General features: G+C 27.2%; 6 protein-coding genes across 12 annotated transcripts in view; 3 read left to right on the plus strand and 3 right to left on the minus strand.

Moving 5' to 3' along the window:
- Nucleotides 1-6,244: 6,244 nt before the first annotated feature.
- Nucleotides 6,245-11,933, minus strand: LOC113560804 (nucleolar protein 6). Its single transcript, XM_026966890.1, has 17 exons — nt 11,505-11,933; nt 10,616-10,798; nt 10,235-10,547; nt 10,000-10,160; nt 9,813-9,933; nt 9,581-9,750; nt 9,402-9,517; nt 9,046-9,334; nt 8,749-8,976; nt 8,039-8,324; nt 7,833-7,987; nt 7,589-7,752; nt 7,264-7,517; nt 6,974-7,194; nt 6,708-6,896; nt 6,524-6,625; nt 6,245-6,454 (listed from the first exon to the last, which is right to left on the minus strand). The coding sequence occupies exons 1-17, from the start codon at nt 11,799-11,801 to the stop codon at nt 6,296-6,298; spliced, it is 3,408 nt and encodes a 1,135-aa protein (XP_026822691.1). The 5' UTR covers nt 11,802-11,933; the 3' UTR covers nt 6,245-6,295.
- A 237-nt stretch (nt 11,934-12,170) lies between these two features.
- LOC113549501 (CREB-regulated transcription coactivator 1-like) lies at nt 12,171-42,040 on the plus strand. 6 transcript variants are annotated; one of them, XM_026950830.1, is made up of 14 exons: nt 12,171-12,939; nt 33,095-33,386; nt 34,724-34,826; nt 34,888-35,047; nt 35,214-35,411; nt 36,257-36,310; nt 36,524-36,766; nt 36,828-36,935; nt 38,549-38,716; nt 38,906-38,914; nt 40,072-40,143; nt 40,415-40,480; nt 40,553-40,691; nt 41,342-42,040. In XM_026950830.1, exons 1-14 carry the CDS (start codon nt 12,823-12,825, stop codon nt 41,560-41,562), a joined length of 1,950 nt encoding a protein of 649 aa, XP_026806631.1. In that variant the 5' UTR covers nt 12,171-12,822; the 3' UTR covers nt 41,563-42,040. The 6 variants fall into 6 exon arrangements, with proteins under 6 accessions (XP_026806631.1, XP_026806632.1, XP_026806633.1 ...); XM_026950831.1 differs by having other exon boundaries at nt 35,217-35,411; XM_026950832.1 differs by lacking the exon at nt 36,257-36,310.
- A 1,415-nt stretch (nt 42,041-43,455) lies between these two features.
- LOC113549819 (RNA-binding protein FUS-like) lies at nt 43,456-46,614 on the minus strand. The gene is made up of 2 exons (XM_026951291.1): nt 46,457-46,614; nt 43,456-44,683 (listed from the first exon to the last, which is right to left on the minus strand). The coding sequence occupies exons 1-2, from the start codon at nt 46,490-46,492 to the stop codon at nt 44,108-44,110; spliced, it is 612 nt and encodes a 203-aa protein (XP_026807092.1). The 5' UTR covers nt 46,493-46,614; the 3' UTR covers nt 43,456-44,107.
- Nucleotides 46,615-61,949: 15,335 nt separating this feature from the next.
- Nucleotides 61,950-67,103, plus strand: LOC113561055. Its single transcript, XM_026967253.1, has 2 exons — nt 61,950-62,641; nt 65,760-67,103. The coding sequence occupies exons 1-2, from the start codon at nt 61,950-61,952 to the stop codon at nt 67,045-67,047; spliced, it is 1,980 nt and encodes a 659-aa protein (XP_026823054.1). The 3' UTR covers nt 67,048-67,103.
- LOC113561054 (MICOS complex subunit Mic60-like) lies at nt 67,103-71,377 on the minus strand. Of its 2 annotated transcripts, none has more exons than XM_026967251.1 (13): nt 71,154-71,377; nt 70,987-71,081; nt 70,725-70,916; nt 70,296-70,405; nt 70,056-70,199; nt 69,647-69,785; nt 69,391-69,583; nt 69,154-69,291; nt 68,760-68,891; nt 68,477-68,705; nt 67,872-68,027; nt 67,515-67,803; nt 67,103-67,452 (listed from the first exon to the last, which is right to left on the minus strand). In XM_026967251.1, the coding sequence occupies exons 1-13, from the start codon at nt 71,178-71,180 to the stop codon at nt 67,254-67,256; spliced, it is 2,043 nt and encodes a 680-aa protein (XP_026823052.1). In that variant the 5' UTR covers nt 71,181-71,377; the 3' UTR covers nt 67,103-67,253. The 2 variants fall into 2 exon arrangements, with proteins under 2 accessions (XP_026823052.1, XP_026823053.1); XM_026967252.1 differs by having other exon boundaries at nt 70,056-70,166; nt 71,154-71,376.
- A 243-nt stretch (nt 71,378-71,620) lies between these two features.
- The window catches only part of LOC113561124 (structural maintenance of chromosomes protein 3-like), a 4,580-nt gene continuing 4,111 nt past the window's right edge, over nt 71,621-72,089 (plus strand). Inside the window, exons 1-2 of the mRNA XM_026967353.1 lie at nt 71,621-71,763; nt 71,825-72,089. The exon at nt 71,825-72,089 is cut by the window's right edge and continues 4,111 nt beyond it. Coding sequence (XP_026823154.1) covers nt 71,943-72,089 — 147 coding nt within the window. The 5' untranslated portion in view covers nt 71,621-71,763; nt 71,825-71,942. The remainder of the gene's footprint in view (nt 71,764-71,824) is intronic.

Genomic DNA, 72,089 nt, shown 5'->3' on the forward strand with positions numbered 1-72,089 from the left:
CAAATAGCTGCGTTCATTTGTCCCTGTTCGTAACAATATATAACTATCATTTATATGGTTTATTTATACAAGTAACAAGTTCCATGTAAGTGGCAATAGTATTAGTAACAACTAGATTATATCACTATTTTTTGATATAATATTTAATAATGTGCTCTCGTAAGAAAATAAATTATAAAAAGTGGTATTTAATTAAAACTATAATTTACACAATTTGAAAAACTTTTATTATATGTATATGTTAACAAAACATTAACGCACTATTAAAAAAACAAAACATCAGCTATAAACAAATAATCTAATAAAGCACATCATAGAATCCACGCAAAAGTAATACCTACAGTAAATAAGGAAAATTACCAAAGTCATTGTTTAATGTATGTATTCACGGTGTGCAATTGCATCACATTTGGTCACGGTCAGACAGTTAAATTGGTTAAATAATAATTTATGCATAGGTATATCATGAAATGAAACAAAATTTAATAAATTGAGACCACCAATCACAAGTCGTACGTGTAAAAGACGTATACGATTAATAAAGTGTAAAAATGTGTGGGATTTCATTTAATGAATATAAATAATATAATATTAAAGAATTCGGTTTATTAAAATAAGAATATATACAATTTTACACGTGTAATAACAAATAAAAATAAATGCATTTACAAAATATTTATCGGCTTTAAGTTGTATAGCTTCTGTAGTTGCGTTTGAGTCACGTAAATCATAGGCGTGATTTCTCGTTTTGTTTTAAAAAAGGCTATTTTTCATAACTTTATAGAACAAAAAACACATTTTTTACTTGATTCGATTTAGTTAATATGATTTTATTTAAAATCAGCCAATATTATTTTTTACAAGTGAATATTCTGGTTTGAAAGAAATTTAAAAACGTGCATATGGTTATTTTTCTCCAAAACAGCATAATAATAGACGTACTTCAGTATAGCTGTGCTTAATCATCATTTTATAAAGGTATTATTACTCAATACTTTTGGCAATTTCAGTACGATTCTTTCACTTTAATTCTATACAATTTAGCGACCGTTTATATATATATAATATATAATGTTATTACACTGGCCGTCTGGCATAATGCACATGGCTGTATAGAAAGTTTATGATAGTTAACTATAGATAGTTAGATATTTTAGTATTTTACTTATGTTCATTGGGACAAAATGTATTATAAAAATAAAATTTCTCATAGCCATTATAATATATTACCTTTTTAAATAATTAATATCTAATTTTGTAAATAAGCCATATATATTGTTTATTAATATTATTATCAAAGTTATTAGTTGCATTGTATTTTTAGGTACGTCACTGTTCACGATCCACTTTAGACAAAATAGGATCGAATCGAATTACATAATATGAAAACACGTTTATGCATGCATCTTCTTCAATATAGTTTTCATAGCAAAATCATTTTAATGAATTAAATTGAAGATAATTAGCACACATCAGTCATTTATTGTAGGGTGCAATATTTTGGAAAGTTCAACATTATTTTGTTTGATATTTTCGATTCACCTAGAGCCGCAGTCCAGATTCGCTAAAAAATTTAAATTTGAGTTTTTAGATTCATACTATGACTATAATAAATAAAAAATATCTTAATTCTTAAGCATATACATATTCATAAATTCAAATATGATTACTTCTGGTCATTTCGTTACTCGTTTGTCCAAATTAAATCTCATGTACGTAATTATATCAGTTTTAGGAATTGATATATTATTTAATGTAAAATTTGAACACCTTGGAAATTTACTCATAAAAATGCCATACATATCGATTTATTTTAATTTATTTTATGTATAACTTACCTATTCTCATACCAATTTGATATGAGACTGAGTCACGCCTGTACATTTGACGAAGTATTTAAAAGACCTTTGATCAATTCGATTTAAATTAAATTGTGTAAACTAATGTGGTAAAATTTTTTTATTCATTTTTAACCAATAAACAATAGTTCATTATTACACAAAATATAATTTAAAATTTAAATAATTACTTACAAGTTATTAGTTTATTTATTTCCTATTATTTTCTATAGGTATGATATAAGCTTATGTTTAAATAAACATTAAACATTGATATTAAAAATTTATAAATACAATATAAATAAAAGTCAAAGAATAAAAAAATCACCTCCAATGTATATTCGAATATCATACGTTTCATCGTTTCAATCATAGTGAGAATTTATTATTTCAAATAAAAACTAAACGCGGCAATCCCCGCGTGTTTATATGTCGTTATGTAGTTGTCGCTAAGCACTCAAAGCTTGTTTGCTGGTATCAAACTGTTGATTACTATGACTTTTGTCAAATCTAGTTCTAGTGTATTTATGATAACATTTGCAAATATCTTTCGAGAGATGTTAATGAAGATGTATTTTTTGTTCGGCTATTAATTGGTTTGTATCGAATTCAACTTATTTTTTCATTTACCATAAATTATAATATACTGAAATGAATTCTGTTAAATGAACATTTTCCATATTGTGTGTTTTTAAAAGACAAAGACAACACATGCGGGTATAACGTCCTCTTAATTTATTATTATAGCCTTGGTATTATTGATTGTAGAATATACTCTATTTTAAAATAAATTCTATAGTTTACAAAACATCAAGACTAGCTTCCAAGTTGAAATACAAACAAAGGCTTCATTGTCAGTTAGCTAAAATAAATAATCCATAATTTATTGATGGTTTTTACATATTTTATAAAAAACCTATAATTATTTATTATTATATAATATATTATATACATTATTATTTTGATAATTTGGTATTAATTATTAATTAATTGGTTATTATTAATAGGTAATTTAAACCAAAATTATCAGTTTTATTATATGATATTAATTGCTTATTGATAATTTTATTGGATTGAACGAACAATACTTGTATATTCATCCAGTTATTCAAATTTTTTCGTATATTATAATAATGAGCATAAAAAATCGGTTTATCCCTGAGCCCCCCTAAGTAAAACCTAAACATGCTATAGAATAGGCCCTAGGCCCTGTATATAACGTTTAGCGCATAATATCCCCTGTATTTTCAATAGGTGTGTTCGTATGGACATCGAATATATTGTAGTTACAAATAAAAGCATATTAATACAACATGTACACAAAAATAATACGAATAAAGAATTATAGGTCGATATTAGTAAGACAATAGCTAAGCTCGTTAAAATTATAATTATATTTGTAATTTTGTGACGTACGGAGAATTGAGACGAGAACGCCACAATAATGGGGCGTGCATTTTAAAATCGGCCTTGGTGGAAGCATTATTTTAATGAAAAATAAAATACTGTAAATAGGTACATATTTATGAAACTATACTCGTATACAGTGGTTCTCTTAATAATTTAATATTATATCGCTTATTTAGTTTACCTCGAAGTGTGTATGATTTAAACAATTATATATATATATGTATATCATAATATCTATATTGTATACTATCTACCTATAATATGCTAATTACAAATTAAAATTTGCATTATAATTTGTTAAATATCAATTCGGTCAAATCCAATCTTATTCTGGGTCCTTTAAATCTAAAAGCGATAAATAACTTAAATTTGCCAAAGATATAAAACATTTGAATCATACGAGTAAAATCATTGAAAAAATTTAAATCATCATAATAAGTTTAGTTAATAATAATTATTGATAGCAACAGATAGCGCTGAATCCCTTTATTGTAATAAGATGCTCTCATACGTAGTAGAATTATTTTTGTCATGGGTCGTTGTCACGCACTACAATGCGGCTAGATAATAAGTTAGTAACTGTTTTAAGTACTCAACTTACAAAAATGAATTGAGTTTAAAAAAAATTATGTAGATAGATTAAATTTGAATTTTCAAAATGTTTTTCTTAGTTAAATTAAATACCTAAGTGTGCAAAATAAATAAATATCAAAATTTTTTAATAAAAGCACAATTTTTCTGCAAAAATTATACCAACTATAGTAACTTCCTATTACCTATATATTATACATATTATATACATACTGTAAAATGTCCACTAATAGTTTCTTTATTTTAGTCATATCCAATAATTTATAATAATAAATTATTACATTAATACAATGCATATATGATAGCTAATAGCTGCGATACTACAACACTATATAATTAAAGGGTTTTACACGATGATTTTGACGTCGCGGTATCTTTCGATGGCGGTTTTGGTGGCTTCGTACGTGTGTCTTGCGCTTCAGGATAGCAATCTACCTCAGCGAGACGATGTGGCAGCAGGCGATAGCCCCGCAGCTTCGTACTTGCCAGCCTATGCAATACCCGACGGGTCACCGGTGGACCCGTGCGTGACATGCAGACCTCGCCGAACCACGCACAATTGTCGACGAAACACTTTGGACAGGTGTCCGAGTCGATCCAGCTCGACCTGCAGCACCACGAAACGATGCAGTTCCCAATCTGCACGGGTCCGATCTACGAAAACGAAACGCCTCTATTCCTCGTCATCTCCTCGTCCTGCTTCCTTCTCATCCATCACCGAAAACACCATGAAACTCAACAATGCTTCTTCTATCCATGCCAAACCAAACCAGACTGGATCGAAACGTTTTATTTCCAAATCGTCATGATGATAAACTATAGTTACCTACAAGGCTACAACTGAATACATCCTTTATATTCTATACATTATTTAATACATTACATGACGTATACCTGTATTTAAATTATTATTTTAATAATATATATCAATAATCATACCCATGTGTGTAAGAAATGTGCAAGTATTTTTTTTTAAGCGGTTAGGTATATAATCTTATAAATAACAATTTTCATTTAACATAATCTACAAAAATTGCATCAAATATTGATCAATAATCGATATTGCAGAGGTTCTTATAGCAGCTACAAATGCTACGATGCCACATACTACCTATTGTACAATTGTACATGCAATAAATGCATGTATGCAGAATATCTCAATATATAGGGGTCGAAGTATAAAACGCAACAAATACATGTATTTTTTATTATTTTAACCATATAATATAATAATGTAATAGTATCCAAATTTAATATGATAAATAATAATTGTGTTCCTAATAGAGTTTAAAGTTATTTAAAGGTTTTTTTTTAAAGTTATATAAAATTTACAGTTTATACAAAAAAAAATTAGTTTAAGACAATTTCCTAATTATCCCACTGCAGTGCCACGTGTCTAACAAAAAGTGTAATGCAGGACCGACATGTTATTGGAAATTTCACAGTTTTACTCTTTTGAGAAGCACTAAGCAGTTATGAACATTAATGTCATAATTTGCATCGTATCTCTTATTACATAAACATTCAACAAGTAGCAATTCAGTGACTCAGTAGTGTCATCTATTTTTTATATGTATAGACAAAATAATCTTAAATTAATTTTATAAATATTAAAAATGATTTTAAATGTTTTATCATACTCTGAATTTTCCATTGAAATACTATTAAATTGTGAATACCATTATGTGAGAATGTGACCATTGTGGTAGCGTACTCTTGCTTGTAGGTAGTCATCACGAGTGCGTGAATTAGAACATAATTTGACCAAGAGATCGCGCCTTATAAACCATTTCAAAATGAAAGGTGACATGGTGTTAAAATAACACCAGTAAAAAGAAAATAATTGATACATTTAGTTTCGAATATTTACGCTGCTATAAGTTGTTCTTTTCAATATTTTACTTGAAGTTTAAAAGTATGTTTTATATTTTGTGCTTGGACTTATACATGGACTCTATTTTTCCAAAAAATACTTTTGTATAATGTTTATTTGCAAGACACATACAAAATTTAGGACTACATTTTAAAACACTTATAATTGCGATTATCAGTAAATTTAATATAACTGACTGCGTAAAAAGAACTATGTTATGAGAATTTTCGGGTCGAAAAAGTAAGTTTTCGACTCTGAATCTTGGCACCCATATTTAGGTATGTTTAAATCAATAAAATCACATACAATTATTAAAAAAGTAAACATAGTATTTTTACTTATACGCTACAGCCACCTATGGACACTTTTTTTCCTAAAAAAACTAATTATACGTCATTTCATGTATGATGTTTATTTGCGAGACGCATACAAATAGATCACAACGATCAACCAAACTTCAGACTACATTTTATAACAATTATAAGTACGACAATCTTTAATGGTTTGTATAATAAATAATCAATACAAACAATGTATGTCAATCATTTTATTGTTTAAATCAACTGATTAGTTTAGATAAGTATTAATTATTACAAAACAGTGATTTGTTACATTTTTCAACTTCTTTTACAATAAATCCACCATGTACATCTATATCCTCAATGAAAGCTTCTAAATTAAATTCAACATGTTTTATGCTACTTGAAGACTTGTGTAATCTTTGACCATTGACATTAGTTACCTACAAATTAAAAATAATTATTTTAATATGAAAAAATTTTCATGAATAAAAAAATATTTCAGCATTTACCTTGAATTCAATTTTATTAAATACATTAGGTTTAAAAACAACTCCTATCACATTGCCTCCATATGTATCGTGGAAAAATAATGCATACTCTGAGTAACTTTCCTAAAATTAATTAACCATATTTTTGGTATTTATTATTTAATAAAAACATTGATAAAATTTTATAATAACAGTATACACATACCCTTAGGACATTTAGTAACTCTTGAATTGGATTTAACCCGACAATTGGTATTTTTTCTTTATCTTCGGGTGGTTCTAATGAGTAAATTTTCGCCATTTTGGCATCAACTGCCATATGTCTAAGAGGATTCATTATGTTCCTTAGCTTTATTATTATATCATATTTATCTAACGAAGGTCTAAATATTTGCTATTCAATATAAAACAAAGATTAAATAGCAATTAAATATTTATTTTATTTTTGTAATTTATCTAATTAATAGTTACTTTTAAATTTTCTACAGTGCCATTCTTTAATAAACTTTCTTCAGCTATATCTAAAGCCTTTCTAGACAAATGCATAAGACGAGCAAGTATTGTAAATGAAGGACCTTCTTTTGTCCATGAAGTACCATCTAAGTCATAAGGTGTAACTAGTAACATTGCAGGTCTAGAAGAATTTTTTTGTTGGCTAGCAATAGAACATTCCAATGATGAAATATGATCTTCTAGATTAATAAAATGGATTATTAATTACTATAATGTTAAAATTGTGTTAATATAAAGTAATTTATTACTTGGAATATCATTGTTGAAATTGATAACAATAAATTCTCTAAACCAATCAGTTGTTGCTAATTTACGTAAAAAGTGCAGCAAACCAATAGTTGGTTGACAGGTTACTTTAAATGGCTCGGGCTGTAAGAAATAGCTAGCCACTAACAATTCAATACACATATCTGGGAAATGAAAATTATCAATTAACTGACTTCTCAGCCATCGTTTAGCTAAACAACAAGTTGGTCCATACGATGGATATTGAACACTAAGGCTAAAAACAAATAATTTAAATTACTTTATAAAAAATAATTAAAAAATTAAACAAAGGTAAATTATAAATACCCATGCAATGAGCTTGTTAACGTAGGCAATTGCACCATTGATCTCTCTAAATTCAAGGATTCTTCAGTATCTCTATATCGGATCATACCATCTGGCATTACTTCTTTTTTAATAAGTGATACTTCGCCAGGATAATAAATACGAAAACGGAAAACAAAACCATTCTAGAAGTAAAACATAAATTATCAATTATAATCATTAATCAATATGAACAATATGAATTAAAATTAGTTTTGGAACATACTTTCATGATATCTATATGATTAACAAATGGCTGACAAGTTAAATTACAATCCTTATGTAACCTTGCAGCTAGATTTATGTAAAAAGCTGTAATCATTCTTCTTACAGCGTTTAGTTCATTGGGCCATTTTCCACTGGATGCAAATTGTAATATACCTAAATTTAAAATAGTTTAAAAAGAGTTATAATTAGTGCAGATGTACACACCTTCAATTGGTTCGACAAATCCAGGAGCTATTTTCATTTCCTCATCTGTCGGTGCTAATATACAATTTCCTTTAGTCTTCCTTTGTTTTTTATTGTCGACATGAGTTCTAGATAATGGTGGTATAACATCAGCATATCTCAATACAGGTGATATTCCTTGTACTGAACTCACAGTTAAAGGTAATCCTTCAAGTTGACGAATTAATTTTCCTACATCATTAAAATTATCAATACAACACAAACTTGCTGCTTCTCCAGTACCATAATCAAATCCAATTGGTACTATCTAAAATTAAAAAAAAAAAAAAATTATAATTAATCTTAAAAGTATATTATATTATATATGAAAAAAAATAAAACAATTATTTATAGATCAAATCAATACTTAGAGAATTTAAACAGTAACAAGTTACAGTTTTACTTTATGTACATTTTGTTCTTATATAAAGTATACTAAATAATTAAACATAAATACTAACCAAAATTTGGCAGTAAAATGTATAATGCATGGACTTAATTTAAATAATAATTTTAATGTTATAATAAGTAAGCAAAAAATATTTTTGTTTAAAATATCAACAAGCATTAAACCCCCTCTAATTTCTACCAATACTAACATAAGGTCCAATTAATAGAAATAATGCGATTTTTGCAGTATGAAATTAGAAGAGTTATATATAAATGTTGATAATATGATAATGTATACTCACAAATGGATTCTCTAAAACTGATTCTGCTTGATCGGCAATATAAATAAATTGTTCTGAAGATATTGATAATTTATGTAAAAATACATAATTCACAATATCTCTAATTATACAACGCTTTTTACTTATAGCTGCTTTACTATCAGCCCATACAACTGCTTCACAAACATCTCCATCTTTAAAACGTCTTAATTGAGATTTTTCGCCCCAAAATGAGCGAAACTCTTTAGCCTACAATTCATTACATACAATAAATAATATTTGAATTAATGCAAATTTTAGTACTTTACAAATTATTACCTCAGGCAAATTTGCAATTGGACCACGTTCAACTACTGAATTTGCTTTTTGAAAATTTAACTTTAAACCAATTAAAAAATTACTAAACGGTTCTTGAGTTTTTCCAATAACAACAGAGTCTTGAAAAACATTAAAACACATTTCAGTTATACGATCACCAAGACTGGAAAGTAATAATGGTTCTATAATTTTCTGGAATTGCAAGGCTAAATCTTCCCTCAAATCCAATTTCAATTTTGTATCACTGTGTTGACTAACTATATCCTTTATTACCTTTATGTCATTGAAACTAAAATAAAGTATAATTATAATTATTGAATATATATTAAAAAACATCTATAAGGGTGTATAACTACCTGACAAGATGATCAAATTGTTGGAGAAATGAAGCTTTAGTTAAAAACAGACATGGGAATGAATTCATGTCCGAGTTATCTAACATTTCAACAGCAAAATTACATTCATTTTTAATCTGTAAAAATATTTAAATAATATTAATTATTAAAAATAAATATAATTTTAAAATTTAACTTACATGAATGTAGTTAGATTTAAAAACATTGGCACACAAATTCAAGTATCCCGAAGAATCAACAAATACAACTTGAAATGTAGAATGGAAATCAGACATTAAAGGTAATTTTACATCTTTTTTGCTTTCATTATCCGCTAAAGTAATACCATCAGTATGCCAATTAGATTGTCCTAAAAAAATAGTAATACATTTTAAATTATATTGTTAAAGTTATTTAAAAAAGGTAACATACCAAAATTTAGCCAAACATTCCTTATTATTTGATAGCTACTCATAAATTTGTTTATTTTATGCTTTTTAAACAAATAAACTACATACATTGACAATATATAGTTAGTGACATTTCCAACCCCCTAAAAGTGAAATAATATAATTAAATATTTAAATTATTAACAATATGTATAAACAAAAACACTCACTCCAAGGTTTTTTTGAGCAATCCAAATTTTTAATAAAATCAGAGCGTCTTGAACATTTTGATTGATTTCAATTATTTCTTTTAGCAAAATGTCGTTTATATCCATTACCAAATCTTGCAAAACTAGTGAATTGTAATAGGGTGTTGAATATTTTTTTGAATCTATAATACAAATATTTAAACTATATTTATAACTATTGATCTTTTAAAATAAAAAATATATATATTCAAATTACCATAATTCTCTACACCTGTATTAAAATACCATTGACAATTAATATTGTTAGTATTTGGAGAAAATTTATGTAAACTGTAAATATCTTTTTCGGGAACAACTCGTAAACAAAAACAGCATTTTTTACCCAATGTACCAATTGGTTTTACAATAAGTGAAGGTAAATAATATGAATGACTTCCAAAAGAAAACTGTACATCATCATTATCAATCAAAAATGGTATTTTCATTAATTCTTTGGCAAGGCAGTGCAAATAAAAAGCCTTTTTGCGTAAATATTTTTCATCAGCGTAGTCTTTTTTATGGAAAAATGTCTAAATAAATCATTAACATTAAAACAATTAATAATTTCCTTTTAAAATATAAAGTTAGTTATACTTACTTTTCCCATTACAATTGAAATATCAACTTTAATTAATGGCATTATGGATGTTCCTAAAGAATGGGAACCTACAATTTTTACAGAACACGGCTTAGTAAAACGAAAAGTTCCGTCTGTATTATTTTGAGGGTTTAGATGAAATGGTGTACTTATTTCAGATACATTCATATTTGACAATAATTCCTGAAAAGAAACATAACTAAATATTATTTAAGATTAAAATTAACTACAGAGAAATTTAAAGAATTTTCACAATTTATTTTCTTAACATATCGGTCTTCCAAATTATAGTTAGATAGATAATTTTTGAACTAAACTTACTATAAGTTCTTCATAAAAAAATGTGTAAATAATATCGAAATTTTAAAAATAAGAATTTGAATATTACACTAAAAAAAATAGAGTGATTTTTTTTCAATTTAAAATACCAAGTATCTAAATTATAAATTAAAATTAAACAAAATATTAGTTTATTTTCTAATTTTTTTTCAATGAATACATTTTACATTGAATATTAGAAAACTAATTTTATTTTATTTCAATACAAGCATTGGATACTTTGGTAGAGATGAATTAGATTATAATAAATATATTATTATACTATGATTAATTGGAATTTTTAAAAATGTAAATAGTAACATTCAGTCAGCTCAGCATCAAAACAATAAAATTAGTATAATGATGGTAAGGAAAAAAAATTAATTGTAGATTTTTAAACTATATTTAAACATGCAATAAAATTTGGATACCTCTTTAGTCAAAGGTACCTACTGAAAAAACTTAATAAGTGCTTTGACTAGTGATAAGTATAACTCAGTATGTCAATAGTTAGTGGAATATAATAGTTTAGTACACATTTTAATAGGTAATAGCTATACAGAAAATGTACTTTTTTATAATCTGTAGTGTCCATATCTTGTAACACAGCTATGCTAAACTTATCAAACCATTCTTGGATTTTGTCTAAAGTAGTTTGTTTTGGTTTCACTTCTTTTAACATTTCGTCAATTTGCAAGCGAAACATATTTGACAAAAAAAGGTTTTCAGTTTCCCGGAGCTTATTCAACTCTTCTGCCGTGGGTGGTTTAATCCTTTTTCCACCGTCAAGGTTTTGTTTCTTTTTACGCTTCTTGCCACATTCATCGCCGGTAGTCGGATCCATCATTGGAACCATGTCCAAAGTCATAGTGAAAAAGTCAACAACTTTGTATCATAGAACAATATTGTAAAGTATTATGTAGACGATCTGTTTGAGACGTTTAACAGTTAGTGCACGTGCACGTGTTTAATCGAGTCTTCCGCAGTAGTTTCGTTGATAACCGTAGTTCTAGATAACAAACGTAAATAAATAAAATAAAAAATGTTTATAAAACGATAACAGTCGATGGCAGTGCACAGGGCAGGCAATGTTCCGGCAACGATAGTGCGCAGTTAGTGTAAACCTCTTTGGCAACGATTTTCTGCCAAGATACAACCCCACCATTTCGTCGTTATCACAAATCACAATCACCATCTCCCGAAATCGCGTTGAATTCGGAGAATTATTATTATTATTTTTTTTCAATAAGCGCCCGTATTCGCCAACAGGTAGACGTCGTTATCGTGCGCGATCGTTTTCCTCCGTCTCCGTCGCCGAACATTTTTATTCCAAATTTATTATTATTTTATCGTGTTTGTTGTTGTTTCATTGTCAACGACGTTAAGTGCAATTATACAATATATCATTAATCGACAGTTCGCCTCCGTCGTTTTATTGGTTTTTTTTTATGATCGTTCGACATGTTAACTGTGCTGCTGTCGTTGCAAGTGCGTGCCAATGGTTCCGATATTTCGTCTGGGCTTTTGGTTTTCGTGACGATATAATGTCACGAATGTTACGCGATACGTAGTATATTATTATAATAATAAATCAATTCGCGTGGTTTATATTAAAGAATATTTTTTCACTGTTCCTCTTAAGTAGCGATTTCCCGCGTGAGCCCGCAGTGATTAGAAAATGTCTATTATATTATATCAATTGCGCATCACGTCATGTAAATGTAATGCCCGCGTTTTATTGAAATTTTGTTGATGTACCGGCGAACGTGTAACAGCTACCGCGCTGCTGCTTTTCGTCCTCGAACGAGTAAAGTGCCGTTTTTGACGGCCTGAACGATTGTTGACCCCCCCTCCCCGGTAAACGATCAAACGCCACATCGTTGTGGACAATGGCGAACCCAAGAAAGTTTAGCGAAAAGATTGCTTTGCACAATCAAAAACAAGCAGAAGAAACGGCTGCTTTCGAGAAAATTATGCGTGAAGTTTCTGACGCCACTAATGTTAAGGTATGATGGCATGATGTTAGTATATACCACAACTGATGTTTGTTTTTTACTTATCCCTCGAATTCACCAACGAAATGTGAATCTAAGCATGTTCACATTTATACCTATACTTTACAGGAACCATCCAACTAACTACAAGTTCATAAATTTCACCTGAAAAAATAAAAATAAATAATTACCATCATTGTTTGACTCCAAAGTTCAAATTATTCATTTTCCACTGTTTTATTACATTTGGAACCCAAGATATTTTAATTATTATTCAAAACCTATTAGGTAACTTAACCAAAAATTAATAATAATTAAAATTGTCTAAATTTATTTAGTCTATTCAAATGTGTTGGTTTATTAATTTACTATTTTGTTAAAAATTAATTATTTATAATCTATCATATATTACATACATTTTTTAATAGTCTATTCATTGCTTATGAAGCTTTAGTTTGTTCTGTTTAATTAGTATCTATTTAAAATGTTGTATTTGAATCCTATTAAAGAATTATGTTTTTATCTTATATCTTTATTCATTTATTATTTACAAATATTGTTGTAAACTTTCATACAATATAGATAAACAAATGAAAAGGTAACTGAAAGTATAAAATATTTATGTTTATTATGTACCTACCTAAATGTTTATAAGTTATAATCAATGGAATAATTTATACAAGAATTTATACTTAAATGTAGGTTTTCTTATAACAACAGTAATAATGTTTATACTTATTATTATTATTATTAGGTAATATATAAACTATACTTGATTCTATATTCCTTGTCTCTTAACAAGTTGACAATAAATTGGTCTACCATTAAAGCTATAATTATGTAATCTATAATATGAATAAATATTATGTAATGTAGGTTTGTAAGTTTGTAAACAAACGTGTAAATAATTTTTATCTGTCATTTATTTTAAGTTATTATAACTTGTTCATTCCTGTTTTAAATGATTATTCATTTTATTATTTGAATAATTAGTTTTATGTACAAATTATGTTTAATGAAAAATTATTTTCAACTTATTTAAGTGGATTTTTTCTTAAAAATCAATATGAAATAGGAATTAGAAATATCTTCTGTATATGTACACTTATTATAGGTTTTTTAATATTATGAAAATACAATTTTTAAATTTTTTAAATATCATTTATTTAATATTTAAGTATACATATTTTCAGATAGGTATATTGAAAAATAAATATTGACAAATTTATAATGTGATAAAAAGTAAAAAGTAAAGGTGTGTCATAGTCACACTAGTTCAAGGAAAACATTTTTATTTACTTATTTAAGCTACTAAGTTTCAGTTGGAAGTAAGTAACTCATCAAGAAAATCATCAGTACCTATGAAAAAAAAATGCTACTTAAAGTATGACAAAAATTGTTAATATTATATGATGAGTAAATAATTTAAGAAATATACTCATGTCAGTAAATTCTCAAAAATCATATTTAAAAAAAAAATAAACTACTTGACTTAGATAAATCTTTTTAATCATCAAAACTGTTCTTATAATCAGATTCACAAATTGGCTGTTTTGAATTTATCCAAACATTTTAAATCAAATTTTAATTTTTTTATTTTCAGTACTAAAAAATAAACAACAAAAAATTAATAATAAATAAAAAAAAAAAATTGAAAATATTAATTAGAACAAAATTTATTCCAAAAGTCAGTTCTATCTGTTATACCTTGTATACCTACTTATATTATGTATTTAAAAATATCTAAACAATTTGAATCAAAAGTATTAGGTATATAAAATATTAGAATACCTCTTCTTATGTTTATATTTTATACAAGGTATAAATTTTTTGCTTAAAGTTAAATTTGCTTTACTTAAATTCAACACAATATAGAATATAATAAAAATATTTTTCATATTATTATAAATATTAACATAAGGTTTGTTTTGTTAGTGCCTCTAATTAAAGTTGGTAACAGTTTTGCACGTGTGTGGTAGTTTTGTAGTTCTAAGTGGTCGGTGGACTAAGCTTTTTGTCATTTAATCGCTGTTTAATTGTTGTTTAATTTTGTACGAAACTGATTTGTAATGAGTAGGTACAACAATAAATAGTCCTACAAATCAAAAAAATATAAACTGTATCTGACATTTTTGAAGACAAAATGATGCATGTTACTTTTCTGTCTATGGCTTAGAATTTAATGTGCATTGCTTAACTATGAAAAACATGCATTATTCATAAAATTTAAAGATTTAGGTTGGTGTCCTGTGAAAAGTATAATTTTATATGACAACAAAAATGGTTTACTTTTATCATTGTTTAAGCTGGATCATTTTTGGTCATAGCAATGGCTAAGTATATTAATGAAGTAGTATTTATCTTATATATTTTATAGGTAACAAAAATAAGTAGCAAACATGTATATTGGCTAATTAATTTCAATGTTTACCTGATTTATATGAATATCGATAATTAATTATAAGTCTTCAATGACAAATTATTAATTTTTCTTTATTTATAAAAACAGTATCTACTTTCATTTTCCGTTTAAAATTGTCCCAAGATTGTTGTATGCATAATTTTTACTAGAATCTGTTTGCAAATTAATGTATAATAATAAAGTTTATAACTTTAGAAATTTATAATTCATACTAAATGAATAGTGAGGAATAAATGTTTGTTATCTATTTTTAGATGACACTATTCAACTCCTTCAGTTTAAACTTTGAATCGTTTTATTTGTAATAAATAAAAAAGTATGTACTTAATTTAATATAAAAAATTATTAATATGTAGGTATCTTCCTATTTAAATTAGGTAATATTAAAACTGTAAATTTATACTTTAAATCAAAAATAAATATATTTAATAAGAATTGGGATAATTGAAAAATTTCAATTGGGTATTAAACAATATGAAATACTATATGATTATAAAAGTTTAAAAAGTATATATATAAATATAAATATTTATTGAAATATAGTTAATTTACATTATTTTTTATTTATATATTTATTCTACCTTGAAGATACCTATTTAATACTGGTTGAAGAATTGTAGTAAATATTTGTCATGTATTATTTAATTTAAGAATCGTAGAATTTCAAATCAATTGTAAAATGAATGAACTGTATTTGAATCATTAAATAAAATCTCTCACGTCATACATGACTTATGCTTTGGATTATATACATTTTTTAGTTAACAAGTTCCACTTTAACAATCCAATATATTCCCAAGTGATTTCTACTTGTTAATGATTTACTTGCTATATTATCCAATTACCCAAGTAGATAATAGGTATAACATAATATTAGGAATTATAATATGTATAAACGTAAAAGTAAATTTTAGGAATTATATTTATCTAATAAAAGTATTGTATGCTTCTGTTATTTAAAAACTGAAGTAGTTACTTACCTGCTATGTCATAAAATTTTGCATGTCAAATGAATGTAACATAGTATAGTTGCCAGTATATTGACTGTCAAGGTAAACATTAAAACAGTACAAATGTAAAATAAAAATAAATAACTGCTGTTTGAATAAAATAATTATATAGTTAGGAATCTGTTACATACATTAACTTACATACCTACCTATTTAATATTATAATCAACGATTCTGTAAAATTACTTTAAAATATTAATTTAAAAACTTAAATGTTACATTAAAACAAGCTATATATGATATTGGCGTTTTGTTATTGCATAAAAAATTTGTTAATATTTTTGTTTTTATATATTATATTTAGTGTTGTACAAACCTTAAATGAAAATTACTTTTTGAAATAGATATAACAAAAAACTGTAAAATTGACTGCAAAACAGTATACAATAATAGCAAATGATGACAATTTTATTGTATTTAATTTAGAAAATACTATAATTCCAAAAATGTTTATATAATTATATATAAAAAAAAAAGCGTCTCTTAAAATAGTTTTTTAAATAATTCTAAGGGTTAGGAACTCATTACTAATGGTGTATCTGCAAATTTATTTAGATAGTCTAATATTAGTCTGTGATAAATGACACAAACTTACAATTAAAGAATTTACTAATAAAAACTATCCATAATCTACTCGTATATGCAAATCTAACCACGTTATAATTTATAGTCGAATGAGATAACTATAATCATTGATTTAAATTTTTTAGTGCTATAAATAAAACCAAGACTCGTGTTTTTAACATTTTTTTTTAATTCACAATTATTATTGTTTTTTATTTTTACAGGTAAATAACCTAAGTACCTATTACATTAGTTTTAGCATAGATAGGTTTATTATTTAACTAGCTACACATCATAGTTTATGAAACTGTTATAGATTATAACATTTTTTAGACAATTGGTGTTTTAACTATATTTTAATAAAAAAAATTATAAATATGCAGTATACCATACTTGATAAGTTTTGTTCATATTATATTTTTGCATAATACCTGTAATACAAAAATAAAACCAACTAATAATAAATGCTGAGTTAACACTAATTTTATAAATTACCAAACCAATAAGGTTTATTATATTCTTGAAATATATACATTATACTATCTATAAAATATAAATTTATGTTTTATTTGTGTATTGATGATGGTAATGTGTTTCAATCATTATACTAATAAATAACAAACACAACATTTTAATCAAAAATATGAGTACCTATAATAACTTAGATTAGGTAATACATATTAATTTATATAATTTGTTATTTTAAAAACCAATGTCCAGTATAAGTTGAACATTGAAGTTTATCTACTTATAAAATTCTGTATTAAAAATTAATACTTGACCGATTTGTCTAACAAGCAAAAATGTATAAACGTTGTTGTTGTTTTTTTTAATGGTATTTACATACAACTTAACTTGATGCAAAATTTTCCAAAGTTAATAATTAATTATAATTATATTTGATTAATTCATACAAATTATGTGTAAATGTTATACTCCATGATTTTTTTTTTTTTAAATATACAATCAATACATCTAATAAAATACCAAGGATGAGACTTCTCTATATAGCAGATGTTGAGTATAACTTGTCATTGAGTAGGTCAGTGTAATGGGTGTATTAAATCAAATTTCAATGATAAATCGTTGCATACTGAAAAACTAGTATAAAGTTTCCATTTTGAATGACAACAAATAACAAAAAAAAAATTTTAAATAACTAGTTATTATACGTTCAATTATCTAATTTGATCAAAATTTGAACTTTAAACGCTTATAAAAAAGAAAATTATAACTGTTTTTAAATTATTGTAAGAACAACTTATAAAAAACCTTGTATTAAATTTCCAATCTTTTTACTCACTCACAAAAATTTCATACATAAATCAAAAAAAAAGTTGACAATTTCAACTATGTATTAATTACACAAAAATAGAGCTAATTTTTGTAGATTATCGGTATCATAGAATGCTTAATAATAAAGCTATAATAAGCTAATAATTTGCTTTAATAAAAAAATACTTATAAATGTTTCTTCAAAGTTCCAACTATATCCTATTTTCTACCTTTCTTAAAGATGAGTATTGAAATTTTTTATTTTTAAGGGCATTTTATACACTAAGCACATCATTGGAAAATAAGTATATTTATCTTAGTGTCTTAAAATGACTCCATTAATATCATGATTTGTTTAGCTTTTCATAAGTCAGGTTTCTATTTCCGTGTCATGTAAAAAATAAATAAAATTTATATTTTTTTAGGTAACGTATTACCGAATTTTGTTTACCTATAAAACATAGACAGGACACGGTGTAAAGTAAACCCGGTTTCAATTATAAAAATCCTGCATAATATAGTGATATTATATTCACCGCTTTTATCATATTTTAATTGTAGTGTCAATACAATTAATTTTGTATTTTAGCTGTATTTAAATAAGTTAATTTATATATTATATGCGATATATGCAGTATAATAGTTAAATATAATAGGTACCTATGTTCTAATAGAATATGATTCTATGACAAATGGATCAGGTTCAGTTAATTCTAAACGATTTTCGTGTTTTCTCAAGGCTAATACATTAGTAAATTGTACGTGCTATAGAGAAATTATTTTATACGATTTCTATAGTTCCTTTTACAGAACATGATAATAAATAAAAACATTGTTATTATTATCGTTAGCAACATGCTAGTTAATGAGCTAATAAAAACATTTGTTTTTTAGTTATTGCTTCTGTGAGTATTTAGCAGGTAATTTTTTTCGTAATGTGCGTATATGTTATTCAACAAGATTATTGAATGACGTTTTGGATCAAGCTGATCAATGATAATAAACTAATAGGTACACATAAACGTGTCGAATGTGCAGTAGGTATATTATACAGAGCGCGAGAATAATCCTTATTTGATAACTAAAATAAAAAGTACTTGATTATTCATTAAAATAAGTATTCTCGTTATAGTCTTAATAAGTCTATTTATTAAAAATGTAAAGATAACATTTTTTACTAAAATTTTTAACAAGCTGATACAATTTTAGGTATAAAAAAACATTTTAGATATTTAGTTATTTGTATTCACTATTTCAGCCTCAGTATTGTAGGCATCAAAAATCCAAATGTTCTATTCAATTATTGGAGCAGTATATTAATGTTAAGTAATGCTTATCGAGTATTTTATTTAACTTGCGTACCTATTATACTATTTATACTATGTTTAGTCCCCGATGTATGTATTTGGCCGATTCCTTCTAAATACGGTCAAAGATCAAACAATTTCATCACAATTGATAATATTTAAATTCCGTTTTGTTTTTGTTAACGCTATGTGTTTTATTATACATTTTTGATTAAATTAATTTTGGTACTGTTTGTTTTAATTAGTTTTCAAGTGTACCTATGGCTTAAGTCATGAAGACAGTAGATAAGTTATTTTACAAGTATTGAAATATAGCAATAATATTTTCAAAAAGAAAAAAAAATATTTTACTTTTGTCCTTATTCACAAAAATCCATAACTAATGCATTTTATACACATTATTGCACTTGAATAAATATACATAATAGTGTTACAATTGATCTGTTTTAACTAATATATATAGGTACATAAATACCTTCTGCAACCTCGACACTATTGGTGGGACAATGACGTCATATATACATATTACTTGATGTACCAATAAATATTTTTTTCATCAATTTCGAATTAATATTTTTAATCAAATAATCTACAGTTCTATCCAATTATAAATTTGATTTTCATGTTAAAATAATTTTGATTGACGTTTATTAAAATGTTCTAAAAACCATTAATAATTAAAGGTACTATGTTTTCCCGTATGAATTTAGACTACGAAGTTAAAAATTCAAAATTGTATTAATGTACTGTACTACCGTCTACCTTCGTAGTTATAAATGACATTATTTTGAAAAATTTTGAATTTTCCAATATTATAAATTTTTTATCCAAAAATTATATAGATATTAAGATACTATTTAATATTTAAAAAAAAAAATACATTAATCAATCATAAGTCATAACCATTCAAAAATAAATAGTTTATTTTGGTTCATAAATTTTAAGTGACCCTATAGATGAACCTAACTTTGTGCTAAAATTGCCAATGTTCCTACTAAGTATAAGCTTAAAAAACGTTTAGTTTTTAATTTTATTACAATTCTAAAATTGTAGATACAACTTAATGTATGTTATGGATTTAACTATAAATCGAGTTAAGATACCAAATATGATGTATAAGGTGCCCAAATGCTGTGCATAGTGTATAAGAAAAAGTAAACATGTAGGTATTATGTAGTAAATTTACCCGACTATGAAAAATATATCAATCATAATTTACATAAATTATTAATTTATAAATAGTGCACTTAGTTATATACCTAGTCGTAAATAGCGAGGGAAATACTCAGTTTCTGCAGCGGGGTCTAGAATAAATGATTACCTGTTATAGAAACTTGTCTCTTTCCGCTCATCTCAGCACAGGATAGTGATGTGATATATTACTTAATTGAAATGTTAATGCGATAACCATCTAGTTAGAAAAAAGATTTATAATAAAAATTGATTATTTAAAACGATGTTACAAATTAAATATTCAGAGAATAATCTGTATTCAATTTTTTTCAAATTTGATAATAATTTATTACGGAAAATCCTGCATACAACTATTTTGTCGCTTCAATATTTTCAGAAATAGAAAAAAAAACATAATATTATAAAATCAATAGCTAACCATAGACATTTGTTGTATATGTACAACTCTTAAATTCTAGAATTTCACAGGAATTATTCTAGATTACAATATCAAATAACATATGAAAATTATTTCAATGAATTTTTCATACTAATTTATATATGTTTTTAATATGTTCTACTTTTAGTAAATTTCAAAAAAATCAAAGAATGCAAAAATAAATTGTATTATTAATCAAAATATTTTCCGATATCTGCCTACATGCACATTTAAAATACACGCATTTTCTGTATAAAATAATATTGTACTACAAATGTAATATAGTGACCAATCTATATTATAAATGTATAACAAATGTATGATAATTCAACATCTCAACTAATAATTTTAATCCTAAATAATATGTTAGTAATTATGTTATGAATAAAGAATTTCAATAAAATGGATGCTTAGCATGTTATTTTTAATTTAAGATTGATTTTATGATAACAATTCTGTTGGTTAATTGTTTCATATTATATCTAATATAAACTTTAAAAAATGGTAATAATTTCACTTGAGATACAAATAAAAGTTTATATATATATTTAATATATAAATGATAATATAAGGGATAAAAATATGAAAACTATTAATAGGTAATAACTAATAACCATGTTTTACATCAATAAACACTTAAGTTGTTACTTATTATTATTCTATAATAATTACTTTATTATGTCAACAAGTAACCTAGCTGTAAACTAAAATAAATCTATTGTAAAGTAGCTAATAAGCACGTATATTAGTATAATTAATTTAGCTAAGCAACTACATTACAAGTTGTTGTATGTGAAAGAATATTATATTTTTATAAATAATTCTACAATTTTAGACTTATAATATATTAACATTTAACATATATGTTATTACGTTAAAGATACTTCTGAAGAAGTACTAAACTTCATCTATTCACTGTACAACGGTGTATGATTATCTTATACCTAGTCCTGAATAACCGGATATCATTAATTTTCAAGGCCCTAATCCAAGGTGAAAAACGAAAATCATAGGTGTTCAGCTAAGTACTATTACACATTAACAAGACTGTATATTATTATATTAAATATGCCACAATCGAGAGATTTTCTCTGCGAACCGGTTGTATTGGTCGTAATTCGCTAATATTAAACAATACAATTAACTAAAAATTACTATTTTTTCTTTGTTTTTGAAATGGTTCTTAATGTATGTATAAATTCAGAAATAATTTCATTTACCTAGTTCAATATCAATATGATTAGTAAATGGTATGCAAGATGCAATATTACAATTATACTACCTGTATATTTTGATGAAATATAATTATTTTGACTTTAAAATTGTTCTTTTTTTTCCTAGGTAAAAGATCATCTAATCGTAACTATTCTTATTTATATCTTTAATATAATTGAGATTTTAAACACATAATTTTATTATTTTTCTATAATATTCGATTTTTCCTTTAACATGAAGGTCATTCTTCATATTTTGTTGATATTGGCATCATATACTTAATTGTCAATGCATTTAAAAACAAAATTACTCAAGAATAACTAGTAAAATTTAACATTCCTATAGTTTTAAATCGTATTTAATCACAGATTTAAATCGGGCTTGCAACCGTTATCGTTACAATAACCAAAGTAGTAATAAAATGTAACACTTTAAAAGATACACAATATTTCAAAATTACATGAAATCAAATATCATTAAATATGAAATATAATAGATCGTATTTTCGTCATTCGTTTAATAAAAATTACATCATCAAACTTAATATATTATACCTATACCTAATTAATAGTTGTAATTAGGGCAAAATATTTTTCGAACTGTAGTTATATATTTAAAGCGTGCGTTGCGTTTTTATTTTATAAAATTTTTGTGCTAATATATTATGTTACTGTATAAGAAAAAATGAAATTTCTACATGATTTTTTTTACCATTATTAATATCGATGAGATCTTGCGGGATTGTAAATATAAGGGTAATAATTTTAGATGTGTGAGGTAAAACATATTATATTATCTATTCTACTATAACTTTTTTCTTTTTTAAAAACTACTTCTATACGCTACACGGAAATAGTATGGTTATAATTTTACGTCCTTGAAAACAAATATTTTCGCATAGAAAACAATCCAATATATAAAAAACTTTTTTTTTAAATTATTTTCAAATCATAATAATTTTAAAAATAATTTTTTTTTTTTTTTTGGTAGGAGGTTATTTTTATGAAATCCTAAAAACCTTTCTTATGGTTTATATTTTTACGTTACGTTAAACAACTTTTTAGAAGACTTAGAGTTTCAGTTACTCTATTCAATCCTATTGTAAATGACAAAATTTCAATAGATACAAATATTTGAATAGTATTATTGCTTAATAATGAAGTTTTAGGAATCAAATTGTTTTGTTTTAACAATTCCTCTCATAAAATCCCTTTCTTATCTATATTTTAAGGAGGTTAGTATTCAACGAAATTATTGATTTTTTTTCTAATCCTTAGTGAAAAAATCTCCTTAAATTATTTCTTCAAAAGACACTACTACATACTATACCTATGTATAGTTTTTTCAATATTTTAAAACTACAATTTCAATAATATCTTATCTTGAGTGGCCCGCCCATAAAGGAAGTAATTCTCGTTGTTTTAATAATTTATTTAAAATTTATTTTGCAGATAATATTTTGTTTATTATTTATTAAAATAATTATTAAACACTTACTTAACTTTATTAGTTATTATTTATCTAGATTCACAGTACTTATGTTGCCGACCTATAGTGGCCTATGGCTAGTTTTATTTCAATTATTATTATTTATTAACCTAACATTATAGTACACATAAAATATGTATTAAATAAGTTTAGAAACTAGAATTGCCACATAAAATGTCTAATTTATCAATAAAATAATAAAAATATTTTCTATTACATATTTTATAATACCTATATGGTATAATAACTAAATAAGACTACATTAATAATTAAATTATTAACCTTAGAAAAAGCTGGAAAATATAACTTTTATGGAATTTTCAATTCTTAATGTAAGTCATGTTATAAACAAATATTATTTAAGAAAGAAATTAACTTATTATTTTATGGTACTTATCTTTATTTCACGGTAAATATTGTAAAAAAATATATATATTAATATATATTTGTTTAGTATAGTAATTTTAAATAGGATTAGAAATATAATTTTTTAGCTAATATGTAAATTAAATTAAGGTTGAAAATATTTTTAAAAAAAGTTGATTATTTCTATTTAATAAAGATACAATGTTAATATTTTTTGTATGCTATATAATGTAAGAAATGGGCTTAGAAAATGCGTCATGAGTTCATGACATCTTTAGTCATCACCATGTATATATACATATAGTTACTAAACAAATAGACAATTTTAAAACGACTAAATAATAAGGTCTCATCCTTTAAAGAATTCCATAAGTCTTGTTACAATGTTTCATCCGTAGGTACTAAGTTTCACGCATAACAAAATACGTTGTGGATACTTCTTATTGTTCATTAATTTCGGGTATGTCGAAAACGTTGAACGAAAAACATTTTTAATCACGTAGAATATGAAACTAAGTGTGATAACTGATAAGATAATCTTTGCGTTTTATTTAAAATAGTCAGTAAAACGTGGGTAGCACGTATATTTTTTATTATATCTTATCTAGACTGATTATAATTAATTATTGTTTTTAAATATAATAGTTTTCTTACCGGAACTTTTTGGGTAGATTTTCTTACTGCACAATAAATTATAATAATCAAAATTCACCAATTATATATCTATCGTCGTATTTTCTAATGATAAATTTTACATTTGAATTAAAACCATTTTAAAGACAATATTTAAAATCATTTTTATACAACGATATTTTACAATGATAATGTTACTAGATAAGTAGGTATATACTTATATGTAAAGTTAAGCCAGTTACAGAGTTTAGACAGTTGAAAAAAAATTATCATAGTAGGTATTGTGGTATTTATGATTCAAATACAACGTGGTTTATCTTATTACAAATGTATACATAATATACATATTATCAATTGTCGGATTAATAATATTTTCCTATTTTGTTATACATAGTAAAAGTGACGTCCAGATTATAATTTCAAAAACACCACCCTTCTACATGTAGATATCCCATAAAACACTAATAAGTTCGTCAACCCATCCTTACTGCTAACATTCCATTCAGTCGGGGCCACCGAACTATTTCAGTAATTAATTAGTTAATTATCCTTGTGCCCCTTTTTAGGAAATTTTCTAGGGATCAGATTTTTTTTCAAAATTCAAATTAGATAGTTGGATAAACATAAGTATTGCTTAACGCAACATATTAAACCCTATCATTGATGAAATGGTTTTCTTTATGAAATATCAATAATACAGTTTTATTTTGTCTTTTTAGTTATTATATTATATAGTCTACGTTTTTGACAATTATAAATTATTGAATATTGAATATTATCGTGGTGTCGAAGTGCGAAAAAATTATGATAAAATTATCCAAAATTCTACGTAGACATTTTTTATCACTAGTATCGACGTGGTATAGCAGAATTGAGCAGTGGCTATTACTGTTTATACATAGTTGTTAGTTAATTACCTCGTTGAATGTTTAATATTTTCGTGATTACTAATTATTCATTGTTTAGTTAGCACAGCTAATATTGCTACCAATGTTATTATTTTAATACTGAAGACTAAAAGTAACATTATTATAACACCAATATCATGCATTTGAATAACCTTGGTTGGTCGTATTTACTAACATTTTGCAAATCTCGGTGATTATTTTATTATATATTATCGTATTATTATGATTGAAGGGGCCCCCACATTAATTTGCCCCTGACCCTGAAAACTATATGGGACGTATTTGCTAACACCCTCGACCCTTCTTTTCAACTGTATGAGAGCTACCAAAACTTATATATTTCAATATGTCAATATTTCATTTCGTTACTGATTATATATATTATGGATATGCCTAATAATATAATATATTAACCTCGTGTGTTTGATTACACTAAACTACAATCAGTATTTAATATTTATAATACATATTACATGTACATTATCTTCTCCAATTGATATTTTTGGGAACGCCAACTAGTGATTTATTAAATATCCGTTAATGTATAAACAACCAGTCACTAATCTCACTATACTCGGAAAATGTATCCCTTGTAAACGCGTTTGTCTTGGGTATATGAATATAACATGTATATATTATAAGACTATTATATATCATTAATTATCAACGTTATTTCTATAACTATCGATAGTAAAAAGTACCAACTTTTACTTTTTAGAATTTATAGTTATATATATTTTTTTTTATTTTTAGTATTCTAGTTTATAAATAGTATTTGTGTAATTACTAGTTAACCGGTAGTGATATTAGTGATATTATGCATATTCAACCTAATTATGTCATGTTTAAACTTAAATCAAACTATTCGTAACTTTGAAAATAAAATATAATATTTTATACAACTATTTGAAAATACTTTTCTGAAGTTATCAATTGTTTTTATATTTTAATTGTAATCAAATAAATACACCAAAACAATTCACACCAATAATTTTTATTGTATGAAACTAAAATTATGTTGAATTGAAATTTGAAAACAACTATAGTATTTAATAACCAATAAACAAATTAGTTTTGAACTGTGGTATCCAATTTTGCCCATTGATGTATCGTGAAATAATTTCGTTGATAAAATGTTCCAATTTCATTCATGTAGTGGGTTCACGGAGGCCTATTCAATATTTCGCGTTTCTGGACCGGCCGGGATCACTTTGTTGAGCCTGCGTCATGGCCTACATTCATGTTTTAAGTTGGGCTTTCGTGCCATTGACAACTTCGCCTTGCAACTATACAACTGGGACTCTGAATTCTTTTCTTTCGCACCTGTTATACCTTTTTCATTTCCATATACTTTTACATTTTAATAAATACCTAAACGCCCGATTCTTGTCTGTAGTTGTATTTCAATATGCATATATATAATAATCATTGCATTTTATAATTACTATTTTGGTGTTTATAATTAAGTAACTGCCGTCAATATATATAACATATATGATAAAATTCTAGTAATTTTGTTTCGCAATGTAATGACTATTTTTAATAACACAAAACCACATTATTTTTATTATTTACGTGATGTTTGCTTTCATTTTTTTATTGGATCATATACGAGTTTTTTATGTATAATGCAGTATTTTAGTTTATTATTTTAATATACTTAATATGTATTATCAAACAAGTATAATTGATAATTATATTGCCTAAACCTTTGTAAATTAATTATACAAATTACCATAGAATGCAATTGATTATGTTTAAACGTTATTCATCAATTATTATTAAATGACGTGTATTATACTTGTTGCGAACATGTGTGTCCATTGGCCGCTGCAAGCATTTTTATTACATTTTGCAATTTGCTGCAGTACTGTGTATATACGTCCCATCCGGCGGACATCGGCAGTTCACTCTGCAGCATACTAATCGATAACCTACTGTGTAACACTATCTATTATAAAACTATTTTTCGTCCAACAATGTATTTATAGGAGATTTAGATCTTTGTGTCAACTTTTTGTATAGAAATATTTGAGTAGGTAGGTGCATGGTTTAAATAATATATAGTGCCATGCGACACACTATAGCTACCATTATCGCTTTTGCCACGTACTCAATGATAAAACTATAAAATTAAATTGAAATAATAAACAAGCTAGTGTTTTATTAGGTACCTACTCGAGACGAAAAATTTGTATTTATATTATACATTATGCAGTCATCGTAATATAATCAAATTCTTAAGCATTTATATTACGTTACGCAAATATTAATATACAAGAATTAGGTATATCAACAAATTCGAGTACCTAATTGTTAAAAATGAATATTATCAAACAAGTTTTTAATATTTTAGTATTTATGGAAATTATAATAAAACAATGGTAAAACTGTTATTATCGTATTAAAATAACTAATAATTATGAATTCAAATACCTATTAAAGTATGAATTGTGCAATTTCATGGTGTAGAGGTAAACACTAAACTAATGAATTTAAAAAATGAGAATAATATAATATAAATCAATGATTATTTACAGTTTTTACTTAGAGGTTCAATTTTTAATTTAAAAAAAAAACAATCAATCATAATTCATAATATTGTATTAAAGCTGTGTCGTTTTCGAAATTGTGTCATGAATGAGGTTTTTATAAATGAATATAATAATAACATCAAAATATGCCAATTCATTAATGTACTGTATTATTTGAATTAATGGATAACAGTTAAAAGGTACTTAAAGCTATTATTTAATTATTTATTTCCTACAAGTGCTTAAACGAAAAATAGTGTAAAGCCCCAATAATCAAATCTGTAATTTTATTATATATTATTCAACATCCGAAAACCCAAAATAAACGGATTTCAGTACAGATATAGTGTCTGTATTGCAAGATACGACTAAAAACTAGACACACGACGATGCAGCAATAGCGGTACATGAGTTAACAAAAAATACGATTCTGTAAAATAAACTGACTACGACGCTATCGATCGTCATGCGCACACAATAATAATATATAATGGACTATATTTCACAAATAATAACAATAACGTAACAGTAAAAATATAATCAATAATATTAAAATAAGTCGCAATTAATAATATTGTGTTATAATAGTATATCAATCCGGCGGAGAAAACGTTCATTATTTGTGAACGACGAGCGCGAATTCCGTCCGGGGCACGCGCGTCTTGTATAACAGGGTAGGTGTAACGCTTATTCTTTTTGCAACAACAACAACAACAATAAACATAACGTCATAGTCGCGTACATAACAATATATTCTAATAGATCGCTCGTACGTACGTCCGCGTCGTCGTTCATGTTTGCGCGTAATACATTTCCTACCAATCATTGTTGTTAGTAAAGTTGTTACGCAATGCGTACTATACAATTTATTAAAAAAAATTATGCGTTCGAAATAATGGCTACACGGCGTTATCTCGCCAAACGTATTTATCCCGAAAGAAATCGCTAATACGGAGGGAACAGGCCTGGTAGGTTTTATTTTATTTTTTTTCCCCGCTAGTTTGTTTTTCGTCCTTCCTCTAACCGGCACCGTTTCCGCGCGTTGGCACGTGGCCCGCGGTGCCCTACTTCCGGAGTGCCGCCGTCGGTGCATTTTCTGCGGAGACGGCGACGGAGACGGACAGCATTCGCGCGCGCGCGCCCGTCGGCAGTGTGAGCGGCTGTGGCGACACGCGCGCGCACGCACGCACGCACGCATCACACAGGTCTGTTCGGTAATCGCGACGGCGGCGGTGGATGACCTACTTGTGATCACGCGTCCGCATAGAACGCAACTTTGCTTGCCTACACCACAATCAATATCGCAAGGGACGCGACGCACGCGAAACCCGCCTACTCCACCACCGCCACCGATTTTACGCGCCGCCGACGGATTCGTGATACCTAAAATAAATACCACAAAAAAAAAAAACAAAATATTAAATAATTATCGGCGATCGACATAATATAATTTATTAATTAATATATTTTAATGTACGTATATTATAATAATAATTTTGATGCGTGTTAAACTATAAAACTCGGTTACCTTATGTTAATAAAGGAATAAACTTTTTAAACAAATATATTACATTATTATTATTATTATTATAAAATAATATTAAGTTATGTATAGTAATAGTCTATACCTATACCTCGTCACGTGAAAATAAAATATCGTCTCAATATGTATATAATATTATATTAGTATGCATCGGTACCTACGGAAATTGTTTGGTATGTGGCAGAAGTGATGATGTGTGTGTGAAATGAGCCCATCCCCCTACTTTGTCTAAATTATACCGGACAACCAACTTACGATTACTTATAAATTACGTTGTACAACTTTGGTGTAGTTAGTATAAAGTGGAGGGGTTAACTTCACATACATGAAGTGATTTCTTGGTTTTCATCTGAAAATAAAAGATTTTTATCAACCTATTATCTTACGATCTTTTCTAAAAAAAATTCTTGTCACTCCAAAAACGTCAAAATACTCAAGATTAAATAAATTATAAGTGACTTCGTAACAGCTTTTTATTTTTTTTTAAAAAAGGTTTTATTATACATCATTGTTGATGGCAAGCAATTGATGAATATATTTTCGTTTTAATTTTTTTTTTTAGTACGAAAATACGTTTGAACACTATAATAATTTTAATTAACCACCATACCAATACCTTAGTTTTATTTTCTATGGTTTGAACCAGTTGTTACTACTTTAAAATAGCGAATTATACAATTAAAATAAAACTAATAAAAGTATATGTATTATAATCTATATGGCATGTAAGTTATAATAGTATATGCTATATTTAATCATAATAGATACATTTATAAACCTAGTATTCATGATAAAACTGTATAAAATTCCAAAACTCAAGTTTAATATTTTCTAATGTGAACTTAATCTAGCAAAAAATATTTAAGACTATGAATTAGAAAGTTGTACTTTATATGCCTTATAATAACATCTCAATTTATGTTGGGATTGGTTTTGTCAATTCTATTAAAATTTAATCAGCGCTAAAAATATATAAAATCTGAATTAATGTTGCGAATTTGTATTTAAAACGTGATATAGATAGCCACTTGAGTGTACAAATTTACTTTGATTACTATAGTGTGTGTTGGGAATAAAACAAAATAAATCTAGGTAACCCCTTAACCCTTCTTTGCAGATTGCAAGTGTATACGCAACGTACTGATTTCATTATTTAAAATTGACAGTTTAATCCTTAGAACGTCTCATAATACCGGTTGCGTAATAACAAAGAACAATTGTGAAAATTAAATTGGATTTATTTTAAATGAATTTATAAAATATTAATTAGAAAACATATTTACGGATTTCGCGATTTATTTTTCTATTCAAACTTTAAATTTATATTCTCGTTGCTCGACTTTAAATTATAGTAAGTACATAGTTATTAGAATGTTTTTATTATTATAATAAATTTATATCATAGTAGTTCCTTGGTCATACTACTTCAAAAACTATATAAAAACATTGTGATTTTAGATCCGCGACTAATGCAACAGCTAGCAATTGTTTAAAAAAAAATCACCCTGCATCGTTTTTCTATTTATTAACTAAGCTTATATGATGTGTCTGAAATTACGAAATTATAAACAATTTTTATACAATTTTATAATATTTATTATTTATTTATAATGAAAGCTACATATTTTTTGTAATTTTTACTATACATTTGCATATACGTACTGCTCACTAAAATAGAGGTTGTGGTGTAGTAATGATACACCTGTGTGGCTGTATATCGCTTTTACAACTAACGTAAATATTTAGATAAATAAATAGAAATACTATTCCTTGTTGGTTTTGGCCAATGTAATTTACTTTAGAAATACTGTGTTAATAGATAATTTCTATTAAATCGTTTAATCCATTCAAATAACAAAATAAAATATCAAAAATAATGTAAATATTACGTTGATTAGTGTAATTATTGTATTACCTAACTAAGATACCGCGCCAAAATCAGTGATAGTTCTTACCTAGTTTATAATAATAATGACGTTTATAAAGTATCATTCTAACATATTTTAATATAGCAGTTTATAAATGAAAATAAGAAGAGTTTTGGTACAGGTAGAAAAAAGTTCGAGGTGGAGAATTATATAATTATTTTTTTTTTTATTGACTATTACTACACTACTGTCTACTACATTAATACATAATGCATTATGTATAGATTATAGAGCCACTTTTTCTGATTTGGAGGTTTATCCCTCATAATCCTATTCATTCTGATAGGGTGGTAAAGTGCGCTTGCTAAAGTTTTCTCTTCGCCTCCAAATAACTTAACACGGTGCTGATTAATTCTATTTGGTATAATGCCAATATAAACATCATATAATGTCATAAGCTACGTATTTTGAATATGCACTTTTTTAGTGCAATATTTATAATCAGATGAGCTTTTATTTAGACAAAATTATCTTTATTATAGCTTATAATTTATAAGTATGTATATATATTTTAAGGTATTTATTAAAATAATAGTTTAACGTTTTTGCACCATAATTGGATATTTATTAATTAAGCGTAATAAATTTATATTTTAATATTTTTGTTGTTTTTTTTATTATCATTATAGTCTATATGTAGTGTACACGCACAGAATACCATTTTCAAGTATATAATTTCAACATAAAACGTACCCGCCTGTATATTACTATTTACCCTTGTCAATTGTCATATAAAATGAGATAAATAACCATTGATAAAACTTTAAAACGTTATTAATTTAATGTACTTAAATATAATATAATTTACTTAGTAATTAAACGTATTATTAAATAAAAAATAATTAAGTACGATTAATGACTAGTGTCATTAAAATTATTATTGAACATCAGTTAATGGAAATATGCATTTACATTAAGATATTTAATAAAATAACTAATACAAAACTTACATTTTCACTAAGTAATCTAACTTAACTTATCTCTCAAAAACAAATTATTAAAATGTTAATAGGAAGCTTAACTTCAATCGTGATCATTATTACTTATTACTTAGTAAATTCTCTTAGTTATCAATAATTTTTATGTTCAAATTGCGTATTAAATCTAAATATAGACCCACTGGCCAAATACTTAATATATACACACTTACGAAAAATTATGAAAATCTGAAATCTGGACAAAGTTATACTATATGTTAACATTGCTAATTCCATACTCAATATTGCTAATACTGACCGCGAATAAGCTAAAATGTTTCAAAAATAATTTACTACACTTCTTTCTTTCCTTTCTTCCTTTACATTATTTTTTATAAATTATTATAATTATAATAATAATAATTATATAATACATTACTTACAGTTGATGGCTAATGGTTGTGAAGAAGTGGTTGTTAATCCAAACCAACAAATCCGAGGTCGATCAGTCGGTTACAGAGAGCGTGGCCGTAGTGTTGGTTCAGTAGGTCCAATGCGATCAGAAAAACGATCATCTGATAAGTCACCCTACTCTAGCGGTCCTTATTTATCACCTCCTCCTCCTGATACCAGCTGGAGGCGTACTCATTCAGATTCAGCTTTACATCAGAGTGTGTCGCAAAGCAGTTCTACTGAATCATTGGCTCATTTACACAGTCCTGGATCTCAGCGCAGAAGTAAGCACTTGGATTATGTTACTATCTTTATTTTTACGTATAAATGATATATAATACGTATAATGTATATAATCTGTATTGTTTAATACCGTATGAATATACGCTAAAAGTAACTAACATGGCATAACACAGTGGCGGATCCAGAAGGGGGCGATTGGGCGATCGCCCCCTCCCCCCCCCGTTCTCTCAAAAAAAAATAGTTTAAGTCCTTGATTTTAATTTTTGACGTAATTATACTTCAAAGATAACAAAATTATAGTGATATATTTTGTTATTACTATTATCTACTATAAAAAAATATTTTTTTTGTTCTGTAAGATACTAAGGAAAGTAACATATGTATGTACCTAAATAAATACTTTATCAAAATTAATGTGTGCCCTTTAAAAATCGCCCCCCCCTCTGTTATCTTAGTCTGGATCCGCCCCTGGCATAACAATAAACATAGTGAGCCTACGTTGTTTTTTGTTAAATTTTTAGACCAAAATATTTAACATCGAGAGAGTATAGTCAGTATAGGGAATGCATTCCCGTGGAAATTCAAATACTGTATAAAAAATGTACATTATAGTGATTAGTATATGAGGCGAATCTCAATTAGTTTTGATTAAATTTAAAACTCGGCTTAGTAAACCAATTTTCCATACAGTCAAGATGATTTTGCAGATTTATTAAGAAAGTGAGAGGATCGTTGTTAATGGAAATATTGTTTCGCCATCAGCGTAATTAACTATTCGTGTATTAAGAGTGATTTATTAATTAGAAATAAAAATGTTGTATATTATACGGGATAAAATTCCGCCATAAGAAACACCGGAGTTAATAGCTAATATTTCAAAGTGTGTACATTTGAAAGTGATGTTCTGAGAGATAAGATCTCATAATGAAGTAGTAAATAGGTAGAAAAAATCTTTTAAGCTTTTAAAATTTCTTAAAATACATATGTACAGTATAATTTATTTTCGATTGAATGAGAAAACACACATCGAATAGGGCATCAAACAGCACATTACTTTTCTATAGTGATGAGTAATATACATACGTATAAGAATTAACCTTTCAAGTATTACAAACAATTATGCCAATATAAAATTTATTGACTTTCTCAGTATATAATTAAGGGTTTATGTATTCGAATTTCGTATAAAAATTAAAAATTGACGTTAGTGAACGTAGAAACTAGAAATATACACAATATAAACAAAAAAAAACTAATTTTTTTCACTTTTTAAATATGAAAGTTATTTAAGTATCTATAATGGACAATTTTACCGCGAGACTGACTTTTTACTCTTAATAATAAATTCACTAATACTTTTAAATTTTGTTTTATTTAGCGTTAATTGATAATCAGCAGTATGATAAGAAAAGGTACTTATCAACATCGCCGGATAAAAGACCTAGGTCTTGCTGTGACGTACCTAGAGTTCCTGGAATTCAGTAAGGCATTATTTTTTAATCTATCGGGAATAGATCACATTTTTACTATGAATTTTTCCAGCGTTTTTACTACTCAACAAGAACCAGGCGTTGTTCAAATACCTATTGGTAACAATACTGGTTCATTACCAGACCTCACTAACTTTCAGTTTTCTCAGCCAATCCATGCTCCTCTTGATCAGGATGACCAGTATAACTTATCATCTCCTTATAATAGCAACGTAAGATCAATATTATACTATTATTGTTTGTTCTTTTTATTTCCTTTTTAGCATATTTAATACTAACTACATCCATATAAAATTAACAATTTAGATCTTTAAATACATAAATTAAGGAAAACCGAATTCCTTGATAGTATGTGACTAGATTAGATGGTTGTTTCAGCAGAGTCCACTAACAACAGATGGTTGTAGTCCACAAGGTTCTCAAGGCTCTCAAGGTACTCCGAGCCAGAGTCCAAGTGTCCTATCCCCAGTATCAATTAACAGCCGTACACCACCTACACGGTTTTCATTTACAAGTTCACCACCACCTGATTCTCCTAATCAAACTACCTTGGTCACTTGTGACATTGTGTTACCAGTGAGTTTTCTTCAGAAAATTTCATCCCGAATAGATTTTATGACATTTTTCATTTTCTGTTTTGTAGATTGATTGCTTTAGTTATTTCTTGTAGCCAAAATGTAATATACGCAATTAATGCATTTAAACCTTACCAAATATTTATAAAAAGTATTTATTCGTTTTATTTCTCTTTGTTTTTCAAAATTAGAGTTATTTATAGTTCATATATACAAAAATGTATCTTGTCCTTAAATTTCATAATTTTTTTTTCCAATGGTTATTGCTAGTTTTTTTTTTTTTTTTAATGCATGGTTTTACAACATTTTATCAATTTTGCACCATTTATTGAAGAGGATGTTAACACACTATTTGTTTTCTCTCTAACCCAACACAGCACATAGACAATTTGTACTTAACTAATCTTATGTTAGTTATAATATTAAAGTAAATTTACCTATTATCAAAACTTAAAGTTAAGGATATTACCTATAAAATGTTGGTTTTCAACAATATTTCAATTTTAATACGAGCTATGAATATGTAAAATGTTACAATCTCTCTTTATTATTGAAATATTGTTAACATCCAACTTAAGAAGACATATAATGACCTTAGGTTTATATTTGATGATAGATCAATTCACCCCAATTTTAAATTTAACAACACAAAGTCAGTTATAGTAAATGTAAATTTGCTATGTTGTGCATGAGTTGAGAAAAAAATCAAATAATGTGCTGACATCCTGACAGTTATATAAAATATAATAAGCGTAAGTTTTTGCTTTGCAACTAATTTTTCTTTTATCTATTAAGTATTATTTAGATATTTGATTATTTATTTTAAGTACCTTGATATGATTGCAGAATCACCTTAGTGTTCCTTACTTTATGAACCATAGGTTACAACGCACATGTAAGGTTAGTTGCACGCAATTTAATTAATTTAATTTTTTCTTTTATACAATATATACCTAGTACCTTTTTTGTGTATCATATATGTTTGTTTATATTATTTGTTTTGCTTACAAACTTAAAATGACTGCCTGTATTTGCACAATAATAGACAGAACAATTTATGCACATTTAAAAATGTGTTTAGTATGATTAATTTTATAAACTTGTTTCTTATAGGGATTTACTGTTGACAATAGTCCAGGAAATGGTAATTCTGGAGAGAACTGCAATAATAACATAAAAATGCAAATATTAGGTCAAAATTCAAATATGAACTGTGTGACTGGCCAAATCAATGGCATAAAAATGAACCCTGTACAAACAGTTATGTATCAGCATATTCCATTGTCACCAGCACAACAACAAACTCACCAGTCGTGTGGTATTGTTAATGGCCAAACTGAAATAAATTCCTCGCATGTAAGTTATCATGTCAATACAATTAACATATAATATAATACTATTTCTGTTATAATTTCAGTTAAACATAGGAAATTCCCAACTTAACAATATAAACACTTTAGGATCATATAGAAATCAACAATCCAACAGGCCAAGTCCACAATCATCTCCAGGACTTACAATTCAAGTATGTGTATTATTATTTTTTTAGTTTAGGTAAGTAATATATAAAGTTTAATATTTAAGTATTAAACTTAACTAAATTATTTAGTGTCTTAGACTCTTAGGAGTGTATATTCCAAGTTTAACTCAATTTTTTGGGTTTTTATAGTTCAGCTTTAATTTTCAGAATGTCTTATTCTATTTAAAACAGAGTAATATAATGATAAACAAAATTTTTGTTTTAACGATATATATGGTAATCGGTCAAAGTATCCAGATTTGTACAGACTTTATTTTCTACTAAAATTAGCTCAGATATTAAATTAAAAAATTAATTCAACATGATATAATGTATTACTAAAAGTAAAATTAATTAAATTAATAGCAATAATATCGCAAAATTTGCTTCACAAACATTTGTGGTTATAGTAAGACTATAAAATAAAATATGAGTTAAAGTGTAAAATAATTAAATTATGTAAATTAGATATTAGTGAACTAGTTGAACTATTTTCTAAAAATTTTTGTTTTTTTTTTATAAAATAATTCGATGATATAAATCGTTAACATTAAGAATAGCGTTTAAAGACTATGGAATACTACCATCAATTTTTTTCTCACAGAGATGTTTTAATTTATTTTTTATCTGCGGTGGTCCAATAGTACTCAATTTATAACTTTAGTTTTGTCTGCTGCATTTTCATGTCACATATTTTAATTTTTTTACTATTATAGCTTTCTAATTAGCTCAATTAGGGAGAAATTTCTAAATGCAAATTTCAAATCACAAAATTTGTGTATCTTTTTATTTAAAAAAAAAATATTCTCTCTGCTTATTTTATATTATTATATATATATATATATATATATTATTAGATAATATTTGAGCTAATTTTTATTAGAAAATGTAAATTAAAATAAAGTTATATTATTTGGGCTTATCAACATTTTAAATTGTTTGTGTTTATTTATAAAAACATTTTACTAAATTTTTAAATTAGGATATTTTGTTTGTAGTTTTTTTTTACCTAGATATGGTTATAACACAATAAAATTAAGCAAGCAAGGCCCCCATAAAATTTAGTTTTAGTTGAATAAAGCCCTATCAATTAAATCTTGAGACGCACTATATGCATTTTTTCTTTAGATATTCTACTTACCAACATTGTTATTTCTTAGTATCACTTTAATATCTAATATCATTATTATCATTATTAACTATAAATTCACGCATTCCTATCATAAATATTCTCAGTGGGTAGTTCTATTATTTCTTTAGTTTTTACATATTGTTACTCAAGAAAATGCTTGCTTATAGCTATGAGTTTATGACCAATTATATTATATGATAGACCAATGATTACTACCAACCTACTCCATACAGTCTACCTATGATTCTCAAAGGTCTAGAATGTGACCCAAGCTACATTTTTAAAATCAAACATAATTATCAATTGTAAATTACAACTATGAAATTCCAAGTGCACTTTACTGATACCTGAATTAATTTATTTTAAATTATTTTATAACATAACTATGTTATATGTAAATAAGCATTTGTAGAATTTATATTTATACTAATAATTATTTATATCATGTATATTGTGTATATTATATAATAAGTTTTTATTATTTTAGTATGGAAGTTCCAGTCCATTATGTGGAAGTCCGCAGAGCCCATCCTCACCTAGTAATTCTTCTGTTAGTAGCACTAATCAACATCAAAACTATCAAACGCAAAAAGATTTTTATACAAATCTGACACAAACCAACAATCTTCAACACCATTTTGAAAATTTCTCTATGGTAAGCCACTAAATTAAAATATTTTATGCAGTAGCTATTTAGTATTAACAAACCATAAGTATTTTTATATGATATAAATCAAATAAATTATCTAAATATTCTAAAACAGTTGTTTTTAAACTACTGATGAAGAATTTAAATTTGTTAATTGATTATAATTTATTTCGGTTTATGCTTATAATAATAAAGGATATGATGGTAAGTAAAAAAAAAAAAAATGTTTTTCCTTCTTATAATCAACTTAAAATATGTTACAAAAATGGTTGTTACCAGTGGTCATATTTTTTTGTTAAAAATAACTAATAAGTAATAACTCTAAATCCCAAAGTCTAGATCTAAGTTTATTAATATAATTAGTTTTCAAATTTTGTGTTTTGTTTTATTTTGAATGTTCAATACAATGTAATACCTATTGATTCTGACAAGTTCAATCTTGAATTTTATAGTACATTTCTTTTAGATTTTTTAGTAAATATTTTGGACAAAAATCATATAATAGGTTCAAAAGTTAGTAATTGTAATTGGTAAATATCTTGTGGAAAAGTAATCCTTATTGGCTGACACACTATATTTTGGGTCAAGGGATAATAGTCCCACTGTACCATTCTTTATATACATATAGTATTTCGGAAATAGGGGTTGTCAAAGATCGGTGAAAAGATTTTACAATAGTATATTTGATCAGAAAAAGCTTTATTATAATTACTATAAGATTATATTGTAATTACTGTTTTCATATTTAAGTTGGATTTCTTTAGGGTCGTGATTTTAAGGTTTAATTTGATATATAAATTAGTTATTAAAAAGTTATTTATTATTTATTTAAGTTTGATTTCTTAGCAGACCCTTTATTTAGATTCTTTAAGCTCAAATTTGTTTTAACAAGAGCTTGTTTAGTTAGTTTTGTTTAGAATGTTGATTTTGATATTAACTAAAAAAAAAGTATTTAAAGACAGGGATTTAATGTAAATTTATTGATATATATCTGATAGGTCCTGGTCCATATTAGTCTTTAATTGAAGTTAACTTTGCTTAGTACAATTTTTGGTTGAGTGCATGTGTGATCTGACTAATAATCTTTTACCTTAAATATTTTATTGATTTATAAATTATAAATTAATATTTATATTAATAGCTTAATGGATGGAAATATATATTTTCATCTGTCAATATTTATTTTGTGAATTACTAAAATTCAAAAAGTTAAAAAATAAAAATAATTTAATTTAAATATGTTCTTATGTAACAATTATGAAATAAATGCACAATATTAAAATTTGTATTCAAATACCATTAGAATTGCTTTAATTTAAATATCAAACAGTTAATTGTATTTTGGTTCCGCTATCATAAAGCTGGACTGGAATCAGGTGATGCAATCGCTAAAAGATTCAAATCCATCAGCTTGGATAACTGCCCAAATCCAGGTAAAATGGTCAAAAATAGATTGTAAAATGTATACCTTATAATATAGTTATATGGTACACATTATATTTTCTAGTTACTTATCAATAACAAAAAATAAGGGTTGTTGTAGTAGGTAAATTTTATATCTATTGTATATATATTGTTATATACTAATTTTCATCTTAGATAACTGCATGTCTATTGATAATTATATAAATTATTTTACAGTTACTGAAATCCTATTTAAAAACAAATTGAACTTAGTTGTTTTATTTATTTGTTTTTGATTAGCTTGATAGTCCTGTATCCACAGGATTGGAGTACATGGGTTCTCCGACTAACACATACTTGCAACAGGTAATTCAGTACATATATTTATAAATTTATGTATATTATTATTAGCCTGGATACTTATTTATTATTTTTTAGACTGAAGACTATGTAAATTCAGAAATGACAGCTGATATGGGATATTTTAGCACTTCGCCATCCCAGTCTCTTCAATTTCCCAACCAGACTCATACAACACCTAATACTCCTTCCAGTATTCCTGACATAATACTTACAGGTAATTATTTGTATTATTAATATTCTTTACTTAGACTCAGATTTTTAGTGAAGTTTATCTCAAATAATTAAATTATTTCAATTATTTATTGGATTAATAAAAAAATAATAATAAATATACCTAATATAGAACTTAAATATCTTTAATATTAGATTCTAACTCACTGTGTAGTTTCACTCTTGTATGTTCAACTATATTTCTGACTTTTAATATGTAGAATTAAATTAACCAAGTAATTAATAAGGTTTGCATTAGTAGCACAAATATCTATCACATAGTAAAATAGTTAGCTATAAAAATAAATTCCTAGCGTCAACAAAAAAAAATATTACAGTTTAACACTAGCTTATCAAATAATAGCAAAAAAATACATGATCAAATATACTCTATTAAAGTTATTTTAAGAGATAGTTATCTCTGTGGGGTTGACAAATGAGTAATGTCTGATTGCCGCCCAACAAAAACTGGTTGTAGCTGAAGTCTACACTCATTTTAAATAGAGTATAATCAAAAAAAACTTTCACAGTTTATACTGTAATTTCTTTATTTTACATCAGTAATTGATAAATTAATTTGAAACTAAAAACTGTTAAAGTAATATATCACTATATTTTAAATAAATTAATATATTTTGCATTTGTTTTATGTAGATTTTTCTAATGGAGATCAATTAGATAACCAAAATGATTTTGTGAAAGAATTAAATTCCACAAATGCATTTGATGCCGATTTCTTCACCACTGAAGAAAGCATTAGGCAGGGTCTGGTTGATCAAATTGACCTAGATCACTTGGAACATTTACAAATGTTAGCTGAACCAATCAATGATGAATCATCTAACAATGATCACAATCGTCACTTTCAAATGTAACTTATTATATTGACATTTTTTATTCTTTTTTTTTATCTGTGATTAATTGATAATATATATCCTTAGAATTGGATAGTAATAGTTATTATTTTTATTACACAAAAGTGCCAGAACATTTTGATTATAACTAAGCTGTTGTAATTTTTTTTCTTGCTATTTTCTTTTTTCAGTGCCAAAGACTTAAATTTATACTTTTTTCTTATTACATTAAATTTGTATTGTTTTTTATGTAGTTACCATCCGATATTCTAATCATCATTGCATTTTATAATTAATATTATACCTTTTTCATATTTCTGGATTTTTTTATAATTATATTATAATAATGTACTGCACAAATTTAAATATCCTTAGCTGCCGAATCACAATTTTAGAACCTATGGTGCATATATTGTAAGATTAATATGACAAATATGTATTTTTTATACAGTATATATTTAATACTTAATTATAATATAATGTTAATAAGTTCCCTCTCCCACCCTTAATTGTTTTTGTAATATAATTTTTTTTTTTTTTTATTAATAAAATATTAAATTTTAAAATTAAAAGACAATGTTCAATTAAATTAAAAGATCTCGTGTTAGATGTATTTTTATTAATATTATTCTATGTGTACATACATATATACATACATACATACATACATACATACATACATACAACATACATATATCTATATTATATTATACATAAATATGCACACAAATATATATACATATATATATTACATGTATGTATGTATGTATTTAAGTATGTATATAATATAATATATGTGTGTGCGTGTAATAATTTGTTTAAGCCTTTCCATGGCAAATTTGGTATGCGTGTTTATAATTGTGTTCGTTTAAATGTGCCTTTTAATTTTTATTTTTTAAAATTTTACTCAAAATGAATGTTGAAATTAATGAAAAACAATTATCATTATATATATATATAATATATATATATAACATATGTATAGTTATATATATATATGTGTAATATGTATCTTATATATGAGAAAAATATTAAATCTCAAATTTAATTAAAAATATTGGATGTTATAGAATAAATTTAGGTAAATTTGTTCTTTATTTAAAATTATATTTTCTTTCGGTTTATAAACCATGTATATTTTTCCCAGCAAATCGAGTAATAATATATTTCTTTACTAAAGACTTAGTAATGTTATTCATAAATTTTTAACTTTGCTCTTATTTCAATAGATTTATTTTAGAATAAAAATAAATAAATACTTAGTTATCATTTGTAAATATTTGTACAACATGATTGTACATATTTATTATGTTAATTGGTTAGGTAAAGTATTTGGAACTCTGTAATGTCTTACTTATAATATTTATTATTACATATTTTATGTATAAAGATCATAAATAAAATATATATCATTTGTATTGAAACATTAAACTACCATTCACATTTTAAAATTATAGCTTTATATATATCCTAAATAATTAATATTTCGAACAAGATGCAACATTATTACAAAATTATTCGAACAATTACAAATAGTATATAACTAAAAAATACAAACATAAAAGAGTTCTAAATCCTTTATTTAGTTATTTAATTAGCAACGTTAAAAATTTTTAATGAATAAGAATCCCTACTTACTTGTTTTACAATTTTTTATAATTATTCAAAAAATAAAGTTTAGGATTAATGTAAATTTGGAATTTTTATTGTTCATTAAAAGATAAACAAAATCAATTCTTAGCTTTTTGATTTTGTTGTTTTATATAGTGTTGATGTGCAAAAACTATGTTAGTTGAACATTTCATGAATGGAGTTGTTTTCATTTCTGTACTTACTAAATACTAAATACTAGTCAATAAAAATCAATACAATTTAAATCCTGTTTTTTTTTTTTTTTTTTTTGTGAATTTTTTATTATATGAAGTGTTTATTTGTTATAATTGTCTTAAAAAAATATATTTATAATGTTAAAAACTTAAAGAAAAATATTGTAAAATAATTAAATTGAATTAGATCAGTGTTTCTCAAATGGTAGTATAATTTTGGCCCCAAAAGAATCAATAAGACATTAATTTGTGAGTAAATGTTTAATTTGAAGTATTCTTGTGCAAGAACGTCTTGCCACTTAGATGGTTTTTTTCTGAAAATAATAAGACTGTTGACTTTATGGGGTAATTTTAAGATCATTTTTCCTTTAGGTTTTTTAAATAGTAAAATCCCTTAGTACACATGATATACGTATAAATAAAAATAAAATGTCTTCAAATTAAAATTGAATCACAGGGTTTTCGTTCGGAAACACGCCAAACGTCGTGGTGCCAAAGATCAATTGAGAAACGCTTAGAAGTTATTGACAACACTAGTCAAATTTACCTTGTACTTTTTTTTTTTTTTTACGTAGGTAATTGATTGATAAATAATGAAAACCTTATTTGTACATTGTCATTTTTTTACTATTAAATTAATTTTTAATTCTTTAAACTTACATAGTCAATAATACATTGGTGGTATTTTTATTACTATTACTATTATTATTATTATTGCGGTTGTGGTCTTTCCGCATACATTATTTTCCATAACCCCCGTTGTTGTTGCTACTGCTGCCATAGCTGCCGTAACCGTGTCCACCGTGTACGGCGTAGTTGGAGTAGTCGACCTGTGTGCTCGGCTGGCTAGCCGGTGGACATCCGGACGGCAGCGATGCTGGTTTGACAACGGGCGCGGGCTGTTCGTTGTATCCGCCGAAACTGGCCTGAGCGTACGCCGAATAGCCATTAGTCTGTTGACCGTATGCCGGGTAACTAGACGTTTGAGGTCCGTACGCGGGGTAACTGGACGTTTGAGGTCCGTACGCAGGGTAACTGGCAGTTTGAGGGCCGTACGCCGGGTAGCTAGACGTTTGAGGACCGTACGCCGGATAGCTCACGCTGAGCTGGGGCTGGGGCGGTGACGGCCGCGGCTGTGGCTGATGTTGATATTGCCCGCCGTAATAAATGTACTGTGTTTGGCCGGTCGGTGCAGCAGGTGCGCCCACTCCGTGTTTAAGCATCATTTTTTTCGCTATCAAATGGCTGGCGAATGGCTCTAAAAACGCTTCTGTGCCAACTGGTATTTCGCTGATCGCAATCATAGCTACAGCAGCCTACGAGATACACAAATAATTAAACATTATATAATTTACTGCCGCAGTTGATAACATCGTTTCGATTCCAATACTCCCAAACCTCTTGAGGAATAATTGACCATATACCGATTCGTATTTCAATATACCTACTCAATAATAATCAATAGATTCATTTAATATTTTAGATGTTTACACAGTCCACATTCGTTTACAGAACAAGCTATTTCCTAAATCACCATTTATTTATAACAACATAATATTTTATGAATATTGCCTTTAAGTCTACAATGCTGGTTTAAGGCTACTTAACTTTCTGTAACCTCTACTATACATATGTCTATATGACTAAAAAGTAAGAGTAATCGACTGGTGAAGTGTAGCCGTACAGGTAGGTACATAAAAGAGTGCAGTTATTGTAGCAGTCTCCTGAGGAAATACCATGGCCCTATATAGAATCATTATTAGCTATGTAGTTAGGCACCTAAATTATTATATACATAATAAACGAGCGACGCGGAAGTGATGCGAATGCTGTTCCCGAGATCGTAGGTTCCGAAACGAAAAATAAATTCCATATCTGAGTCTCGCAAGTCACAACATATATTTTTTTGTTAACGAATTACGTTTCAATGAAATTACTGATACACTTGTTATGTTCAAATGATAAAATAAGGGAGTACAAGTTAATAAGTTATATTTCAATGGAAAAAGAAGAGTACACTAGTCGTATCCTAAAGAAGTCGATTTTTTAAAAATAGATTCATTCAAATGTTTGCCTATATAAGTACGTAATTATTATTTTAGATTAAATTAGCGAAGCGATGAATATATTAATTTTTACAATGACGTGTGTATTGTATTTTCACTGTCATCTTCTTTTATGACCGTAAAAATGCTTTGAATTTTAACAGTGGGGATGGTTTCCAGTTAGGCTAGTTTAGCAAATTTATTCTAGTTCTTTAGGTGTCGAAAGTAAAAATACACAACACCTTAAAAATTTAAAAGTAACAACAAAAAATTAAAGAAACCGAGAATTTTTACTTAAAACCAGTGTTTAGAAAGATTGATTTTGTTTTTGGATGTAACTTCAAATTGAAAAAACCATAGATATTTGAAATGTTTATGTTATTATTTTTTCTAAATATTTTAATTCATAGACATTGTAAACATTTGCAATTTTTTCTACAAATGTTAATAAAAAACATTTTCAGGATCAAAAAGCTTGAAATGAATTATAAGATTCAGGACTAACTTATTTAAACTAATTAAAAATACTAAAGATGCATAGGCATGTTTTTTATTTTTATAAGCATATACATATGAAATTCTCTCCTCGATGATGACTGACAACGAGGTTCAGAATGTAGAGGGTAGTTAGATACATTGGTACATACAATTCATCTTCAGGGAGCTGGAAAGATTTCTATAAGACCCGTTCATATTTGTGATGGAATTCAAAGAATATTTATAGGTAGGTAGTACATTAGTGTAATAAGTTAGGTGACTATTTATTTATAGAGCCTTTCAATTCAAACATTCTCATAAATGTATCTTATAATAATAATGTTTAAATCACAAAATAATAAGCACTTGTTATGTAATTACTCCAGTTAAGTACTAGTCCGTCTTCCTGATAAATTAGTATATATCTAGATACTTCGAGTGAGAGAGGAAAATATCTTTGGAATAATAGGAGTAAGTATAGAAGTATAGTATATATAATCTATAGGTACCTAATAATATAATAATAATCTAAATAAAATAAGTAGATATATTGTAAAATATACTCACGACGCAAAAGACGAACACTCTGGTGGTCTTGTCCATCTTGTACGAGTTTGCGCGATTGAGTCTGTTGGCGAAAGAAAATCACAGGCACCGGATCGTCGCGCTTATATAGTGCACGGACTGCACACGCCAAGTAGGTATACCTACCGGAATTATGTCCAAGTATAATATCTATATATCCGCCAGCGAGAGTATCTCTATGTATATAATATATCGTTCACGCTATAACATATGCCTATACCTACGCATATTTTGTGTATATAATAGGCATAGGCTTATAGGAGGCGCACTAACCTTGACCCTGCGGCCGAAGACGGTTTTTTTTTTTTGGGCAGTTCAACAAACCCGGCATAAAACCAGATTCCTATCGACGTTACGAAATCGCCGACTTATTATATATAATATATATATGTGCACATAATGTATTACGATATACTGCAGCATTATTATCGTGGCGACGGATGCGGCTGTGTGCGTTTTCCCATTTCCTGCGATTAGGCACGAATGCGTTTTTCGTGCATTTCACACGACACTCGGACAACAGGTTTCTATAAACCGACCCGTCCGACTACACCACAGGTTGTATTATATTGTTACTTGTTGGGTACCTTGATAAACGACTACACATAATGAATATATTTTATATTATAACATGTACAATATAATATTATACCTATAACATTAATATAATGTATGTATACCTAAAACCGACCAAGCCGATATGATGCTCATCCCGCGGCCCGGACGTTGTCGCTGCAGCCAGCCTGTCGCACTGACCCGATCACGATTTCAAACCACTTGCGCATAAAATAATATCATATTATTACTGTGCATAATATGTAATTATCGGTTCTGCTAGTAAAATATTATTGTATCCTTATATAGTACATATAATAATATATTATATTTAAATAGATAGCAAGTATACCTACCTACCTACCTATCGAACTACCAATACATTTTATACATCAACGGTCGTCCGGATTTCAATTATGTAACTGATGGGTAGGTAGGAAATATTATTTAATGCTTTATGCGTGTGTATAAAGTGATTTTTCCATTTAGTATTAAATTTATTCTAAGTTATATACTATTTAATATTTTTACATTACCCAATAGATCTTGTGCCTAATACCCAATTATATATTTATAATAATTATACATAATACATTATTGTACCTAAATCATTGAAAATACTTGAAATCAAATGTATTAGGTAGGTACTTGGAACATTATTTATGTACATATTATAGCTATACGATAATAGATTATATTATTTTTATGTCTAATAAACGTGTTAAATAAAAATAATTATAGCAACCGCCACCACTATACACGCTAAATACCCTAGATAGATTCACCTCTGTAGAAGACGCAGAAGAGTATATTATGTTGAAGGCTCCTATAATTTTCCTTTTATTGTAGTCAAGCCAAATGGATGCGATACAAACGACCTGATGCGATACAAACGTCTTTTTTAAATACATTTTTGTTTAATAGACGATTTTTCAAATTGTTGACGTAGTGTCGTAGTAACAAGTCGAAATTTGAACGAATATTTTATAATTTGTCGAATTGTACGTACTAAGGAATAAGAATAATAATTCACGAAGAAGATCAATTGTAAATTTAGGTTTTAAATGATAAAGATAATATTATAAGGGTATCATGATTTGAAAATGTAGTAGTTTATATTAATCAAACAACATTTTATAATTTGCAAAATTTGGCTTGAGTGTGAATGTAATGTAAATATATCTATAATAATTAATATATGTACTAGACTATATACCTAAACATTAAATTTATTCCATATTTTATACATGCCAAGCTTATGTTTATTAATGGTTGTTGGGTACTTAAAGTAGTAAAGTTATATGCAGTTTGAAAATCAATAGGTAGATGACAGAACTTATTTTGTTGATTTTTTTTTAATAATTAATTGACTAAGAAACTGTGCTAATGACTAGATTAATAAATTATCCATTTAGCCAGGATTTCGTGGACATCTCCTCATGATTTTTAATACATTTTATAGTTTGAACAAAATGGTGATGAAACACAAGATTAGGATTGCGCAACTCAAAAAAAAAAAAAATCTTTAGTTTATTACACAATAATACAATATGCATTTCACCTATAGATAACTGGATTATAACTCGTGAAGACTGCACCGCTGCAACATTGAGCCATTTGGACTTTGATGGTGATAGATGATAATCCAGCCTCGTATGCTATAGAATATAGAATTCAATATTAGTATTAAATTAAATCATTTACAGACTACTAATAAATAATAATATAATAGATACCAATATATCATTTTGTAGGTACGCCGTAGATAATCTATAGCTTAAACAGTACCTAGTTAAAACTTTTAATCAACATTATAGTATTTAGTGACATGGATTACTAATTTACCGGCGATTGTAAATTGCGCCCATAGTACAGGTAAACACAAAATCACACATGTAAACTGCGCCCGAGTTTTTATCAAGTATATAAAGGTGACATGTAAACTGCACCATGATAAAATTTTAAAAATGAAGAACTATATTTTTACTTTTGTAAAAATATTTAAAATCACAATGTTAATGAAAATAAAATGTCAAAACGTCAAAATGTATTTATTAAGAAAAATTATCTTTACAAAATGGCTCTTTGATTTCTTTTCTTAAATATGGTTCTAGTCTTTTAGACCTTCTAGCCATGTCTAATTATGTCTATCAAAATGTCCTTGTTTTAATATCTCAAAAAAATAATTTCTAATACCAAAATATCCCCGAAAAATATTCCATGACAAATTCGGTATATTGAATAGATTATGGTTTTGAAACCCCAGAAAATGTGTATGTATAAACCAAACCAATGTACAACCGTAGGTATACACGTTTTACCGCAATATCCTCAGTAGTCACACTGCCCAATACACTCGCAATTGGTGATCACGAAAATGGAGAATCAGGCGGGAGAAAACTAAAGAAAACTGTCGACGTCTACTGTTTTTCTTTAAGGCTACAATTGGCGGTCAATCTTTGGAAAACGTGGTAGTTACCGAAATTCTACTCCACTTCCGTTCTTTGCTTCGTTTTTTATAATGCAGGATTTTTTGTTGGAATTTTCTCGACATTAATATTTATTTGTATCACTCATCATCACTCATCAATCTTCATCACCCAAAAATAATTTAATGGTAATGACTAATGAATATTTAAATTAGTAATCCACTGTAAACATAAAAATATACATTTAGTATACATAGTATGGCTAGTTCTCGTTTATTTTTAAAACGGCTAATATAAACATCGCGTGCTGACGATGCCTTCAAATAATGACAGCCGACTTCGACCAGTACGACGATTTGAATTATACATATTTACTAAGCATTTAGTATTCTACATTACTTAGCTGTCTAACTGTCTTTACAGCTTTTAATAAAATTCGATCACAATTCAGTATATCAAAATGACAAGATAGGTACTTAAGTTTGTAAAAAATCATTTGCGAACAAGACAACTAATGCAATGAAATTTAGAAATCAGAACTACCGCATCAGATTAGATATGATCGGACGAATAATCTGATGATATTTAACTCAACTAGAACACTAAACAATATTGATAGTTAGGTAATTTTTTAAACAAATTATAGTAGATTCAACTTAAATTAACTAAAGTCTACTTAAGTACACTAAATATATATTAATTCAATAATGTATTAATTTTGTGTCATTGTGATAATTATTATTGTATTATTATTTTAATGTTTGTGATGTATAGAGTGTAGGTACAATGGTAGTACTGTAGTATTTAAATCATGTAAACGTCAAAATTTTAAAATCTATTTTCAGGCAGTGACATATTACGTATATTTGATTTTGTTTTAGGGACTGAGGGTACTAAAATAAGTATACACTAATACCTATTATCTAAACTGATAAAACTGTATAACATGTAATATGCAGGTACTTAAAAAAAAATTAGATATGTATATGCATGACTTAGGTAGAAAAAACTTTATTAAGAAATAATAAATTTTCCCTAATAACAGTGTATTCATACAAATTACTCGAATCATGAGGAGAGGGTCGATTGCTGCAACCCCATCTCCAAATACGCTCTCTACCCATTAATTTATGAGTAATTTTCATGGTTAAAATATATAAATAAGCTTCTAGAACTGAAGATCATTTACTTATTTATAAACAATTTGACTTATTTTTGTATTCATATATATTATATATATTATAATATATGGTGCAATTGGATTGAATTTTTAGCGGGCCGTATACCGTTGACGTACGTCGTACCTATAGTTAAAATGTTTGAGATCATTAAATTTTAATAAGTAGAACTGGTAAAATATGTAATTACACAAACACGCACATATTTTATGATACCTATACTATATATAATGTATTACCTAATGCCTACACAACGGCTGATATATTAAAATATATACCTAGGTAGACACAGTTGTCTAAAATTGTATAAATTAGTTTGAAACTAGAGAGGAATCATAATCTATAATATTATAGTGGTGGAGTAGTCCCCTCCCCATCATATGGTTTAATACAACTAAACCTATGCCCTTTAGCGTTACATCATCATTCTTATATTATGCAAATGAAGATATACGTATATCTACGAATATAATATAACGTACAGCTTATAATGATCATATATACCTAGTATAATATAATATTCACGTTTGATCATTAAGGTATAAATGTAAAATGAAATAAATGTTCACACGAATAAATCGAATTTCCCTTATTGAGTTGTAGATTTTAAGTATTTTAATTTATATATGGTGATAAATAAAAAGATACTGAAATAATCACGATTTATAAATCAATTATCGAACGTAAAAAGTAAACATAAATATAAATAAAGTAATATCGTACAAATCGTATAAAGTAATAAAGTAAATATCTAAACCGGGGATGACAAATCCATGGCACGTCTGAAATGGCAAAAAATAAAAATATTATATCATATTTTATTTTTAATAATTAATAACGAGACCACAATGTAAATACTTTTTCATTATCATCATCAAATGTACATTAAAAAAAAAAATACATTAAACAAATTAATAAGTACCATGTATAAAGTATAATGTCAAATTGTTAAATACTAGTACTTTCTTACGAGTATATAAGTATATTAAATAACTTATTTGATTACTAACAAAATACAATAAATAGTAAATAGGTACTAAATACATTTCAATTAACACATTCTTTTACACTTTTTCTTATTTATATATTTAATAAAAAAATCGTGCAGTTTTTGACACGTCACGTTAGAAAATATTTGCCACCCCTGGTCTAAACCAATATGTATTATGTTTTACTTGATTAAATTACTCGTAATTATATAATTATACGAACTTTCAATTTAATATCCTAATGTATCCAATATCCACAGCTAACATGGGTCATAAATATATACAATATACCGCGAATAAACTATAAAATATTTACTCATACAATTATACTAGGTAATATGTAAAAATTACATGTGTGAATAGCAGTATCAATTTCATAATCATAATGTATTGTTAACATAAACGTAAAAATTAAATAAAATTAAAAATAACTGTATTATTTACAAAAACATTTTTATAAAGTTATAAACAAAATTAATGTCGACACTGTACATAACGCTGTACTTACAAAATTATATTATTTTATTATTTATAAGTTCAATATTTATCACTACTTAGTATTTTATAAAAGCATATTTTACACTCTTGTAAAAATTACCAAATTAAAGTTTCACTCTAAGCTCTTTGCGTTATAGTAAATATCAATATTAGGTTTAGGTCTACTACATAGGTTATAATAGCTTTATCGGTGGAGATGTGAATTTAATGCACTATAACAACTGTTAAATAAGCATTATATAATAATGCTTTTAATTCACTTATGTGTTAAACATGGGGAAATCGCTCTTTGCTATATAGTTGATTTCGAATCTATCTTGTTATTAAGTAGATTATTAATGGAGTGAAAAGAATGAATACGATTTTAATTCAACGATAAATCATTGCATAAATACGAAACACTTCTGAGTGAATATGGTATTATGGTTTAATGGTTTTTATTTCTAAAAATATTTTACAGCTTATGTATAGAACTATATAACTAGTTTATTTTTCTATTAGTATTTCGGTATATGATTAAACTAATTTATAAATATTATAATATTAAAATAAATTGTATATTATTTTTATAAATATAAATAGTTTAAAATTTGTCTAAATGTTTTTAAAAATTTAATTGTGTTTATTAGAAAATAATAATATTCGAAATGGCACAAATAGTTTCAAATCTCAATATCAATAATATTTTTTTGAACACAACAAGATAACTTAAGAAGAATTAAATTCGTTATTTTAAATTTCGTTGAATGTTGAATTTCAAAATACGTATACAAAAAATTTTACATATGCGTGCATTTTCGTTAGATTAATAAAGACAGCGAACAACTTATGAGGAATCATATATACAATTTAAAATCTCTAGATATTAAATTTAATATATTAATTATAACTACGAAATGGTCGAAATCATTAAGAAATTGTATACAATATTTAAATACAAACAAATTACACGATCAGAAATAAATTAATGTCTCAAACGTTAAATAATATAACCATACTATTTCTTACAATTTATTATTATTGTACCTTTAGTTTTATTGTCATAATACAAAATTGTTTTTGATGATAGCTATTAAGTAGTTTAAAAATCGAACTCAGAATTATGTTTTACACTAATTCTTTAGCTTAATTTAATTTTTTTTTTCTGTTAGTGGATAATAATTTATTCGTCAATAATTGAGCTCCACTTGAGTAGTTTTTTGACTACGATTTATCATCACTTTAAAATCTAAGATGAACACACCTCTAACAGACTCGTTCAAGAGAAGGGGACCTATTCAAAACCTATTACACGTGCGATGAGCGTTTTTTTTTAATTTTTTTTTTTTTTATATAGATATAGGTACCACATTTTCGATTTAAATTAAAAAAAAAAACGTATGCAACTATTCTTTTTATTTTATCAAATAATCGTTAATTTATTTTACTGACATTTCTATTTGTAATAGTATTATATGTATTATACATTATTATACATATGAAACCTACTTTGTTTCATAAGTTATAACTAATTTAAAAAAACAAATTTACTGTGTTATAAAGATAAATTATGATATTGAAATAAAAATTAATATAACCGGTTAATATTTGTGTAAACGATAAACATTTTAATATTTTATTTATGTTAAATGTTATGTTTTATACTATTTTAAAACCATGTCTATTATGTACCTATTAAACTAAATATAATATATAATTACGATACATCCGAAATGCATGCCATATAAATAAACATAAATTGTAATGTCCAAATTGCATGCTTCTCGTGCTTCATCAACTCTTAGAGGAATCTGTCCCGCCGAATACAAGTTTATCCGTATTTATCATGCACTTAAGTGCACAACTTAAACTTGATTTTTGATTTTTTGATTTTTAATTATCAGTTTAATTAAACAGTGTTTTAATTATAATAGAATTGTTTGACATTTCTATTTAATAAAACAAGAATGTTTAATATAAACTATCTTTTTAAAAAATAAAATATTATCAGGCTGAAATAAGAATTATTAATTACGTTACCTATTTATGTGAAACTATTAGCAACACAAGCATTCAGTTAATTTGAAATTATATGAAATTGTTCATAAAATATTATTCATCTATTTAACTTGCGTAGAATTCCTAAGCAAAGTCTTTAAAAAATGGATATAAACCAAAATGTTGTGAAGAAAATTAACTTTTTTGTCTAAAAAAATGTTTGTATTGCTTAATTCATATATTTATATCCCCCTCCTCCCATCAATATTTTCTAGCACGGGCCCTGCCGGAGCGACGATGCAAGTTGTTAATAAATAATGTTGCATGCATAATCGATATTTTTATTTCCGTTGTATTATTTAATTATTATATGACCAACACGTACTGTATAAAAAACAACGAACCATTATTATGTTCTTTACAACAACTTGTGATACCCATGTCTATACACGTACAGATACGTGTAAACGTGACAATTTATTTAAATCAATTTTTATCTATCATTATATTATTTATAGCAGATTTTAACTATAATGATTGAGGTGTTTGAAAAAAAACCGATATCAGTATAATATATTAGTTAATATACATATATATATGCATATGTATATACAATAATAATACAAGTATTGTCAGTATTGAATATATCAAGTACAATAGTGAAATACAAATAATAACCATAGAAATATAAGAGTAATAAAATATATATAATAAAAAAATGATCCTAGGTATGGATTTTATATAAAAAGTGGCTATGACATTATTTAAGGTACATACGTTGATTTATCGAGTCATCAATTTTTCATAAAATGATCGTTTGTGCTGTTTGTGGTCGTTTTCCAAGTCCAGCTTGTTCATTGTGGACTCAGTTAATAGTTCCTTGTCCGGAAATAGCCGTTTGATATATTTTTCAAATTCATCCATCTCTTCTCCAAACGTTCCCCGAATTTTTTGGTTCATACCATTTTCATGACGTAATTCTTCCTCCAGTTTGATACTTTTTTCAAATGCATCGTCCATTTTTTGGTTCATACCATTTTCATGACGTAGTTCCTCCTTCGGATAATTCGGATAATCCAGTTTGAATTTTTGTTCAATTTCATCGTACGTTACTAGACTTTTTTGATTCATACTATTGTTATGACGTATTAGGGAATTTCTGAGTATGGCTAATAAAATAAAGCATGTCAACATGCCACAAACTCTAAATCCAGTAACCTCGAACAACATTTTTAGAATTCAAATGTTACTTAACAGTTTCAATGTAGTTGACTGAATATTTGACTGGAATTGATTTGAGAACAGTTACTGCACAGATTAGTGGTGAACATACGTCAATAATAATGATTATAATAGTCCCGGTGGTATAACTGCAAGTTAACACGTCTAATGCCCCGCACATTTGCCTTGTCGTTACCGTATCGCAGCAAGGAATTTCTGCCCGGTCGACTACACGTCGACATCGGCCTACTTTATTATTATTTTTATAAATAGTTATGCATACATTCGGCTACAATTTGTCATATCTTTCTATTACACCGTATACAATATACATTATTATCAATGTAGAACCTATACACAGGGCCGGATTTAGTGGGAGAGTGTAACACCCCCCTTAGATACTTGGTTCATTTTAATTGGAAAATTTGTCATTTTTACATAATAGTCACCAAGTCGGGAATTACGTTTTATGATTATATATGAATATTCAAATATTATTTATTATAATATTTAATATAATAGATAATAATAACTTAAAATAAAGCAAAATAGGTAATAAAAATATTTTTATAAAATACAAAATATTTGATTTGATAGTTGATGCTTGTACTTATAGATTACTATCTGCCTGCTGCTGATCAGCAACATAAACAACTAAACATAGAAAAATTCTGGACCCAATTCACAACAAAGGAATCCGTCTGGCAATTGGAGCCTTTAGGACAAGCCCAATCGATAGCATTCTAAACTACGCCGAAGAATTATCCCTTCAATTTCAAAGAGACCAAGACACACTAACATACATCACTTAAAGGAAAAGCACAATCAACCATATACGATACAAAACCATATTTAACAGGAAACAAAAAAAATCCCTCGATACGAGACCTATTCACAAAATTACAACAATCAATGGACGTACACACCTCAGTTGTAAACAAAATTACATTTCAAGCATTTCCCCCCTGGAAATAGGAACTAAAACTTAATACAGAACTTCCTAAATTTCAATAAAAATGAATCAAATCATGGCATAATTAAGTACTCAGTTCCAAAACACAACTCAACACTCATTCTCTAATCACACTAAAATATATACAGACGCATTCAAATCCGAACATGGGGTAGGCTTTGCAGTAGTTAAAGACGACACAATCATTCAACACAAACTACCAAAAATAACCAGCATATTCTCTGCCGAAAACTACGTCATATTTGAAGGGGTACATCTCGCTAGTACTTTAGAAACAAACAATATACTAATAATCAGCGACTCCCTCACTCCTCAGCACCCTACTAGCACTTAAAAACACATCTCCAAAAAAAATGAAATAACCTCAAACATCCAATCATGCTTAGTCCAATCAAAAAAAAACATTGAGTTCATGTGGGTCCCATCCCACACCGGAATCATAGGAAATTAAAAAACAGACAAATATGCCGACCAGGCAACGAAAACCATGCCTAACCCTACAATAAACAACATATCCACCATCGACATCAAAAACTCTATTAATCAAAAAATCCTATCATCCTGGCAAAATCACTGGACTCAATACCATCGTCTAACAAACTTAAAAACATTAAAAAATGGAACACTCCCCCAAACTTCAACCGACGCCAAGATATTGTAATCACCCGCACCAGAATCGGACATTCTTTCCCCACTCATTCATACCTAATCAGTAAAGAACACCAACCAATATGCGAATCCTGCCACACCGTATTGACCATCAAGCACATAATGGAAGAGTGCTCTCAATATTCCCAAATTCGTACCGACCTCAACATGCCACCTACCTTAGCTGAAGCACTCGGCGAAAATCAAACACACAAAATATTAACAGTTTTAAACACCACAAATATCATTAAAAAGTTTTAACTTGTAAAGCATGTATATATTATGTAACAACTAATTTTAAGGAAAATACTATGTAATAACTCAATATCAGGCTAATAACCCTAGTCGTTGAAGCCGTTTTCTTTAAAAAAAAAAAAAAAAAAAGTCGACACTTTATGATCTTTATGATTTAAACTATACACCATCATCAACTCATTTTGTGTATACCACGTATATTAAATAATATTTTTTCCACGCAGCTGGTGATTTATATATAGATACAACTACAAATTACAGAAAGTTTCAATTCGTCGAAACTTATTAAAGAAAAGTCAGATTCAAATTTGATTTATTGAATTATTTATAAAGTTATAGTCGCTGTTGTATTTTTATAGAATATACCTAATATTATAATTTTTATTATATTGTTTTACTTTGTTAACATCCAATACGTCTGGCCCATGCACAACATAGATAAAACGCATTTATGCAGATACAGAATCATTTTTTTTTTTGTTTTTGAGTACCTAATCTTAGTGTAAATTCACTCATTACAAAAACGATATAAAATAATATTTTTAAGGGTATGACATATCGGTTTGTCTAAATATTGTCTCAAACAATTTAAACATTATTAAAAATCTACATTTTTTTTTTTTTTTGAGTGTCGAATATAAAATAAAATAACAATAAAATATAAAACCGATATATTATTCCTTCAAAAATATTATCCTCTTTAATTTTTGTAAAAAGGGATTTAACTCTAAAATTTCTCAAATCTTAAAAATATTAGGTGAACGTATTTATCTATGTTGCGAGTGAGTCTGAGTGAAAAAACAAATATTGCACTAACTATCTTCTTAAGAAGGCGCTACTGCACCGGCATGTGTTGAATGTTAACTCTGTTTTACATACACGTAACATATACAATTTCACGTTCAGTATAATATATTTCACTCTATTATTTTTAAAATTAGAGTTAACTGATCAATAATGTACATACAATTAGTGAATAATTTAAAGTTAAGATTATTATCTAAGGCATTTCGGAGTGTTTTATTGATATTTTAAATGTAAAACAATTTATGTTAATTTGAAAATCTACAAAAAGATTACCTACAATTTTAAAATACTAACTTTCATCAAAATTAAAATATCAATAAAACTTTCCAGTATGCCCGGATAATAATTTTATCTATAAATTTTACAATATATAAATTTACTCTAGTTTTAAAATAACATAATTAAATGGACTATTTATTCTGATTATTGAATTATTTTGAACGCAAAATTGTCAATGTTACTTGCGTATGAGATAGTCGACAGAGATAACACATGCGAATTTTTTTTAGATTTTAGAATGTAGTCATTTATACCTCCCTCCATCAATATTTGTGCTAGCGCCGGCACCGGACGTGACAACTTGACAGCAATAATATAAACTGTTTTGACAAATTGTATAAAATCCACATATTTTATTTACTCAGTAGGTACCGAGGGTGAAGCTGTTAACAAAATAACATTATTACATAGCAGATTAATTATTCTACTGCAAATTCTTATTATACTTCAATAAAATTAATTTTTCATAATTATAAAAATACTGTAGTCTGTGTTTATCAAACAAACCAATAAGGCTTAATCAGTATTCATTTTACATACAAATATACAAATTTTTAAAAGAATAATCTACTAAATAATTTACAGTAAAAAAGGGGTTCTCATTAAGTTATTTGAGAAACAAAAGTTTTTGACACTCATTAAGAAAATAAAACATTTTAGATTAGTACCTATTCTTATTTAAAATTTTAATTTTTTTTAGAATTTTGATCTATTTACCTTTTATATATACTTATATAATTAAAAAGCTTAACAATTTTATACACGGTTCTAAATTAGTTGTTCTTACAGCAATCTAAAAAATATCAATACATATGCATATCGAATTCAAATGTTGACAAAATTAAAAAAATTGAATATTTTAATGAAAAATATTATATTTATTAATAATTAGGTACTTATAATTATTAATAATTAGGTACTTATAATTTATAATTATAATAAAATTTATTCTTGTAATCTATAAAATATTATTTTCAAAAATAAAATATAAATGTGCTCTGGTAAATTTATTGTGTCAGTAAAAGTTACATATTTTTTTTCAATTATATTTATATATTCTTGGTTCTTACATACAACATATACCTATATAAAATGGTATACTTAGCATTAGCATTTTAAGAGAACAATACAAAGAATCAATACCTACCTTCATGTTATACTGTTATTTGTTACGCATTTGTAAGACTAGAGACAAAAGTATAAACGCCCCTTCAGGGCTTCAGCCTTCTTAAAAACTAAAGAATTTAAATTTACGAAACCAAAATAGTAGTAGATATATCACTATAATAGTATAACATAAACCTACCAAAACAAATAAATCTCAAGTTTCCAACATTGATCATGTAAACTGTAAAGGTATTGTATAAAACATTAATGATAGTATATCTTTCAGACGATATTTTAAAAATGAAAAAATGTTTTTGTACCTTTAAATTCTGTAAATACAACATTTTGTAAATGTGAGTTTGTATAAAAAGTGTACCATCATAATAATATACTATACTACGTAAGTGCTAACGTACTGCAACTCTCGCAGGTCAGCTATTATCAAAAGCATTATTTTATTGAAGAAAACAATATTTATGAATAAAATATGTAATTATATAACATCCAAAAGTGTGTATAGGTACACACTACCTTTTTTTTTTAATGTTTAGTCTTTATTTGTATACAGACAAAAATGAATAAACGTAGGATTTGAACAATACATTTGTACATTTTGACATTTTGTGATTTGTATATGTATTAATAGTAATGTAGTGGTCCGTGATTTTTGTACACAAAAATATAATCATAAATCGCACCATATGTGTCTACTTTGTACGTACCCACAGACGTTAACAATTATTGTGGGTACTTATGTACATTTCATCGCAAAATTCCGGCTTTGTACCAGAATATTTTTATAGTACCTAAATTATATTATTTTATCTATATAAACATCGTATATACCATTAACTCACACATACAAACATACATACAATGGCGTTCATTTTTAACACATATAATTATTGTCCTCATGTCAAATATAATTACGTATCTACCAATATAAATAATATTTACCGTGACTGCAACAATAATATACGTCTTTCCATTACGTAAATTAAGTCGATTATCATGTCCAACGCCGATGCGTATAAATAATATCGGCACATATTAAGCGCATTTAGTACGTATCTATCTAAGCACAAAACGGTATTCTAAAATTCAGCCAAAAGGATAAGCCAATAATAGAATGTATAGGTACGCTGCAACACTATATAAACCATATATAATATTTTGTATTTTGTTAGAATTTACAATCTGCAAGATTATAAGTTAAACAAATTACCACATCGCCTGCATTTTTCAATTCAAAATAATAAATATAAGTATGATATAAATTTAATTATCGAGACATACAACATTTTTATATACCTACTCACATACGACATTTTAGTGTACATAAGTATAGATGTTTTAGACTTTAGAATTTATAGAATTAATACTGTTTTTTTGACGTAGATAGTTATTACTTATCATAGCATTTTAGGGGAAAAATATGGATTTAGTATTTTATATTAACATATATAGGCACCTAATATGCTGAATATGATATTTATATATAAAAAGTTTAATCAATTTTATACGATCACGTCTTTTGAGCCAAAGTCATGCCTTGAAAGGAGAAGGTTTTGAGGGTTCAATTATAACCGTTGTAATTAGAAATTTTACGTTCATATTTCCTTATTGTGGATAATAGTGCATGTATTTTTTTATTTTAGTGCATCCATTCACACTTCATAGCCCGCCTAATTATAACGTAATACATAACTGCAGTTTACACCGTAGGGCGTAGACGTATAATAAGTCTTATGTGTTATGGTCAGGGCTCGGAAGTTATAGCACTAAAAAAATTAATTTTTAGCGCTTAAATATGTCCATAAAAACATAAATATCAGCGCTGTAAATAGCACTAAAAATTGGAAAATATGCAAAATAAAATTTTCAACAAATTTTTTTAATGTATGAAATTTAGCATATGTTTAATATTACAGATTTTTAATGTTTTTCGTAGAATATGATGGTAGGTATCGACAGGAATACGACTGCAGCACGATAACACAACGAATCCCATGATAGTGCGACAGTACGATGTAATCGACACGGTTTTAAAATAAAACAATTTGTTTTCGTTCACATATTCGTAGGCGGCTGTTTGGTAGGTTAACTAAATTTAGTTTTTAAAAATACGCCCATAAACAACATTTAGTAACTCCAAATTAGCAAAACAGCAGTAAAAACCGTGAATATGCAAAAAATAGCAAAATAAAATTTCGTGTATGACATCAGAGAAGTGTGAAACATATTTGTATCTTACTTTGGATGTCTTCGGACGAACCAAGAAAAATATGCATTTGCTATAAGCTTCCGAGCCCTGGTCGTGGTTTATACACAAACCGTACGCACTTCGGATGCATATATTTATTATCATATAGGCACTATAAATTCTCAATCATTAGGTATGCCTTTATAGATATGCAATGCAATTAATATAATGACGAGCAATAACTTAAGAGCCGATGAACGTTTTTCAGAGAGGCGATCGTCAACAAGAGTTACGTAGTACATTATCATCACATATTACACATCATTACCTACGTCGAAAACAACATCGGACGTACAATGAAACGTAGTGCCGCTGCAGTGATGGCGGCGGTCGCGTTATTGCAGGCGGCCGGCGGTCTGTCGATGCGACGCCGGCTGCGGGACCTGGCGCTAGACGACGAGGCTCACCGGACCCGACTTGCCCGTCTGGCCGGGTCCGTTAACAAGATAATCGACGAGTACCTGGGCACTAGGTCGGTAGTGATGTTCGCGGACGAGGTGAGCCGCAGCGATCTGGGCCAGCGGCTGCTGGTCGACATGGGCCACCCCAGGCTGCTGGTGCAGTCGTCGGCGGCCACAGACGCGCGGCTGGCCAACGGGCTGGTCGTGTACCTGCAACGCGGCCAGGCCCGGCACCGGGACGGCCGGTCCACAGATTACGATACGGTGCTGGGCCGGCTGCCGTCCAGCGATCACTCGCGGCACATGGTGCTGTGGGACGGCGCACGGGGGCCGGGCGACCGCGTCGATCTGCACCGCATCCAGATGCTGTTCGAGGCGTTCTGGCACCATCAGCTCGTCGACGTGGCCGTCCTGGTGCCAATGTACACCGGCAGCATACGCGTGTATGCGTTCAACCCGTACACCGGGTCACGGTGCAACGGAGCTGGTCCGCCGATCATGGTGAACGTCTGGAGCAGCTCGGCGGACGCTTTCATCAGGGCCGACAGAGTGTTCGGCATGGACAACAAGCTGAAAGACTTGCACAAGTATAATCATATTATATTATGTAAATTATAATAATCGCTATTATTGGCTGTTATTACAGTCAAGTGTCAAGAACTCGAGAATCTCGAATTATGTGTACGGGTATCGTTCGAGTTCTATGACATCGAAAACCACTTACTAATTGCTATTTACAATTCAATAGGCAAGAAAAAACTTGTACTCTTTCATACATTTTATGAAAACTATTCCAAAGTTCCGTATTTTTATCGCGCTATATTATTGCCAGAAATCAATGAAATTGTCCACATTTGGACTTAGTTCATTTTAAATAAATATGAATATAATACTTATAAATATTCATCAAATCGTATTGAAATTATTTAAACTCTATTCTATAGCATACATCAAATTAGAGTTCAAAACAATAATACGATCCTTATCCTTATATTATATTATATTATATCCTTATATATATAATAGAACAGGCCATTTTTATATACCCATTTTGAACCCATTTAACTTTTTTCCAATTTTTTTTTCACAGAGTTGTTCCAAATACCTGTCTAAGTGTCGCCACGTCGCCCGATTTTCAAAATTTTGATTTTAAAGGGTTGAAATCGGCGGTGAAAATAAATTTTTCTAAAATATTTAAGCTTTATTTTACACATGTGGTTACAAATTTAAATATTATATAGTGTACACTTGAAAAACATTCTTCTTTTCGACAACGCTTCCACAGCGTTTTACACTTAAAAGGAGTTTTTCCGAGCAACGCCGGGTAATTCAGCTAGTACAATATAAATGGCTGACAAAGTAACTATCAGAGTACTGGAAGACGGAATTGTAGTTTTATTAGTGACAGTTATATTTTTACAATAATTTATTTACGATTTTTGGAAAGATAAAATTGTCTATGGTGCCTCCCTATTGTATTGTACACAAATACAGAATGAACCGTTGTATACACTATGCAGCCATACAGGCAGTGGTAGATATAGGATTATTTTTGGTAGGAAGGGAATCAAAATGTTTTATATTATCATGTCCTTTTGTAAACACAATATTTAGGATTTTATTTTAGGCCTTATACATACATAATATAACTGGTGGCAGGCCACTCGGTCCCCTTGAATCCACCATTATATTAGGTTATAGGTTAGGTAAATCTTAGTAAATAATTGCATTATTTATTGCACTATCTTTTTATATTTAATCAGCTTTTAAATTTTAATTAAACAAATGCTCTTTAAGACAATTATACATTTTTTTAATGATTTACTTTGCTCCAAAATCTATTAATTAATATATGCCTTTTTAAATCCTATAGTACATTTATCCTATATAATCTTACTTAATACCTATATCTTGTAGTCTCTTTTATAGTAATAACTAATATTTTCTAAAATGCTTTAAAAAATAATTATATAGGCATAAATTAGGTATGCGCTATACACGAGTATTTCGATAAGTTTATTTTTGAAATAATAGTTTGTTTGCTGTTAAAATAATTGCTATATTATGTATAAATGTATAATATTTTAATACAGGATTCTCCAACCTTTTTTACGGAGGACCAAATCTAAGATAGTAAGATGCGTTTTTTCATTGAGGGCAAATATTTTTTGAGGAAAAAGAAAGTAACGAAATTGAAGAATAGATAAGATTCAATATTACAAATACCTAATGCTATTAGGATAATGGCACCTAAGATACCAAAATTGTAAATACGCCTCTGGGTACATACTTTACAGTAAAAATGGTTTAATAATTATAAATTTTATAAAATATTTACTCATTTAACACAAACTACAATTAATATTTTTCTTCAACATTTTAGAATTTTCTACATAATTTTATAATTATTAACATCATAGTCCATCGCTAAAATATGTATTCGTACAAATTTGAACTTTAAATATCTATATTTTAATAATACAGAATAATTGTGCTTATATACAGTGTGATCACGATTTAAGGTACCACTAAATATCTTAGCTGAATGACTTTGTATTGAAGTAAATATTTTAGAAGGCCTAGGAGGTACTTAAATACACATTTATTTATGATTTTCAAATTTTTTACATTTTTGATGTGCCCATACGCGATAGTGCAATACAACGCATTTTTTTACATGGAAACACTATTTTTTTTTTTACATATTCGGATAGATTATTTTTTAAAACGTATTTTGTGTAAAAAGTTTTTTTCTATTTATAAAATTGACAAGTTGGAGAAGTCACTATTGTAATTCTATTATAGCAGTCATCTAAACAAAAATTATCACATACTCAAGTTATCCATCCGGATGACATACGATAATGTTACATTATTATTTGTAAACAGATAAGGTAAATTAAACATTTATTTTATTATTTCCAGTGGTTATAAAATATAATTAAAAATTTCGTTAAACACGAACTATGCATTAACTCAAATGGTAACATCTCTAACTTAATCAATTTTGTAAATAGAAATAATAATAATCTATCCGAGTACGTAAAAACAAAATAGTTTTAAACCAGTTATTTTAAAAAATACTAAACTTTTTTTAATTTTCGGCTCTTTTTCCCACAAAATACCAATTACATCTAATTTGCTAACAGAAATCAACCATAAAGTTTAAAATTAAAGCACTTTTATTGTCCCAAAAGGCGATGAATTGAATTTCTCGATTAACGAGAAAATAACACATCATAATAAAATCAATACATTTATCAATCAACCGTAAAATTTCAAAATATAGGTATATACATTGTACATTTCATTAATTTCATGTATTTTCCAAATTAATTTATTAATACACTTTTATACATTCCACACTTCATGCGACAATCCTCCATGTATGATATATGTTTGTAGTTGGGTTATGTACTTTATTCTATATAGTTAATTAAATATAAAATGGGTTAAGTATAACAATAATATACCTCTAGTTAATATTTTATTTGAGTTCATTTATCTTAAATTTTTGATGAGCTGAATCCTTGTTTAATAATTTAATTGTTGTTTTAAAGTGCACACCTTCCAATAGGAATGTAGAAATGTAGGATTAGTAAAATCTATATCAAATATAATCGTATGTATACCTAAAGCGTGCTTAGTGCCTACCAACATATTAAGGATAGATAATAAAAATATTTTCCTATTATTATTATTCAGATGTCCGTTGAAATGCTTGGGCATACACAGGCCACCCGTGTCAACGGTAGTACAAACTGAGAAAGGCTTCCAACTTTCGGGGTCAGGTTTGCGCATCATCAATTTCATGCAGGAGTATATGAACTTCACCGGTATCGTGACCATGGCCATAGGACATTCGGGGGTGCATTTCATCTCCGAGACAGCCTTATCGGACAACGATAGTTCACCGGTGAGCGTGAAGGTGAAACATAGAAAGGCGGACTTGGCGTTCGGTCGATTCACGAGAATTTTCGACAGCGAATCCGACGTGGAATTTATCAAGGAAGACCAGATGGATTGTTTCACGTGGGGCTTGCCCAGCGGAATTGGTCACGATCCGACGCTGTGGATCAACTACGTGGCGGAATTTTCACTAGTCATCTGGATATTAATCATACTGAGCATAGTATTGGCGTTCGGCGTAGTCGTCGCACTCTCGCAGCTCACGTCCACGCTGCAACGGCCGGCGGATACGGTCCCGTGGAGTCCGTTATTCATTCTGTTCTACACGTACGGTACGTTCATCGGCGCTCCCATAAAAGTCACCCCCAAATCGTGCGCACTACAAGTGTTCCTGTCCAACTGGTTGCTGTACTGTCTGGTGGTGACGAGCGCGTACCAGGCGTATTTGGGTAGTCTTATAACTATACCACAAACGACGCCCGAAATCAACGATCAGCGTACGTTATTGAGGACCAGCTTGAACTTAGTAGGCAGACAAGATATGTACTATTTGATCAACTCGTCGGCAGGCTCTAGCAACGATTTCAGAGAGTTGGTCGATCGCTATCAGATACTACCTCCCGAAGACTTCGGCCACTTCATCCAGAGGATATTATTGAAAAGAGACACAGCCGTCCTGGCATCCAAACGTGAACTGATATTTTACGCGCAAAGGTACAAGACCATATTTAACGACTCGAGACACCTACACGTCTTGCCTACATGCACAATCGAATCATACTCGTCGACATTTATGCTGCGAAAGGGATCGCCGTTTCGGCATAGAATTAGCACCATTATGTCACGACTTTCAGAAACGGGAATTATGCAGCAATGGGACAGGGAAAACCTTAAAGAAGAACTGGTGCACAATATTGTGTTTACCGAAGACACGATTCTTTCTATGTCACAATCTTTAGGGGCATTTGTGGTTTTATTTTTTGGTTTGTTTTTGGGCTTCTGTGCGTTTATTGGCGAAATTGTTGTGTTCCTTATAAATACATTTTACATAAGGCATACAAAACAATTCGTGTTCATAAACTAACTAAAAAACATAACAAACTAGATTAATCCTACAATGAATAACAACATGTTTGAAATCAATAATACAAAATTAGCTGTACTATAGCTGTATAATTTATTAATTTAATTAATAAACATTTTATATTAGATTCTGCTGACAAATAAATTGCAAGCTAACAATGATCCTATGAATAAAAACAAAAATGTATTCAATTAGAGAATGTCACATTATGTTGATGTATTATTAAAGTCTACATGGGACCGTAAACTCTCTGAGGCATAAGCTAAAAGGGTTTGAGCAGCTTGCTGTGTTGCTAAATAATCTCGAGTTTCGTTCATCCAATCATCTGCTATTATTTTAGCACCTCCCTTCAATAAATACATGTACTGCAAGGCCTGATAATAATTGTCTCGTTCTATCCAATATCTAAAAAAAAAAAAGTTTAAATTACACAATGTATATTATTATTGAATAATATCTAAAATTACCTGGCTCGTTGGAGAATATCAATATTGTTCAATTCATTAACATTAATAGGTGCATTGTTTAGTTCTTCTTCAGAAATTGGTACAGGGGACTTAAAGGTGAAAATTGTAAAAACAAATGATGTTACCAAATCAAATAGTTTCACATTGGTAGCTGGTACTAAAGCCATGTGAAAAGCCTTATCTTCAACATTAAGAAATCTGTCCTTTAATGTTTCTTCTGTATAAATACCTCGAGTTAACACTCTTTCAGGTATTGTATTCAACAATTCTTTAATTATTTTATGGTTTTCTAAATTAAAATAGTACAAAAATAGAACAACATAGTTTTTTACTTTGTTTCAAAATATTCATACATACCACCTCCCGAATTTTTAATATTATTTACTAAATCTTGTAAAGGTATTAATTCATGTTTTGAATCATTTTGATAAGCATCAATCGCTGAAAACAATGACTGGCAGGCTTTCCATAAGTAAAATGATTGGTTAAGTTTTTCTCGTTTTTTTGAATGCTCTGAAACAATGAAGTAAATTTTAATAATCACATAATAAGTGTCTTTAAAACTGATTAGTTACAACAAATTGAAATAGTTTGTTTTGTACTTATTTCAAGTTTTATTAAAATAATAAAGAACTTTATGAAGTATACTTAATTACAACAATATTATTAAAATAACATATTTTATATTGTTTATGTAAGTGATATTTATAAAATAATTAAAGGATATTTCATAATAATGTTTATTTAAGAATATAAGTAAACACAAAATAGTCTAAATTAAACATTTAATTATTTGAATATTTTTTTGAAGAAAAAAAACTAATTTTCATATTGATACCTATTATATAAAATGTTTCAGTATTTAAAAATACAAAAATTAAATTAAGATAGTACAATCAAGAAGTATCATTAAGTGTTATTGTATTGATGAGGTTTAACAGATACAGTTATGAACTAAGTACCTTTTACTGCATCATTTATGCCATTCATAACAGCAATCATGTTCGACACTTGTTCCTTATATTTAAGCTTCTCAATTTCAGCTTTCTCAGAGTATTCTAAATTTACACGGCGTTCAACTTCCTTTTCAGCTAAATTGGCAGCTTCTTTTAAATGATCCATGTGCACTTCAGTTTGAAATCTCAATTGTTCCTTGAATTTCGCCTCACTATTTGCCTTTGATCCAAAGCTCTAAAGAAAAAATTAATTAATTAAATACTATCATATTATTAAGAAACTTCTTACTTCATTGATAAAATTATTCATATGCCTTCTACGATTTTTTTCCACTTGAAATCCTAAAACTTTATCGATGGCTTCAGGTTTATCATTTTTTAATGCATGAACAACATCATTTACTTGTTCTTCGCCAATTAACTAAAGAAATAAATAATAACCTAATGAGGTATAATTAATTGAAATATTGAAACATTTAACACTGTAGTTATTTGTATAACTTTATTTCAAAGTGTTACTGACATGTTTAACTTTTCTCTAGTATAATTTTCTGATCATAATTTGTATAAAAAATTCAAATAATTAGCACGGTGTCTAGCAAAAATGTGCATTATCATTCAAAATATAATATATACAAAAAAAAAAATAAATATTAATAAAATAAAATAATTTATAAATTTACTTCTTGTTTAAACAATTCATTTTGATAAAACATTAATTTTTGAGTTATGTAATCAACAAACACTTTAAATTCAGCATCAGTCAACTTCAAATTTTTATCATCGAGTCTTACATGAGGAAATAATGATTGTAACTCTTCCTAAGAAAATTAACAATGCAATCATTAAAAACAGTATATCAGTTAGAACAATAATATCAATCATTATAATAACAAAAATTTAGAAAATTGATAACTTACTGAGAATTGTTTTCTAATATTCATAACTTGTCCATTATATTTATTAAATAATAATAAGTCTTCTTTTTCAGTTTCAAAATTCTTTTCCAATGTTTTAATCTCCATTTTTAATTTCATAATATTATTTTTAATAGTTTCTTTTTCTTCATTTTTAGAATCATCCAATGAATATAGCATTTGATCTAAACGCTTTCTAATTTATCACAAAACAAATAAAATGTTAATAAATATAACACTAAAATTATTACAAAATTACCTAGCTTCGTGAGCATTTACTCTAGCACTTTGAAAGAGTTCATCCTTTTCCAAACTGGCTTTTTGTAATTTTTTCAAAATAATAGTATTGTGTTTATGAGAAACATTATTAACAGTTCCATTTGCTAGTTCATAATAGTCTACAAATAAAGTTTCATAAAGAATAAAACTTATTAAATTAATAGAAATAAAAATAATATTAATACAAACAAAATATTGCATTGTTAATCTAGTATTCTAAACAGTTTTTATTTAGTTATTTAAAATAGCTTTACAAAGAAAAAATAAACTGCTTTCCAAAAATGTTCAAAAGATCATCAAGAGTAAGAATAATGAAAGTATTTGTCATATTGAACAAATAACCTGGTATTTTCTTAAATAATTAAAATGCAATAATATTATTAACTCACTTTTTAATGCATCCAATGCTTCAGAATAAGAATTTGAAACTTCATTAATTATTAAAGTTGCTTCACTTTTAATTTTTGTAAAGTTCGATGTATCTTTTTCAGTATTAATTCCTAAAATGTTTTTTTTTTCAGTTAATTCCTTTTCTAGTTAAAAAATGTTTATGTAAATATAAAATGTAAATTAATAGTTATATGAAATAATAAATACAATTTGTTTAAACAATTTCTATTATAAGTTACCTAATGGTTTATCTGTTTTTGTGGAATTTGTTTGCGATTCTTTTGATTCAAGTTTCGAAGGTGTTGATTTTATAACATTAACATTATGTTTATTAATTGGAAGATCTTGTCTAAAATGAATAACCATTCAAATTAATACAGAATATTATACACACATTTTTAATTTATTCAAAATTCTATAAGAAAACCTAACATCAATATTTTTATGTAAATTATCTACAAATAAAGTAGATTCAACTGGGATTAAAATATATTTCTAATATAAAAGTAGCAAATTTAAAAAGAGATACATGTTTCTATAGCTTAGTTTTCACAAATATAATATATATTTATCTTTATTTTTAATCATAAATTAACCTTACTAAGAATTATGATTTGTTTTTAGTTCTGCATAATATAAACACTAATTTGTTTATTAAAAATACTCACTTGGGTTTTAAATTATTTGGTATATTATTTATGACTTTATCTTCAAATAGTAATAGTTTTAAAAGTTCATCTGAACCATATACATTAGTTTTTAACCACTGTCTAAATTTTGTATCATATTTAGCATAAACAACAATGGAACTAAATCCAAAAATTAGTGATCCAAATGCATATTTTCCTACATTTGATTTTCTGCCAACAAAAATTAAAATCTGTAAACTATAAAATTAAACAAGGTGTCTATAATGTGATGTTAGCATACCCAGAACTCGAGGAATCCACATGAACATATCTATAGCACAATGCTGTTTTATGTGCTAAAGACTTCCCAAATTGAAGTTTAACACCAGATGAAATCTGTAAAGAAAAAATATAAAATTTTAATATTAGATACACTATAGTACCTTGTTTAATTTTAGGAATACTTACTTTTGAACACCGTTGCAAATTTAACATGTTTAGTGACCTAAAACCTTTTTAAATTAATTAATTATTCTAGTGGTTGACACTCTTTCATTTATCTAAACAATGTTAATGACAAATTGACAAACATGAAATGAATAATAATAAACGGCAATCAGCTTAGAGCAATTGTAAATTTACTCGACCGTCGACCAATCGACCAACTTAGGTGCCTTTTTTAAAGTTGATAACACAATATAAACTGATAATTGATAGATCGACAAGACCCCAAGGACATTAAATTTCAAATTCAAGATTTCAAATTTCAGATTCGAGATAGTGTATTATCCACAAATCACAATTAAAATAATGATAACATACAGATTATTATTTTATTAATGTCTTTAACGATAATGTTGGCAGACTTCGATTTTTCATTAAGGTAGCACTGCTTATCATTGAAAAATTGTAAACAAAACACAACTTCTTGTATTCTTTAATACAGCTTAGCTAGTTTACCGACTTTTTGAAAGACGTATTTTATACTTTTTATGTTTAATTCCGAAATATTTTTATCTAACACATATTTTTAATAAGTTTAAACTTAATTTAAGATCTCTAATTATGTTAGATACAGGTAATTAATATGATAAATACTTGAGAATCCATTATAATAATTGGTTAATTATAATTTTTAGACAATGAAAATGAATATAAGAGACTAATGACGGGCACTATGAAAACTCAAAAACATAATCTTCGTACACGGTTTTGCCAAAAAGTACTAACATCTATTGTAACCTATTAAAAAACACCATGTTTATCAAACAAGTAATTATTCACGGTTTCAAGAGTTACCGTGAACAAACAGTTGTTGAGCCATTTGACAAGAGACACAATGTTGTTGTTGGCCGAAATGGCTCGGGAAAAAGTAATTTTTTTTATGCTATTCAGTTTGTGCTC

This window comes from Rhopalosiphum maidis, chromosome 1 (genome assembly GCF_003676215.2).
Source record: "Rhopalosiphum maidis isolate BTI-1 chromosome 1, ASM367621v3, whole genome shotgun sequence".
NCBI lineage: Eukaryota > Metazoa > Arthropoda > Insecta > Hemiptera > Aphididae > Rhopalosiphum > Rhopalosiphum maidis.

Bases quoted from the DNA above. Each gene is read 5' to 3' on its own strand.
- LOC113560804 (XM_026966890.1), bottom strand. From the start codon at position 11,801: ATGACTTTGGACATGGTTCCAATGATGGATCCGACTACCGGCGATGAA. The intron at 9,751-9,812 runs GTATGTTACCTT...CTATTTTTTTAG, and splicing joins GAATGTTTGGCTAAATTTTG to GACAATCTAATTGGCATACT. The intron at 6,626-6,707 runs GTATGTGTATAC...AATTAATTTTAG, and splicing joins AGTTACTAAATGTCCTAAGG to GAAAGTTACTCAGAGTATGC.
- LOC113561054 (XM_026967251.1), bottom strand. From the start codon at position 71,180: ATGTTAAATTTGCAACGGTGTTCAAAA. The intron at 69,584-69,646 runs GTAATTTTGTAA...GTGATAAATTAG, and splicing joins GTAAATGCTCACGAAGCTAG to AAAGCGTTTAGATCAAATGC. The intron at 68,706-68,759 runs GTAAGAAGTTTC...TTTTTTCTTTAG, and splicing joins TGAATAATTTTATCAATGAA to AGCTTTGGATCAAAGGCAAA.
- LOC113549501 (XM_026950830.1), top strand. From the start codon at position 12,823: ATGGCGAACCCAAGAAAGTTTAGCGAAAAGATTGCTTTGCACAATCAA. The intron at 12,940-33,094 runs GTATGATGGCAT...CATTACTTACAG, and splicing joins CTGACGCCACTAATGTTAAG to TTGATGGCTAATGGTTGTGA. The intron at 35,048-35,213 runs GTAAGATCAATA...TGGTTGTTTCAG, and splicing joins CATCTCCTTATAATAGCAAC to CAGAGTCCACTAACAACAGA.
- LOC113561055 (XM_026967253.1), top strand. From the start codon at position 61,950: ATGAAACGTAGTGCCGCTGCAGTGATGGCGGCGGTCGCGTTATTGCAG. The intron at 62,642-65,759 runs GTATAATCATAT...ATTATTATTCAG, and splicing joins AAGCTGAAAGACTTGCACAA to ATGTCCGTTGAAATGCTTGG.
- LOC113549819 (XM_026951291.1), bottom strand. From the start codon at position 46,492: ATGGACAAGACCACCAGAGTGTTCGTCTTTTGCGTC. The intron at 44,684-46,456 runs GTGAGTATATTT...TGTATCTCGTAG, and splicing joins GAGTGTTCGTCTTTTGCGTC to GCTGCTGTAGCTATGATTGC.